The sequence below is a fragment of the Fomitopsis serialis genome (assembly GCF_022376445.1).
Source record: "Fomitopsis serialis strain Sig1Antser10 chromosome Unknown B0H18scaffold_128, whole genome shotgun sequence".
In the NCBI taxonomy this organism is placed as follows: domain Eukaryota; kingdom Fungi; phylum Basidiomycota; class Agaricomycetes; order Polyporales; family Fomitopsidaceae; genus Fomitopsis; species Fomitopsis serialis.
The window spans coordinates 5,029-71,996 of NW_025955088.1; the positions used below are offsets into that span (position 1 = coordinate 5,029).

Genomic DNA, 66,968 nt, shown 5'->3' on the forward strand with positions numbered 1-66,968 from the left:
GATAGAGGTTATGAGTCGTAGCGAGGCTGCCATGACATGCCCAGAAGTCTCCTGGTTCAACACAACTTGAATAGGGATAGCGGGGAAGTGTCGCCTGTTCGCTGGTCAGACTCGCAGCTCTTGCGACAGGGAAAGCGCCGTTTCAAAGGTTTGAAGACGACGACAGCACGGCTCAGACTTCTACGAATTGCGTGACAGATAAAGGATCCTGCCATTCGATGTCTCATTCACCGTCACGAGAGGACTTTTGCCAGTTAACAAAGGAAATCCTCCGCCGGCGTCAAAGTCGTCCGACCAACTTGCTAGTCAACGAGATGAGTCGTCTGGCCTAGACGCAATCTGCAGAGCATTGTCATGAAAAAGGGCGGGGAACAGCCTCAAGACCTGAGCATTCTGATCCTACACTGGCAGTTGTTCGCCCGCCGTCGAGACTCGCGAGGTGACTGTACGGGCCTAAGTATACGTCGGGTATCAAGTATTGGTGCCAGGGCTCAGGGATGAGCGTCCACGATGACTCCTTGTCGATGCTTTTCTATGACATAGTGATACTCATACTTGCCTTCGAGTCTGGAACCCAGCTTGCACACGCAGAATGTTGGTCCAGTGTACAACGCCGATGGCTTCTCCGGGGGTAGAGCGCCCAGCCACGCTGTCGCCTAAAAAGGCAATTCATCGTCGTTCGCCAACTTGAACGCCGCGCGCCACCACCACCTCCTCGTCCCTCGCAGTCGCCGCGGAGTCTACCCTTCGCAACACTTCTCATATTCACCCTGTCTCCCATACCCCTATCTACATTGAACTGGCGGTCCCGCAGGGTGTAATTCCAGGGAGATTGGCGTGGAAGGAATTCTTGAAGGCCCACCCGAACGTCAGGATTAAACATCTCCGCGACCTTGATGCAAGCCCTCCCTCAACGTCGACAACGTGAGCGCATCCTTCATTAAATACCGCATATTAGGACATCATCGTACACCACCGTGCTCTCTCGCTCGTTCTTTCTCTTGCCTTGCTGAGCTGTGATAGCATCAGTGACACGACCGACTCTGTCGCTCCCCCTATCAGACTGAAGCTACTGAAGACCCAACTCCACCCGCTGAGTTGTTCTATACTGGCAGGTATCAATCCCTTGCACCTGGAACGTCACGTTTATCCAATGGAAGACACTGCCGGCCGGATGGAAAGATTCGTACGCACATGCTTCCGGAGAGTCGCGGCTTCTTCGGTAACCTCCTCAAGTTTATGTCGGAGACACTCCGCGTTATCAGCACGTATGAAATGGCAATCGATGTGAGGCTGCCGGTCTGCGAATTTCCTGAACGCGTTGAGCAGCACCTTGCTACAATCTATCTCTCGCTTTTTCGTCGTCATTACAACGTCAACGATGCGGACGTTGGCGCCCAATGAGTTTTACGGTCTGCTGGAGGAGACATGCAAACAGGTCGTATCCCACTGGGACACCCAGAAGATGCTCTACCAGAAAGGCCCCACGCCGACACAGCTTCGTGAGCAATTCGCGGTCACACTAGTCCAGGTGGCTCTGTCGCGGCTAGGAATCGATTGGAGACACTTCATTCTGGTCCGTAACTCTGATAAAGCAACTGCTGGTTTACTGACGACAGTGCGTGTTTGTGGTAATATAGCCCTGGGTCGATCGCGACTCGGACAACGGAGACCGCTGGCATGATATCATTTTGAGATGGACGACTCCAGGATTGGTACATGTTGTATGCTTTCAAGCCTGAGGTGGGTTCCTCGACGTTATGCGGATATCTCGGCCTGACGTCTAGACGGGTACAGTCCAGACGATGCAACCGGTTTCGGGACAGTACTCGACGTCAGGATTTGTTGATTGCATATCGACGTAAGTCCTAACGGAATTACCACTTGACGACCCTGAACAGTTGACATTCCTAGCCGTAAGTATCTTCCCTGCTCGTTCGAATCCGCAGTGAGCGATTTGTGAACGTTCTGTACAGTTCCGGAAGCCGTAGCGGACGGGAAGATGATGCACGTACCATATACACCTCCCGTGATGTACGGCTTATGCAACCTCGTATCCTTGCAGCTATCTCGTGTACGCCCACGATGCCATCTACTTCCTCGACGCCATCGACACCATTCAGGCCGAGATAAACGAGCAGAGCAAACGAGATAAGCAGGGCTGGGAGGCTTTGACACACCGCGACAAGTGCATGCACATGTTCACCAAGCATGCACGACCCTGGGCGAAGGGTTTGCATCAGATCCTCAACCCACACCAGTACCAGTGGACGTGACGGTATCGCGTTTGTCGAAGATGGATCGTGTGATTATGTACGATACTACGGAGTGCAATGTTTCAGGATTTGTTGCAGATCACAGCGAGAGCGGTCCCACTACACATAACTTCGCTCTAGCAAGTTCGATTGCAGCGACGTTGCTCACAACGACGAAGACGATCAGACTCGCTCTAGAGTGTGCTTGAGCGTACGATCTCCCTATCTGCATTGATCTCCACGGCGAGCCCACGCCCTAACCATGGCGGCCGTCTTTGCACTCCCAACGCGTCAACGCCTCCCTCCGTGATGCCGTCCCCGAAGAAGACGTAGCCAGGGATGTAGCGATCCACGAACCTAGCAATCGACTCGCACTGAGCATGCCCCCACATCCGAGAGAAGACCAACTCACGCTTCCACCTGCTCGTCCGCCATGCCCCGCCCGCCGTTGAGCTCCTTCATGTGATGCTCCTGCTGCAGGCGCCACTTGTATATGTGCGAGTACGGGTGCGCCGTCTCCGGCTTGATCTGGCGTGAGGGTCGGCGGCGGCACCCCACAGAGACGTGCGCGGACGTGACGTACCTGGATGAAGGCGTCGAAGTGATCCCACCACTCGATGTACGCCTGCAGGCGCTCATTCACGTCTGCGATGTCCTCCTTCCTGAAGCCCCGCCGCCGGAGGAAGTCCGCATCGAGGTCGGGCACGGGCCGCGTCCACCGCCGATCGATTTCGTCTGCGCTTACCGGGTAGAACCCAGTACACCAACCCTCGAAGATGACGATGTCGAGCGGGGCGCGGACGGTGGTCCCCTCTGGCTCGCGATCGCCCTCTCCGCCGTGGAGGCTCTTGTCGAATCGCGGGAGCACCACTTCATCTCCGTATGCGCCGCCGTTGATTCGCTTCAGCTTGTGGAGGATGTCGCTGCCCAGCGGGACGTCATGCGTGCCGGGCTGGCCGCGCCCGCGGAGGAGGCCGTTACCCGGATTCGCAGCGGCAAGGGCTGTGAGGCCGGCGTGCGGGAGATAGAGGTCATCGATCGAGAGCACCGAGACAGAGAGGGAGTGAGGTGAGGCGGCGAGCGCATCACGCAGGCGCATGGTAAGGAACGTCTTTCCGCTCCCCTGAGGACCTTGCACCCCGACCATCAATGGTGGGACCCTCTGTCCGTCGGCGAAGCGTGCTCGGAAGTGGGTGAGCTGCGAGAGGACATGCTGTCGCATGAGCTCGACCGCTGGCGGCTCCGAATCGTTGCTTGGCTGTTGTCCGTCAGTGCTACAAGCTCTCTGCGGTGATTGTACGCACATTTGACATCCTTAGCACGGCGCGTGTGGGTGTGAGAGATCAACGTTGTCGACTCCGGATGCCTACGACGATTGACGCGGGTAGCATATATAGACTGGCCGTCCAGGTGAGAGGGCTGCAGAGAACCGGGTCGTCGATTCCGTCGTTCCGCCCCCGTGCCGAGGCCTGCTCAGATGACTGTCAGTGCCACCGTCCGTCGCCCAGGAGAGACGTGCGATGTATGCTGTTTTTGGTGCGAGCTAGCTTTGCTCACCGAACATTATCGAGCGGGTCGGATGAGTCACGATGTTGCACGTTGCTGGGCGAGCCTGGCAGTGTATGGTATATGCGCACCGAATGTGTACACCGACAACACAGGGAGCCCGCTCGGGAAATGAAGGATACAGTAGATGTTAGACTCATCCTGAAGAATCTTAGAGCCCGAGAAGCGATATACATTGCCAGTCGTCGCGATACATAGTGCCCAAGACTTCGACGTCGAGGTCGAAGAAGGGGAAGAAAGGTGTTCAGTAGTAAGTTGGCTGTACGGTCAATGAAAGTAAGTAAGTGAGCATACACAATTAGTGATAGTAGCTTGTTTGGACTACATCGGAGCTCGAAGATAATGAACAAATCAAACAGCGGTATTCGAATCCCGCAAGCAAGAGGTCGTACCCTACATACTCCGCCCCCGCGGCAGCGCAGTGCCACGAATCCTGCAGTGCTTCACTTTGGCAGACCGCGTACAACTCTCTTCCCCTGCCAGCTCCTCCTCCTTCCCGCCCACCGTCTTCTGTGACAGGAAACACACGGCAGCGCAATGATGAACTCTAACGAACCAAGCACCCCCGGTGTCGCGAACGTCTCGATGAAGCTCAACGACGCGCAGCGGCAGTACCAGCAGCTCCTCGACCGCATCACGCCGTTCGTCCTCTACAGATGGCTCGGTTCTGCAGGACTTCTCTCGGTGTTTCTGCTGCGAATTGTGTTTTCTCAAGGGGTGAGTAGCCTGTTCGTGTTCAGCGAAGGGCGTCGCTGATATAGTGCGGGCGCTCGTGTCCAGTGGTATATTGGTGCGTTGTATTGAGATGGTAGAGCGACGTCCGGGCACTAACTATGGGCTTGCTTGTTCTGCAGTATGCTGTACGTCCATCTTATGAGATAGGCCCTCGCGCCCCCGCTCACTCCGCGAACAGACGCACACGCAATATACATCCTCAACCTCCTCCTCGCCTTCCTGCAGCCAAAATTCGACCCGTCTCTACAAGACGACCTGCTCGCGGACGAGATCGAGGGGGGTGGCGAGGACTCGGGCGAGTCGCTGCCCTCCCAGCGCGACGACGAGTTCCGGCCGTTCGTGCGGCGGCTGCCAGAGTGGCAGTTCTGGTGCGTGTTCCCGGGCCTGCTCCATGTCAGTGTGATAGAACGGAATTCCGGGCGACAGGCTGTCCTCGACGCGCGCGACGGTGATCGCGCTGTTCTGCACGTTCTCGGAGGCGTTCGACGTGCCGGTCTACTGGCCGATCCTCGTCATATACTTCTTCGTCCTCTTCGCGCTCACCATGCGCAGGCAAATACAGTGAGTCGCCCCGCGTCCGCCCGATTTATCCTCGTGGCTCAGCTGGCATTTTCGCAGACATATGATCAAGTACAAGTACATCCCCTTCGACATCGGTCGGAAAGTACGCTATGGCAGCCACTAGTATATGGGCTTAATGGATGGCGAGCGATGGATGGGGCCGAGGCGGCGGGCTGTGGGTCGGCTTTTTGCTTCCTGCGCACATGTCATTTCGAGAGATATGAACGCGGGAAGCTTGTATACCTCTGTGTGCTAAGTGAACAGCAAGTGGATGCAAGGCATCATACGAAGACGAGCAAGGGTAATAGTTTACATCCGTGAGCAACAGCCTCGATAGCAAAGACAGCAAAGTGATTTCAAAGATCCGAGTCCGTTCGCGTTCAACTCCAGAGCCCAAGACTCAGAACAAGAACGGAATGACCGCCTTGCGCTCCTTCGGATAGTCCGGGAAACGGGCGTGGTACCACTTATGGCCCTTCCACGCCCTCGGGAGCATCAAGCACACCTCGGCCATCAGGAATACCCACGGCGGGGCGACCGTCGCGAGGAAGTCCGCGCCCGACGCGAGCGACGGCGGTGGGGCCGCCGCAAGCGCGAACCCGAGCCACTCACACCACTCGCAGAAGTAGTTCGGGTACGAGAGGAGGCGGTAGAGGTAGCCGTGCGGGATGGCGTAGTGCTCCTGCTTCCGGCGCGCGTCGCGCGACCCGGGCGGGGGCGACGCGCGCGCCTTGCCCTTCGCCTTGGCGGTGCGCCGGATGTTGAGGAGGACCTCGTCGTGGAGGATGTTCCCCGCGAGGCCGGCAGCCCATAGGGCGACGCCCGCCCAGAACGCCGGGCGCGCGAAGGCGCCAGCGAGGTACGCTTGCGCGGCGGGCGAGGAGAGGTACGCGCCGAGGAGGCTGCCGTTCGTGAGGTTGAAGCAGAGCGCGAAGAGGGGCACGATGAAGTGCGACTTGGAGCGGGAGGGCGTGCGCAGCGGCGAGACGAGCGCGCGGTTGAGGTAGTGCAGCAGGAGGAGCGCGGCGAGGAACGCGGGCGGGTGCGAGAGCGCGAGGGGCGGGTGCGCGCCTGGCGAGAGCGGGCTTTTGAGGAAGATGTAGGAGAAGGTGAGCGGGAAGACGAGCTCCATCGCTATCCATGCCTTGATCCCTGGAGTGCTGGCTGAGCACGGACACAGACTCTCGGATTCACTGCTCACCGTCCACCAGGAATATGCTGTCCTTCTTGAGCGAAAATCTCCCGAACGGCGCGTTGATGACGAAGGTCACCGGAGCGATGAGGGGCGGAAGAATTGCAAACCCCTTTCGTGCGACTGCGCATTACATGGAAGTCAGTTTCGGTCGGAATGCATAAACCGTACAACTTACTGTCATACCATATCCTCGCTTCCTCAGTGTTTTCCATTTGCAGAGGTAGTAGAGTCTCTTGAAGGTTTCGTGATTGTCAGTGAGTTCGCTTGTTGTCACGAAGCGAAACAGCTATATAGTGTCGTAGCGATTTCGAGCGAGACTCAAGCGAGACTGTACAGGAACTGGACACCAGTTAGATGGTTGGTACGCAACTAGTCAATCCCATATCGACTCACCTGTTATGCCAGCTATTCACACAGTCAGCTTTTACACTCTGACCCTTCAGCGACCCAAACACTATAGTCCTGATTCCGAGCTGGGCCCTGGCGGTGAGTGTCTGTGAGAAGCTGGAGAGGCGCTTGCTGTAACAGGCCCTACTGGGATTGCACGGGCGCTCCGTAAGGTTCGGACTCGACCTGTTGACTGCCGCGCACGCTTGGACTGTACCATCCTCCAAGTCGACTTCGAATCTTCGCCGTCGATTTGCAGAATGGGCGGAGCCTCGTCAAAGCCCGTTCGTCAGTTCCCAAAGACACTCAAGCCACCGCCGACATGGGCTGGCGCAAGGACACCGCGTCCGGACGACCCGGGCGCATCGGCGGGTCCCAGCAGATCTGCACCACCGCGCGCGAGCGAGACGAAGGATGAAGGTAGCTCAGACATTTATAACTGTTCTCTATGTGACTAACTCGGTTGCGCAAGCCATTGACCGGGACGCGAGAGACCCTCAGTTCGCGGCGATGTTGAGCAAGCTGGGGCCGGTCAAGGTCGACCACCACATGCAGACGGTCAGGCCGGTGCGTATCCGCGTATATAGCCTACCGCCAACTACTGACTAGTAGTGCAGGCAGCAGATCAGGTGCAACGCGTCTTCCAAGCCCGGCAGCGGTCTGAAGAGGACGCGCGCTCGCTGACGCCTACGCGGAACCGGATGCTCGCGGGCACGCTCTACGAGCTCCTCGAGGAGCGCAAGTCTGTCACGACGCGGGAGGAACTCGAGAAGCTCGCCGTTCGCTATGAGATTGATGTGGACAGGCTGGAGAACGTTGCGCGGTTTGTAAACAGCCCGAGCGTGGATGAGGGTTCGGTGAGGAGAGAGGTAGATAAAGATGGTGTTGAGCAGACAAAGATGAAGGTGAGTCGTGCTTGGCCTTAGGCCTTTGCCTAGAGGGTTGCTGACTCGCCGTCGTACTCTCCAGGCGTCGTGGGTAGAGCCCCAGTTACGACCATCTCGGCCTCAAGTGCCAACCGGATAGTGAACACCTCATGCTTCTAGGTAACGGAGAGACCTCTCAGGCTCATGAGAAAACCCGTCACACTCAATGAAGGGTTCTATTTGGGGTGATCAGAGTGCTGCTGCAGTGCATGTATGCTGCACCGAGCACCTTGGTAGCAGAGGCACGGCCTAGTACGTGTATGGTGCGCTGAACGACGTGATACAGTTGTACTTATCGGATCGCTCCCCCGGTCCAAGCAGACTCAAATCACATAAGAGTAGATATCTGTGATAGTGCTAGACGTGACAGTATCGTACGGAACGACCCCCTTCCTCGCCAGCAGACACGGAAGGCCATGTCTCAGTACATGAGCGGTTCGACGATCTGGCGTAGACCCTTTCCTCCAGGTCTCGCGAACTTGTTGAACAGATACATGCACTTGTCGCGATGTGTCGTGGACTCCCAACCCCGCAGATTGTCCTTGGTCTGTCTATCAACCTCGGACTGGATGCTTGAGGTGTCGAGGCAGTAGACGGCATCGTAGGCGTACACAAGGTAGCTAAACGCGAACATAAATGTATATGTTAGCTGTGTTCAGAGGAGGAGGTCGTGGCCCTTACATTGTTGTGCACTTCCAACCAGAATTACCAATAAAGTGACTCTTCTCTCTTACTATCTCACATTGAGAAGCGTGTTCATTACCCCTCGCAACTAGTCAAGTATTGTGGATTAGATGATGCGAATCACTCGAACACTGGAAGCACTCACGACTAGATAGTCAGTTCAACGCCTCTTCCAGTCAAGTAATCCAGCGCGGCACGGAGAGAGATTATTATGGTGCTTACGTCGTTAAGCAATCCACATAACCGAGTGCTACAGATTCGCCCGCTGACTCGGACACTTGTTCCACTACTTGAACTGTCTCCTGCCTGTCAGACATCACACCAACGATATAACGGGCAGTGACTAGTGAACCCACCGCGGAAGCAGAAGTGCGCAGGCCAACGTAGAAGCCAAAAGTGATACCATTGATCAGGGGTCAATCGCTGCAATGTGGCACAGAATACATAGAATACATTGACATCAACATCAGCATGTAAGGAGGAGCGAGAAAGACCTGGACCAAAGGATACTAACGAAGCCGAGATTGCCTGAGCCAGTTCCCCATGCGAATTCCGAACACGATGACGCCGTCTCGGCAAGGGTGACCACGAAATGTTCACAGAACTGGGCCTGAGTGGGGCCCCTCTTGTAGAGTAAACGGTATCTGTCCCAGTATGATACAACTTGTTTGCAGGTGTCGTCGAAGAGACTGTAGATGGCATCGCCGTTCTGCATCGCAAAATCGTCTGAGAACGGAACAGCGGGGAGTGAACGAGATCCTGGGATGGTTGTGGGACTGCACTAACCTCCCGCCTCACGTCGATTGCGGTTTTATACGTACCGATAACGAGGGGTCTCTCTGATGTAAGTTGCCGGAGAACTCGCGAAGGCCCATTCATTCGCCGGCGGTTTTCAGGAAGGAGAACACAGTAGACGTAAAGTTTGCACATCGAATGGTGATCATCCCATGACGAACTCGGACGAGTAGGTGAAAACGTGGGTCGCCTTATCGCTCACGTTGTGCGAGCATTTGCATCAAGGTCGCGAAGACGTTTGATCGGGCTCATCCTGACGTCCGGGTTGGCCTTCAAAAAATCCTTCCACGATCCCTCGCGAGCCTGCGTGAGGTTTCCACCACCGGTTGGACCTCCCTGAGGAGCCGAACGCCGAGACTAGCCCTGAAAGCACGGAACCGGCCGTGCAAGTTTGATCGCCCCGCGTCGCACCAGCTTGACAAGATACGTAGGTCCAGATCATGCCCTGACAAGTCTGTCACACTGTGGAAGTCGGTGTAGGCGTCGACGACCGCCTGAGACTTGTAGACATCGTTCAACGATGTGTACGTATCTCAGGCGGTCCGTTGTCGTCCTGCTCCTCGGTTTCCACGTACTGCTTCCAGGCTGCATTCGACCTCGTCCAGACACTGAACTGGAACCGCCCGATGATGGAGTCCCATCGTTCCACGAATGAATTTCGCTTCCGGGTGTCGTCGCCTTCGTACTTGTCCAGTAAGGGCTGTCAAGTCACATTGAAATGTCAGCAGGAAGCACAGTCATGTATCACCAATTGAGCCTATCAAAGCCAAGCCGGCATCCACACATTCCTCAATCGACGACGGTTGTGCCCCCGGATCCGAGTCGTCAGCGGTGAGACCCAGAATAGTGATCCAGGCTTTGATTGCGCCGCGGAACGTGTGATCGTCGATGGTCATGGGACCCGTTACTTGAAGGAGACCTCGCCTTTGTCCGTGACGCGTGCACCCTTGAGCAATGACCCTCGTCCGTCTCCCTCCAGTGTTCCACTCCGGTTTGTCAGAGTACAGAGGTGGCGTCCTGCGTCTCCCTGTACTCTGTGTGTCTAGGAGAGGCATACTTTGGGGATTACTGAATCTTCACGGAGGTCTGGAAAACCGGCTCGATCGCCTGCTCGTACAGTTCCACAGCACTGTGTTACTGATCGAAGTCGGATGTCTGGCAGTCTGTGCAAGAGACCGACGTACTGAATACATACGCCAATGGAACCATTTTTCTGCCATTAGCCTGGTATGAGTCTTCTGTACACATACCTCAGCGCAACTATTGATGAGACAAATGACTTCTTGAGGCTCACTATTCGTTTGGAACACGTCTGCTGCAGCACATCGCATGTCCGAAGGCGCCTCCGAGCTCGAGAGGGCCCGAAGTTAGTATCTATTAGCTGGTATGTGGATAGGGAGTGCGAGACACAGGGGGGAGGGGGGCCATGTGCTAAGAGATGCACAATCCACGGTTCGGAGGGACAAGGTCATGGTGCGTGGCGACGAAGAATTCCCTTTTTAGGGGACAATGTGGCGTGGGCGCTCTACTCTGTGACCCGGGCAGCCATCCTGTTGCTGTTATTGATCAAGCAATCAAGGTCGTACATTCTGCGTGTGGAAGCCTTTGGAAGCTGTCTTTGGCCGCGTACAGGCTTCGCCTTCGGGGTAGACTACACGATTGTGAACGATCTGCATACATGATGTGATTAGAAGGAGATTTCACCAATTCACTGTCTTTGTATGCGGCGTCACCTTGTGTGGGTCGGCCACGTTCCAATTGAGTTCATATACTTGACTGTGATTGCAACAGAAGCGCAGAATGGCGAGATGCGCAGAGTCACCAGCCTGGAGTGAATGCATTGAGATGGCGATAACTTACCTAGCGCGTATCTTGCGAAGTAGCGTACTCACTGCATTTCATCTTCAATGCAGGCCTTCTTGCGCCTCAATGCGCCAGCTGACCAGAGGTTTGAGTTCGCCGTCTCTACGAGTTTCGCTCAACGAGTGCGCTGATTACAATCACAGAGGACAAATTGGCTGAATAAGATTCCCCACTGGCGTCAGACGGCGAAATCCTTAAATCCGCACTACGTACTCACATTCAGGCTAGACCAAAATGTAGCGGGCATGTGGCGACGCAAAAGGCAGTATATAGAAATACTAGCGTTGGCCGCACTTAGTCAGGTAACCCGGATCTAGACGTAGCAGCCTCAAGGGCTGTTATGAGCAACCTTGAGACTAGAGCACTCAAGTAGTCTGTGGGAAGAGGCACTGAACCGTGCTTTGCCATCGAACACTATTCTCCGGAGCTGGGAGGGAGGATGCCACGAAATACCAATGCCACGGCACCTGGTATGCATACGCCATCGGTGCTGCCAGTGCTTGGTCACCCCAGACATCGAGCGGCTGTTGTCGAGTTTTCGTCGACACAACGCTAACCTAGAGCTGAGATGAGATGGCGTCAGCATGAGACAGCTTTCGCCGGGCTGGTGAAAGTATTACTGTGTAGTGTTCTCCCACCCTCTCGCTATATATATGACCTAGCGTGGACTCCGTTTCCTCAGCAGATCCTACTATCACTTTACCACCAACCCTTACACATAAGACCCACCAACAATGTCGCAGCAGAAAGTGCTCTACCTGCAGTCCAAGAACGGGTCCTTCGCAGTCGCGTCAGCCCCGGTGCCCAAACCTGGCCCAGGAGAGGTTCTCATCAAGGTCCAGTCGACGGCACTCAACCCCGTAGACTGGAAGATCCAAGCATTTGGCATCTTCGTCGAGAAGTTCCCCTCGGTCATCGGCGGTGATGCTGCAGGCGTTGTCGAGGAGGTCGGCGAAGGCGTCACAAACCTCAAGAAGGGAGACAGAGTGTGCGTAGTTCTCCTTGGTGTCACTTCTATGGTGACTCGCGCTGAGCGCGCGTCTGTAGATTTACGAATGGCGTGTACGGTGTCAATGAACACGCAACCTTCCAGCAATACGCGCTCGGTTACGCCGATGTGACTGGAAAGGTGCGGAGCTTCACGCAGCATAGTAGATTACGCTCACCAGCTGGCTTGCAGATCCCAGACGATCTCTCTTTCGACCAAGCTTCAACGATCCCGCTCGGCTTGGCGACCGCAGCCACGGGACTGTTTAACGAGGGAGCGGAGACCGGCAGTGTAGGCCTCTTCCCGCCTTGGGAAGACGGCGGACGCGCGAAGTACGCTGGAGAGCCCATCCTCGTCATCGGCGGTGCTAGTTCCGTTGGTCAATACGGTACGCAATTGAAGGTGCTAGCACTCGCTTCATTTTGATACCCTTCTAGTCATCCAGCTCACGAAACTCGCTGGCTTCGGCCCCATCATCACGACGGCCTCCCTCCGCAACGCTGAGTATCTGAAGGGCCTGGGCGCGACGCACATCCTCGATCGCAACCTCCCGGACGCTGGCCTTATCGCGGAGGTCAAGAAGATCACTTCCGCACCTATCAAGGTTGTGTTCGACGCCGTTTCCGAAGCCCAGACGCAAAATGTCGCCTACACAATCCTTGCTTCCGGCGGGACGCTCGCCATCGTCTTGATCAGCGCTGTGGAGAACAAGACGGACGATAAGCGAATTATCCAGACATACGGGAACACGAACGCCCCGAACAACCGCAAGGTGGGGGCGAGTCTGTATTCGAAAGTGACCGTTCTGCTGGAAGAGGGTGTGATCAAGGTGGGTGTTGCCAAGCGATTGCGACGTGCTGTATTCAGTGCTGACGCGGACGACTTACTACCCGCAGCCGAACCCCGTGGAGGTGCTGCCAAACGGTTTAGAGGGCATTATTGCTGGACTTGAGAAGCTCAAGCAGGGCGTCAGCAACGTGAAGCTCGTTGGGCATCCGCAGGAGACGGTGTGATTCCAAGTCGTTAGTTACATAGCGAGTACGATCGAAATCAATTCTGGGTTGTAGCAGGTTTACGTACTGAGCATGGTATAAGGTGCAAGCTTGAGCTTGATGCGGGTGTGTATTTTCTGAGTAAGGATGCATTTGGGTATATCATGAGAATCGAGAACGCTCACCAGTGATTCCCGAGCCCTCAGGCTGCAGATCCTTTCACCTTCTCTGCTCCTGCTAGCTCGTAGTCACGGAGCTCCTGTGGTTTCAGGAGGTTTTCACTGCAGAGGCCCGGGGTCGACGAGTTAGAGCGGGTCCGAGTTGAAAGTTGTAGGATAATTTGTAGACTAGGAGCACGCGTGACAGGGGAATTTGAGGAAAGTTGGGTAACCATGTGCTGCGAGGGGTGAAGTCCGCGGCGACGGTCGAGGGACGAGGAGGTGGTGGTGGTGGACGACAGCAAATTCCTTTTTAGGCGAAATCGTGGCGTGGGCGCTCTACTAGTACTAAGTAAGTAACTTACCTCGGCGAGTCTGAGGCGATGTGTAATCACTTCAACGCTATCTGAGCTATCTGAGCTACAAGACTTCTAAGCATGCCATGAAAATTTCTACAATTCATAACCTCTGTTGACCGGTGTATGTGTTGATAATGAACAAACGCACTGAACAGGGACAACCCAGCGTGAATGCGCTATCAATGGACTTGAGTACGCAGGTGTCTTCAAGTTTGGCCGACGGTACTACACCGGGTTTACATCCTGAGATTGTGAACGACCTGCGTACATGATGTGATTATCGGGAAGATCGACCAATTCACTACCTTTGTATGCGGCGTGTGGTTCAGCGATGTTCCAATTGAGTTCACACTGCGATTGCAACAGAAGCGCAGGATGGCGAGATGTGCAGAGTCGCCAGCCTGGAGTGAATGCATTGAAATGACGATACCTAGCGCATATCTTGCGTAGTATCGAGTGTACTCACCCATTTCAACTTCAACGCCGGACTCCATGAGCTTCGCTGCGCCAGCTGACGAGAGGCCCGATTGGGGTTCGCAGCCTCTGAATATCGCTCAACGAGTGCGTTGGTTTGAAGATTACGGTACTTGACAGAGAACAAGTTGGCTAAATAAGATTCTCCCATCAGATGGCGCATGCCACAAATCCGCACTAATATGCACTCACACTCAGGCTAGGCCAAACTGGAGCGGGCATGTGGCTACGAGAGAAGCCGTGATTTGTAGGAATACTAGCGTCAGTCAAATAACTTGGTTCTAGACGTAGCAACCTCAAGGGACCTTATGAGTAGCCTTGAGACTGGAGCACACTCCTGCGTCGAGCTAGGTAGTCTGTAGAAAGGGGCGCGGAACAATGCTTTGTCATCGATACCATTCTCCGGAGCGGGGATGAAGGGGTCACAAAGTCCCATGGTATCACTGCTTGGTCAGCCCAGAGTTCGAGCGGCTGTTGTCGAGTCTTCGTCGACCTAATATGTCGACAACCTAAAGCTGATATGAGATGGCGTCAGCATGAGAATCGCTTTCATCGGGCTGTAGATCTGTTTCCCCTCTCGCTATATATACGACCCAGCATGGACTACGTTTCCTCAGCAGACCCCACTATCACTTTACCACAGATCCCTTATAAGACTCACCAGTGATGTCGCAGCAGGAAGCGCTCTACCTGCAGTCCAAAAACGGGCCCTTCGCAGTCGCGTCAGCCCCGGTGCCCAAGCCTGGCCCGGGAGAGGTCCTCATCAAGGTCCAGTCGACGGCACTCAACCCCGTAGACTGGAAGATCCAAGCATTTGGCCTCTTCCTCGAGAAGTTCCCTGCGATCCTCGGCGGTGACGCAGCAGGCGTCGTCGAGGAGGTCGGCGAAGGCGTCACAAACCTTAAGAAAGGAGACAGAGTGTGCGCAGTTCTCCTTGGCGTCACTTCTATGGTGACTCGCGCTGAGCGCTCGTCTGTAGATTTACGAATGGCCTGTACGGGGTCTATGAACATGCAACCTTCCAGCAATACACGCTCGGATACGCCGATGTGACTGGAAAGGTGCGGAGCCTCACGCAGCACAGTAAATCACGCTCACCAGCTGGCTTGCAGATCCCAGACAATCTCTCTTTCGACCAAGCTTCAACGATCCCGCTCGGCTTGGCGACCGCAGCTACGGGACTCTTCCACGAGGGAGCACCGACCAGTAGCGCAGGGCTCTTCCCGCCTTGGGAAGACGGCGGACGCGCGAAGTACGCTGGAGAGCCCATCCTCGTCATCGGCGGTGCCAGCTCCGTCGGTCAATACGGTACGCAGATTGAAAGTACTAGCACTCGCTCCATTTTGATACCCTTCCAGTCATCCAGCTCACGAAACTCGCTGGCTTCGGCCCCATCATCACTACGGCCTCCCACCGCAACGCTGAGCATCTGAAGAGCCTGGGCGCGACGCACGTCCTCGATCGCAACCTCCCCGACGCCGCCCTCATCGCGGAGGTCAGGAAAATCACTTTCGCACCTATCAAGGTTGTGTTCGACGCCGTCGCCGAGTCCCAGACGCAGAATGTCGGCTATGCAATCCTCGCTTCCGGCGGGACGCTCGTCATCGTCTTGCCCAGCGCTGTGGAGAACAAGACGGACGATAAGCGGATTGCCCAGACACACGGAAACACGAACGTCCCGAAGAACCGCGAGCTGGGAGCGAGTCTGTATTCGAAGATAACCGCTCTGCTGGAAGAAGGTGCGGTCAAGGTGGGTGTTGCCAAGCGATTGCAATGTGCTGTATTCACCGCTGACGACTTGCCCACCCGCAGCCGAACCCCGTGGAGGTGCTACCCAACGGGCTGCATGGCATTATTGCTGGACTAGAGAAGCTCAAACAGGGGGTCAGCAACGTGAAGCTCGTCGGGCGTCCACAGGAGACGGTGTGATTCGAAGTCGTCAATGTGCTGTACTAGTAGTTACATAACCGTTACATAGCGAATTTGTAGCGAGTACGATCGAGATCAATTCCCGGTACCTTGTAACAGGCTTACGTAAGCATAGTGGCTCAGCCACTTGGAAACCGTGGCTTGAACGTTGAACATCGCCTCGATCCTCACCTTTATTCCCGGATATACTCTAGATAAGTCACAGCTGTTGCTCGAACCAAGTCGTCTGTGGCGCTTTTGAACGCCCACCTACAAAGAGTTCGGCCGCGTCCGAGTCTTGCTACAATCTATCCTGCCACATCACTCACGTTGCGTCTGATGATCTTCAAGCTGTTCGTTGACAATCTGTGGACTTCACTTTTTGTGGTTGATCAATATTGAGTTCATCATCGTCGCCAGTGACAGTCGTGTCGTCCCATTTTTCGTCCTATCGTATCGTCTGGAAGAAGAGTTAGCTGCATCTTTACACGATTGTGGAGGCCAGTTCCCGCCGTAGCCAAGGACAGTGATACGTCGGCGCGAGTGACCACACAGTGAGTAGGATAAGGTACATTCGTATTCTTGTATACAACATAGCGAAGTGGTACAAAACAGTGAGGAACACCGATAGAGTAGTCGCCATACCAGCTGGTCGGACTCAAAAAAATGTATAGTAAGTATCACCCATGCCAAACACAGCTAGCTTTGCACATGCACAGAGTCGTCACCAATCGCGACAGAGCAGTGCGTAGCGGAGCTAGCGTCACTTCGCTACGCTTCCATACCGCACTCGCGGACTCCAATCCTCACCCAGAACGGGTCCTTCATGTTCATTGTCAGCGCATCGGAAGGAAGACGCTCTTCTATCTTTTCTGGGATGATGTCATAGAAGCGTAGAATGCCCGTCCAGACGCAGACGAACTCGTAGGCGGCAAGCTGTCCCCCAGGACTAAGAATCCTCACGTCAAATATGTGACATAAAATCGAGAAGACGTGGCTGACCAGACGCGCGACCCGTATCCAAAGGCGTGAAATTTGGGCGCGGGCGGCTTCGTAAACCGACCTTCGGCATCCAGGTGGCGACCCGGATTGAAGCTGTTCGCATCGATCCCCCATACCTAGAATAACAGCCATGAGTGCAACCAAGGTATAACGTGGTTTATTCAGACGCACCTTCTCGTTGCGCATCATGGCATAGTCAGACCATAGGATATAGTCACCCTTGTCGACAACAATCGGACCATGCCCACCGTCCGGGAGAGCGGGGATGACGTCGTCCTTGAGAGCTATGCGTGCATTCTTGGGTACTCCCGGCCACAAACGCAGCGTCTCGTAGAAGACCGCAAGGTGCACAGGATAATTCTACGGTACGTGAGCTTCTGGCCGATGTGTGAAAGGATCGAGCTCACCTGCAGCTCCTCATAGCGGACAGGGCTCGTGTCCCGCTGCACACTATGAGACTCATTTCGCATTTGATCCAGCCAGCCAGGGAAACACGACAGTTCGTGAAGAGACCATGCTAGGACATTCTGAACATTGTCTCTCCCCGCAAACAGAAGAGTGACCAGAGTGTCGCGTAATGTGATGGGATCCTGTGCGGTTTTCTCGCGCAGTAATGCACCCAGAAAATCTTGATGCTTGTCCGCTCCGTCCCTCGCGAACTCTTCTTGGCGCTGTTTCACGATACGATCGATGACACCGTAACACTCCTGTCGAGACGCACGGAAGTGCTCCCCGAGTCCGTCGAACTGGAAGAGTTGGCGGAAGAGTCGTCAATACACGAATCACTCATCGGGAGAGAAAGGATCGTAGACCTTTTCAGTGAATCTCCAAAACGGATTATACAGGCGTCTGCAGCACTGTTGAATCACGGAGGCAGAGAAGGAGATCTCGTGACCCACCCAGAGGAGATACTGCTGAGTGCAGTTACGGCCCCAACCATCGAGTGTGGCTTCGCCAGACATTCAGGGTCGGCCGTTAGCAGATCAGTGTCGTAGTCTAGCGACATTTTGCAGAACATGACCAAAGCGAGTCGGCCGCAAAAGTCTATGTCCATGGTTCAAGACATGATCAGCTACACTCGAGAACGGTACGAGATGACCCGCCATTGAAGTCGATGAGCCTGTTCTGCTTGGATGCATGAGATAAAAGTTCTCTGGCAAGAGGGACGATCTGCAATGGGTGCGGATTAGTACGTGGAACTTCAGGTATTCCGGAGGCGTACCTCATGCATAGCATGCGAGACGTCCGAACTGAATGTCCTCGTAGCAAATATAGGCCTATCAAAGGTCAAGCTCGTGCAACATGGGAGACACGGATCTCACTTCATCAACTTGCGGCTCAATCGCCACTCTTGACCTTCGGAACCAAATGCACTAGAGCTGCCCGGAAACTCCGCAAAAATAGACAATACTAAGTCGCCCTTGCCGTAGATCGAGCCATCGTCTAGGTACGTAGTGAGTGGCACTGCCGAGGCTGGCATGTGAGGAGATACCGACGCTTGCGAATATGCTCGAGCCACTCAGGTCTGTTGACAACAATGTTGCGACCCCATCCGGGCATAGTGAATGAGTACAGTTCGCCATAGTGCTTCTGAAGGGAGGACAAGTACAGAAGAACAGCTGTGCGAACAGAGAAAAACTGGATCAAGTTGCCTATGAGAGGGAGACCAGTGGGCCCAGGGAGGTCCTTTCGTCGTCGAGTGCCTACAGAGTATGTCGGATAGAGGAGGCAACCGACGAAGAGGGCCAAAGCCAAACCCGCTGAGAGGTGGGTAGACAGGGACGTCATGTCGCGTGCCTTCATGTTTCCGCGAACTCTGGGTCTTTAAATATATATATATCTCGCTGCAAAAATCTTCGTCAGCGTCAACACATCCATTCAAAGGATAAACTTGACTGATTAGGTTTTGAACATGATATCGCACGTTTGCGTTCGGGGCCTAAATCACCTTCTCAATTCCGTGCGCAATGCGCATGCGCCGTTGAAGCCCAATGAAGTTGATGCTGTGAATGGCCTTTCAGACGGAAGATGGACCAGAAGCTGAGGCGAGAACAAAATCAACAAACCGAGGTTTCCACTGACGATATGTCGAGTCCCTTGTAGCGCGGGTCCGTGCTCCATGCGTCTAAGTATGAGTACTATGTAGTATCGCAGGACGTGCGTCCGGGTTGGCAGCGACCGTGCATGGCAACTTGAGGAGGAGGGTCCATTCAGCCATCGGCCGAATGACTGACTCGGACGCGCGTGCCAGCGTGTCTTGACGGCAATAATGCTCGAGATTGCTCGAAAATCACAACCCATAGGACTACCCAGTTAGGACGAGAGTCCCGAGCTTCCGGACTACTCCGAGCGTAGTATGGGCGCTTAGCGCTGATGCAGCAGGTCCGCTGGCCATGGCGGTTCAGCAGGGTTCAGCATGAGCGCGGTTCCTCTGATCACGCATAGTACCTAGCGGGGTACGAGTGGTCCTCCTCGCGGTGGTGAGCTCGGAAATTGAACCAACATTCCTCGCCACTTACCGACTTGGTAGACGAGATCTCGGCCCGATACAATGCCCGTTTCATGGGCTGTGTCGGCCACCCTAACAAGTATAAACATAGCATCCTTCAGCTCCAACATCAGAGGGAGTAACTTAAGTTACTTGTGTCAATTGACCGCAATGGGCGGCGTGTGATAGACCGTAGGCAAGGACGTCCAGAACGGCGTGTGAAGCAGGTGAGCTCAGGAGATGCGACTGTTGTCACAACACCCTCCACCAGGCAGACCGAGTCGTCCGAGCATCGCTAGAAGGCGACAACGTCTTCACCTGAATATGGAGCCAAATTGGCAGTGCGAGAATGCGTCCGCATCCTTAGCGTCGAGAAGCCGTGGACAGCGAAGGTACGTCCTCAAAATCAGAGTTTCGGGGCTCAGCGCTTGATCAGTCTGGGATGGTGATCGCAGAACGTAGGTGCCCTCTTCTTGGAAGGCGCGGGCGGTGATTTCTGCCAGTGCGTTGCCATACGTTCAAGTCTTGACGAAGAAACCGTCCACAAGAATGGTTTGGGGGAATGATACCGCGCGCTGATATGTCGTAACTCGTTAGCTGGGCGGCCGATGGTGTGAACAGTGCGGCTCATGGTCAACATCCCAACCATATGCATGCCCCCGCGTCGTCTGCATGCCACCCAGAGATTGGACCCTGGAACGGTAGTAGCTATTGTTCGGCGGGGTCGCAGGCGCCCCTTTGTGGCGTTCTACTGGCACGCTGGCGACTTCTCGCGCGAGGCTTGTGCTTGAGCGGGCCATCGAGCTTCGTCGAAGGTGCACTCACATCGCCGGCGCTCGACTACGCTTCGTGCAGCAAGGTTTGTTGGCGGCTTCTGCTCGTCACTTCACTTGGCAGCCCATGTCTCCGAGTTCTGTTCATACGTTCGCATTCCGGTGACACCTCCCCCGACTCGGAGTCCTACCTTCATGTCTCTCCTTCCTCAACAACGCGCGCAGGCTCCGGACGGTTCCTCCAAAGAGGAGCTAGCTGAGCAGAAGAATGCTGCTCAGGTTCAGCTTGCCGCCCAGGTCCGCATCGAGTCGTCACGAGGATGTCCCGTCACCTCATCATGCACCTTGTAGCCACCACCAGCCATCACGTTCCCCGACGGCGGGCTCCGTGCATGGGGCAATGTCACCGGCTGCTTCCTGCTCGCTTTTACTTCCTTCGGTCAGCCACACCACTCAGTCACCGCGGCGTCCTCTGACGTACCGTTCGCAGGTCAACTCAATGCGTTCGGCGTCTTCCAGACGTACTACGCCGAGGAGCTCCTTCGGGACTACACGCTCTCTACGATCAGCTGGATCGGGAGTGTCCAGCTCGTCATCACCTACATGAGTGGCATCGTCCTCGGTCGCGTCTTCGACATCTACGGCGCAAGGGTGCAGTTGCCGAGTTTCGTTCAGCCGCGTCCTAACCCGCTCACGACATGCATTCTCCTATGTAGTCTTCCCTCGTCATTGGCTGGATACTGTCCACATTCTCCCTGATGATGACGTCTCTGTCCCGCAAATACTACCAAGTCATGCTCGCGCAGGGCATCGGGCTGGGAATCGGAATCGCGCTGCAGTGCGTCCCTCATCTGCACGCACGCCTGGCTGAGCGAGACCAGCGACTCACATGTCTGACAGGTTTTACCCCATCGTATGCGCCCTGCTTCGCGTTGGATGCATGCGGCTGAGGAATATCCACAGATGACCGTACCGACTCACTGGTTCCGCGCCAAACGGTCCGCGGCAATGGGCATAGTGAGTGTTCTGCCCGCTTGCCCGTCCGGCGCTCCATCACGATGTTCTTGTGTAGGTGGTGTCTGGTGCTAGCTTGAGCGGCATCATTTATCCCATCATGCTCTCTCGACTGTTCGACTCTGTCGGCTTTCCTTGGGCTGTCCGCATCACGGCTTTCATGAACTTTGGCATCCAAGCTGTGGCCATCCCTCTCGTCAAAGAGCGTCTTCCGCACCGCCTCGATCTTCCGCTCGTTGACTACAGAGCTTTCCGGGAAGGGACGTTTCTTCTGCACATCATCGGTGGCTTCTTGGTGCCCTTTGGTAAACCTTCTCCACATCCTCTGCCTCAGTCTGTCGCCTGATCGGTGTCCATCCATCCAGGTCTGTACACGCCGTACTGGTATATCGAGCTGTTCGGCTTGTCGATCGGACTGAGCGCCAACCTGTCCTTCTACATGATCGCCATCATGAATGCTGCCGGTTTGATTGGGCGAGTCGTGACCGGCTACCTGAGCGACATGGTGCGCTGTTTACTGCACCATGCTCGCCGAGACAATGACTGACGCGCTTGCACAGTACGGACGATTCAACGTGACCGTCCCCATACTGGTCTTGGGCGCTATCTCGTCTATGGCGATTTGGACGACGTCCAGAGGTGCTGCTGAGACCGTCATATTCTCGGTGATGTAATTCTGCTCCAAATGTGTTTTATATCGGCCGAGGTGCTCACTTCATCATCAGATTCGGGTTCACGTCCGGTACGTTCACCAGCCCTCTGGGCGTATTCATCTGACACTGGGTGCGGCAGCTGCGTACTCTTCGATCTCTGCGTCCGCCACTGCTCAAATCACGCCTGACCCGACTCAGATCGGTGCACGCATCGGGATGTTCATGTGTGTTTTCCACTTGAAAGCGAGGCAAGACGTGCATCTCATGTCTGATGTGACCAGGACTGCCATGGCCCCGGGCATCCTGACCGGTCCGTCTATCGCAGGCGGTGGGTGCATCGCTCCGTGTTGTGGCATGCGACTGAAACCATCATCTCCAGCTATCCTACAACGTGACGGCGGAAACTATCTTGGCCTTGAAATCTTCGTGGGCGTGATGTTGCTGGCGGCGGCGGCGGCGGAGCTCGCCGCCCGCTTGTATGGTGCACCGCAGCTGCTCTGCAAGTTTTGAGACGATCACAATTGGCTGCGTAGTAGTGTCGTCTTCTCCCCTCCACTCGACGCGGATTTGTCCAAGTGTACACTGGTACTTATCATGAGACTGTATTATGATGTTTAGCACCGGGAGTAGTACTTCGGAGCCTTTGCCCCGGGTATAGCCTCTGGCGTTTTGGACGTTCACTGGTGCGCGACACAGTGCAAGAATATAAGGCGGAGGTATCAGTAGGCTAAAGGCCAGCCAGAGATGATGTCGTTACGCGAGCCTGAGGGAAACGCGGAGCAAGTGTGGCGCACTGTCTGTCTGTGTCCACGACGCGGAGTCTCAGCTGCGGTTCATATCGCTGAGTTTATTTGTTACTTCTTGATGTACGATGTTCTGGCTAGGCCAGTGGTTATCTGAATAACGAACCAGGGTGCTCTTCCTGATTCACCTAGCCTGCTTGAGGTCGGGTATATGTTCTAGAACTGCTAGTACCTCCCGAAGCTCACTCGCTGATTTGTGTTAGACAAAAGGTCGCAATACAGTTACAGTAACAAGACTATTCCATCAAGTTGCCACAACCTGCCGCCTCCGGACTAATACATTCTTGTGCGCAGGCAGGACGTTATGCCAGCGCGACCAGTTCTCCGGCCTCCGCTGCTCACCCTCGAATTTCAAATCGTAGTGGAGCAAGATGTACGCCATCATGAGCTTCAGTTCGTTCACGGCGAAGAAACGACCGGGGCTAGCACGGCGCAGAACCTGCGGTCAGCAACTACACCAGTTATGAGCGGGGAACCACTACATACCACGCATGTTTCCCATGCCCGAACGGCACGTACTCGGGCGAGGTGCTGACGAACTGGTGCTTGATGCTGGCGCCGTCTTCCTCGCGCAGGTCTGCGAAACGAAATGGATCGAAAACTTCAGGATTTTCGTAGTTGCGCGGATCACGGTGTGTCGCGTTTGACGCGCCGGCGACGAGCGTATCGGCCGGGATAAACGTCCCGTCGGAGAGCGTCGTGTCTTGCAGCGTCTTCCGCATAATGGAGACTGCGGTAGAGCGCGAGTTAGTATGCAGGGTACAGAGATGTTGACATGGATACTCACTATACGTGATACCGTTGATCCGCTGCGACTCGCGCATGAAGCTGTCGAGCTTCCACATCTTGCCCGTCGCGACCTTAGTCCAGCCATGCTCCTTGACCACGCTGTCGACCTCCTCGCGCAATACCTTAACGTACTCGGCAGATTCCGCGAGGTGATAGAGTGCCTGTGTCATACTCTGTGAGACGTAGTCAGCTCAATTGCTTCGCCTGAGCAAGGTGTGCTAGGCAGAACGAGACGCACATTGCTGGATGTGTGGATGGCAGCAAAGTTGGAGACCATGAGACCTTCAATTATCGCCTGTACAGACCCGCCTTCTCGCCTGGCTTCGTTAATAATCCACATCATGTAGTCGTTCTTGCATTCGGAGGGTCAATGTTAGCGGAGACCAATGTCTGCATGGTGGACGACTGACAGGTTTGTCTGCCCAATCCTCGCCCATTTCCTTCAGCTTCTTGAAGCGATCCTCAATTATGGGCCTGAGGTGCACCGATGCCTTTTGAGTGGCTCTGCGTGCCCAGGGGATGAATGGGCCGACGATCTTCTTCAATGACTTCGGAAACCAGGAAAGTATGAAGCGTGCCCTCGATACGTCGAAAGTGAATTGGCGGACAATCTGCAGGTAATCTTCATTCCGGCCTAGTGGCATGGCAGCATCAGCTCGCAAGCCATTTTACTGCGCTTTCAGACGTATACGTACACAGGGGAAGGCCAACAAAGACGCGGTTGCTTACACGTGAGATGATCACTGCCATAGTCATCAGCGCATTGACACTGATCCACTCTGTGGGGTAGGACCGATGGATCATAAGTTTCGGCCTCGACACGGCACGGGAAACTTTGACTGACCGTCACCCTGCAACTTGCTCCCGATGGTGTCAGTAAATGCTGCGTTGATCTCGTCCACGACGTCGCCGAACACGACGCCCAAGTTTTTTGTTAAGGGACCGCGGATGGTGGGGATGTGAATTGGGTGGTCAACGACACTGTTTGACACGGTGTATCGCAACTGGATGAACTGTCGGATTAATAGAGTAAGTACATGTTCAAAGCGATGGAATTCGGAGACAAGGGCAAGCGTACGTCTTCAGCAGCCTTGTGGAAAGTCGCATGCGAGTCCGGGACCTTTCGCAGCTCCTCGTTCATGTCGGCGCCACTGACGATCACAACCCATTGGTCGAGCATGGCGACCTTGAAGATCTTGTACTATGACCATGGAAAGAAGTTAGGTAAATGAGAGAAAGCATTACGATTCGCTCAGCACTGACCTTGGCATAACCTTCCTGAAGAACTTCGCGGGCATTCTTGCTATATCGGTAGGCACCGATGTAAGAGAGAAGAGGAAGAGATGGCCCAATCGTCGGGATGGAATAAAGCTGCGAGTAGCTTGAAGGTTAGCATTGCTGTCTGAGGCATGCACCGATACTACTATGCTTACTGGATCAAACCTCCACGTAAGGAGGATCGTCACCGCGAAGATACCAATGAGGGCACCCGCGACCTGAATCGCGTCTGCCATGATAGGTTCACTGGGAGGTCACCACAGCCTTGGGGAGTGTTCGTACGGGGTACTGAGCGGGTGTAGGCCCGTGGGAGGAAGTATAAGTAATACCCGACTGCCTAGTCGAGTGTGATGAATATGAAGGGCTCCTTGCAAGCCGCATCTTCGAGTGTCGTGTCAGCGATTGATATTTGTTGAGCGGCCAGTGGCATTACGTGCGATAGAACGCCCCGAGATCCAACAGTTGGCATTGGGCAACGGTTCTAACATACAGTGACGCGTCACGTGGATCGAGTAGTAGTCCCGGCTGGGATCAACCTTCTAGTGGATCGAGCCGTAACGGAGACTCATGAGGAGGAGGGCATGAGAACGCTCGGCGGCGCTGTAGTCTCCGTCGCAGACCACCGGCGCTGTTACCACACTGGCAGAAGCAGGGAAGTCGTCCTCATTAATTCGCCGGCTGAACGCTGAACGTGAACCCCGGACAGGTCTCGACGGAGCGGCGACGCTGGCAGTACAGTACCTAAGTATGTGCCGCACGCTAACTCTATCACGGCGTCTGCCATCTGCCGGTGGTATCATCGAGTCGCCGCCGCGACCTGAAACTCGGAGGCTGAGGTAATGTAAGTACCCTCTTGTTCGGCGAATGCAAGTGTGGTGGGATCTGCCCATTTGTTTTGTTGTTCGCTGAAAGGAAGGATGCCGCCGATCGGCGACGCTGCTTTTCCACGACACACATCGAAACACACATCGGACAGCGTTGCAGGTCTTCCACGCAGATATGCTCAGAATGAGGCTCTGATCCCGGTGTGTTGAGACCATCTGGTTATCTTCCTATCCTCCCCAAACCTTCTTTCGGTGCCTCTGGGTTCCTACTATAAGAGCATACCGCTGTGAGAATCGTCCAAAACCGACGAAGCCTTTCGCCGTACAATTGTTGCACCGTAGCTCGTTCAAAGTTGTGTCTACTGACATGCTTGCTCAAATCACCGACGTTTCCGGCAAGGAGTTTGACTACATCATCGTCGGTCAGTGCGAGATTTTCTGTCCGCATGAATAAATAATAACCGAGTCCGTCGCAGGTGGAGGGGTGAGTGCGACCTGCCACCATCTACGTTGGCAAGGGCGTCAAGATCGTGACTTGACAGACCGCCGGGCTCGTCGTCGCTGCACGCCTTACCGAGGATCCGTCAGTCCGTGTGCTGGTACTGGAGGCCGGGGAAGCGAACCTCGATGACCCGATGACATGTGAGCTCATCTCGCTGTTGCCGACACTGCGATAACCTGCCAGGCTGGTGCAGTGATCCCAATGCAGGCCGTGAGGCTGTTCAGCAATTTGAAGTACGATTGGGCATACAAGACAGTAAGGCTGAGGACAAGCGGACCTTGTTCGCGCACGGAAACTGAGGATTGGACAGGTCAAGCAGCCCCACTCGAACAACCGCGAATATGTGTGGTCCCGGTTGGTGATCACCCAGTCTGTATGTCTCGCGGCTGAGTAGACGATTCTTGCTAGAGGAAAGGGGCTCGGCGGGAGCTCAGCGATCAACTTCATGTTTTGGAACAAGCCCGCGCGTCAATACCTGGATAGTTCGTATCGATCTTCTCTCGTGATTCACGAGGGCATGCTGACAGTGAATGAAGTGTTTGAGGAGCTCGGGGTCGAGGGATGGGATTGGGACACATTCCATCGATATGTGAAGAAGACTGAAAAGTGCGTCCCCCACAGATTCAGCTGCTCTCTCACAACCTCATCCGACTATCTTGAGGTTCACGCCGCCGAGCTATGACATGGAATTTCTGACATACGACGCAGCGCACATGGGCTCGTCGGGTATGCGCTGCTCCCTCAGTTGCATGGCTCTTCTGACCTATCGCTGAACAGGCCCCATTGACGTCTCGTTTTCTCCAGCCCGGACTCACCTGGAGGAGCTGCTTATGGACGTGCGTCCTAAACACGCGCTGATGTTCGCTTCATGACTGTCTTGTCCCAGGCATTCGCGCAGCACGGGATTCCTCGTGTCACCGACACCGTAAGTCGGCTGGTGGCATCGTTCTGGCTGAGCGCTTATGCTTCACTGTTAGGCGGCAGGGATTGTATGTTGTTCAAATTTTCTGCCCAGAACGCGGCACTAAGCTACATCAAGACCACCGGCACTTCTGTGAGCCCCGCAATCCTCAATCCTCAGACCTTCCACCGGTCCTACTCGGCGAATGTTCGTGTATATTCCTCGTTCCTATGTGAGATCGCAGGTCATGATTGGGCAACCCTCAACAGGCTTACTATCAACCCAACGCTCATCGCCAAAATCTGACCGTGCTCGTAACTGCTCATGTGACTGGCATCGCGAGCCGTCGCAATGACGATGGCACCGTCACGGCTACCGGTGTCGCCTTCGTGTACGGAGACAGTGTGCACGAGGCGAAGGCCTCAAACGAGGTTCTCCTCGCGGCCGGGTGCGTCCGTTTGCAAATCATATTTCCTTCCAGTAACATTCCTCCATTCCTTCAGGGCTGTGATTTCTCCTCAGGTAAGTTCCGAGTCACTATGAGTCGGTGGTGCAATGGATGGGTCGTCTTGCAGATCCTTGAGTTGTCTGGAATCGGTAGACGGGACGTGCTCGAAGAAGCAGGTGTCGAAGTCAAGGTCGACTTGCCTGGTGTGGGGGAGAACATCCAAGAGCACCTATGGTTTGGCCTCGTTTGTCGTACGTTCGGTCTTGCGTGTTCGCCTGTATAGGAAATGACACTCGAAAATTCTCTAGAGGTGAAGGAGCAAGAAGTCAACGGCCACGAGATCGAAACATGCGACCCACTCTTCTTCCCCGAGCTCGCTGCTGAACATCACAGACTCCGGTGGGTGCACGTCTCATTAGATTCGCGTAGGATCTTATACTCGCCGTAGCCCGGAAGGCAAGGGTGCACTGAATCTGCGCACAGTCAACCTCACGTTCGTCCCGTTGCAGTCCATATGTCCGGACGCGGATGAGATGCAGAGCACCCTCTCGAGCACGATCCTGGCTGGGGTGACAGAGAATAAGTATCCTCCAGGTCTCCGCAAGCAGTACGAGTTGCAGCTCAAGCATCTCAAGAATCAACTTCCGAGCATGGAGATCATGCTCTTACCAACACCTATTGTTCCAGTTCGTGCGTGCATATGGGCCGGCCAGGATAGAAGATTTACTGACCGCGGATGCGTGGCAGCTACCATACATCCCGAGAGGAAGCATATCTCACTCTGCTTTGGAATGAACAGCCCTTTCTCGCGCGGCACAATTGTGAGTGCATCTGGTCTTCCAGGGAATACTGGGCTTATTGTTCTGCAGCATATCGCGTCCAAGGACCCCATGGAGCACCCGACGATCGACCCCCACATCTTTGAGGAGCCCTACGGTAGCAGACTCTAGCAATGCTTACTACCCGTCGGTTCTGATAGTATGTAACAGATCTGCAGACTATGGTCGAGTCCGTCAAGTTCAATAGGAAGCTGATACAGACCGAGCCATTCAAGAGTGTCATACGTGGTGAGTCACGTCATCTGCATCGACAGGATTGAATACTTAATGGTCCCTGATCAGAGGAGGTGTATCCGGGAAAGGACGTCCAAACCGATGAGCAGATTTCTGGTGAGTCAAGTCCTCTGCGCTGAAGCAGCGGCTGACCCCAAGATCAGAGTGGCTCCGCGACAATGTCAGAACTACCTACCGTATGTCTTTCACAGAGGTATATGGGTTCTGAATTTACCGTTGACACCCTAGATACGACGAGTTCGTGCTCGATGCTTCCCAAGGAAGACGGCGGAGTAGTGGACTCACGTTTGAAGGTGAAATCGGCCCATACTTTGATCATTATCATGTGGACTAACCGAAGGCCCTTTGCCGTAGGTCTATGGAACAACGAACATACGTGTCGTTGATTTGTCCGTGGTGCCTGTGCAGATTGGCAGTCACACTCAAGGTTCGACCTCGAATTTGTGTAGGCCCAATTGTGTACTGACATTCCTCAACGCATAGCCATGGTATATGCCATTGCGGAGCAAGGTGAGAATGCCCGCCGCTTCGATTAAATCGTGCTCAGCGAGTCTTCGTAGCGGCCGACATTATTAAGGGTGCAATATAGGCGGGAGGCCATACTGTGGCAGTGGAGGCAGAGCATACTCGTGTTTTGCCTTGCTCAGATTGCCGTGTTGCTCGTCCTAAATCACAGTGTACGTACAGAAATGACATGCAGAACGAAATGTGCTGGTACAGAGAATCCATAATATTATTGAGCCGTGTCGTTTCATTCCAAACGACAAGCGGTGTTCGCGCGGTGTACACAACCTATTCGCAGGCAGAATGATGACAGTGCAACTTTGTGGGTCGTTCGAATGCGCCGACAATGCGATGTCCGAACAGTGAGTAGAACAATGCGTGAAGGTGTATTGCCAGGACACCTGGCACTTGTTGGGGGCTGGGTCGTTCATTCTTGAAGTTCATTTCCGCGTGACCCGCCGGGATTAGGACACGGCTGGATGAAGGTAGGACTCCGAGTCGGGGGAGGTGCTACCGGAATGCGAACGTATGGACAGAACTCGGAGACATGGGCTGCCAAGTGAAGTGACGAGAAGAGGCCGCCAACAAACCTTGCTGCACGAAGCGTAGTCGAGCCGCGCTGGAGGAGTGAGTGCGCCTTCGACGAAGCTCGACGGCCCGTTCAAGCACAGGCCTCGCGCGAGAAGTCGCCAGCGTGCCAGTAGAACGCCTCAAAGGGGCGCCTGCGACCCGCAGAACAATAGCTACTACCGTGCCAAGGCCCAATCTCTGGGTGGCATGCAGACGCGGGGGCATGATTGGGATGTTGACCATGTGAGCCTGAGCCGCACTGTTCACACCATTGGCCGCCCAGCGAACGACTTACGACATATCACCGCGCAGTATCATTCCCCCAAACCATGCTTGTGGACGGGTTCTTCGTCAAGGCTAGCTTGAACGTACGGCAACGCACTGGCAGGAAGCACCGCCCACGCCTTCCAAGAAGACAGCACCTGCGTTCTGTGATCACCATCCCAGACTGAGCGCTTGAGCGCTGAGTCCCGAAACTCTGATTTTGAGGGCGTACCTTCGCTGTCGACGGCTTCTCGATCTCAACGCTAAACTTGAATATGTGCACACATTCCCGCACCGCCAGATTGGCTCCATATCCAGGTGAAGACAGACATGGTCGCCTCTGGTCGCCTTCCGAGCGGATGCCCGGACGACTCGGTCTGCCTGGTGGATGGTGTTGTGATTGGCGAAGACAACAGTCGCAGCTCCTGCTAGCTCCTGCCAGGGCCATTCACCATCGGAAGGAGAAGGGGCGGCTCCAGCCGTGTTATTGGGCGACGATGTCGTGCGGCTTGTAGTGAGTCCTGAGACAGCCTGCAACATAGACTCACTGGGGGGCCGCGGCGGCTCTCAAGTCTCCCTCCAATCCCGGAAATTAGCCCCCAGACATGTCGTGTCATCCAAAAGCTTTTTGGTAAACACATCATTACAACGATGAAGTACTCTCGCGCAAAACTCAAGACGGTCTGTCTGCTATGTTATCTGTCGTTTTGGACGAAGCACACTGACAGACTCGGACTGGATCTCAGAGTACGGCATGGTGTTTATCTTCCACGAGTTCATGATGTTTCTTCTTCACCACAGACAAGGATACCCTGAGGCACGGAGGTTGAAGGAATTGTCTACGTCTGCTGGGGGAGACTACTCATTTGGGCTTCTTTTCAAACATCTCATCACGGGCATCTGACGTTGTCCAGTAGTCTCACGCACCTACGACCCGAGGTGTCCTGTATCCACCTCATGATCGTCTATCTTTGTGGCGAAGCTAAGGACAACGATCTCTAGAGTGTACTGCCGTCTGGATGTCTGCTGACACGTTGACCTTACCCCGAGACATTCCTCTGGCGCTACTGTTGTTGGCCCGTGTAGTCAGTCCGACTCGGACTCAGGCTTATATACACGGAGTCTTTCGTGGCCCACACGATGCACTTTGCTTCGAGTTCTAGCGAGAGTCCGGAATCGACGTCTCGCCACCATGTCTACTATTGCGCCGATCATTGAAACAACCTTGGGCTACCAGTACATTGGCTTCACTTTGTCGATCGCGTGAGTGCCCCGCTCTTCATATTGTTCAGTCAATCTGAAGGCTCGGAGGTGCATGCAGCTGCTATGGCATCACGACCGTTCAGACGTATCTATACTATCGTACCTACCAAGACGATAGTCGTCCTCTCAAAGCATTCGTGAGTTCCCGCTCATCTCTTTTCTTGCTACTCCTCGTCACATACCCGTTCAGGTCTTCGTACTGTTGTAGGAGTGTTCACGCGGTCTCAGTGGCAGTAAGAGATCTGAGCTTTGTTCGACAGCTTGCTCGATACACTCTGCTCGGCTTTTGTTACTCACGCCCTCTATGTAATGCTTGTCGCGAACTGGGGTAATGTTCCCGCATTGCACTTTTTTCCTTGGTACGGGCTTCCTTTTCGGATTCTGTGCTCCGCTTCGGCTAATGGTAATATACAGGACATTCGCAGTAAGTCTTCCTTCTAACTAACGCTGTCACTCAGCTGCCTATACCGAGACCCTAGGCCGAGAACGGCCTGACCGTGAGTCTGGCCCACAATGCTTCTGGTACAGAAAGATTAATTACTGTTACTTTCAACTACACAGGTCTTGATCACACTTCTAGTTCAGTGGTCAGTTGTACTCGCGGGGTCGCCTTTCGTTTATATCTCACTCCGATGAAGCTTCTTTGCTACACGGGTCTGGGACGGTAAGTAACGCCGTCTTCGGATTGTGTTCTTCGCCTGAAAACATCCCGCTCCAGTATCAGGAAGGAAATGGATCCCGACTGCTATCATCGTACGTAAAGCCCTCTGGTCCTCGAGTCCAAGTCTCAGCGCTTTGTAGATAATCACGGCTTTGGTAGCGTTCGGTGAGGTAAATCGGAAAATCCTAGAAGTCACACTAACATGCCTCAATCACGATGCCAGGATCGGGGCTTTGTGAGGCTTCTTCTATCTTTCTTCTTGAACTTCGCAGACTGAGCATCTCTACACAGGTTTGACATCGAAACTCTTCATGACGAACTACTCGACCGCAATACAAAGCTCTTTTTTCATGGTAGGTCATTGTCTCACGCATCACGGTCTAGTTGGTCATGGTCAACCTGCAGATCACGGCCTCCCTGGACCAAGGGTTTGCATCGCTATGCGATGTCATCATCACAGGGTCGCTATGCTACTACTTGAAGTCTTGGCGCAGTAGCGGGACGAAGAGGTGCGCCTGACAGGAATGTATCCGCCCAACCTCCCAACCTTTTTCCAGCACTGTGGCAGTTATCGATCGCCTGTTCTCTTACATTGTCGCTCGTGGCATATTGACAGCGTGAGAGTGCTTCACCTTCTGTATGGTGTCGCGGCTATCTTAACAGACGTGTTAGAGTCATCCAGTTCCTCCTCCTGATCACGGTGCTTAAGGCCACACGCTTTTCGATGCACTAACTGATGTACAGTCATGGAACCAGTTCGTTACTGTCAAAAGAAACGAAGCTTGGATGCTTGCCCATCTTGTCCTCAGCAAAGGTAGCATGTACAATCTTTTGGAGAGCGTCGGTCTGACATACTATACTCCGCAGTATACATCAATACTATGCTCGCTACGTATGCATACGTTTCTGAGACAGACACTCGTGCTCACAGAGCTTATAAACTTCAGTCTAAACGGAAGACAAGCTCTTCGCGGCAAGCTTGACAACATCGTCCTGGTTACGACGCACAATCGTGCGCACACGCCTGGGCCCCGTCTTTCTGAGGGCCACCTAGGGAACATGGAGTTCAGCTCGAACGACGAGATTTCAATCAGCACAGGCCTGCAAGGTTTTGCGAGCACTGGCAAGGTCCGTACTGTTCGCCGATAACCATCTATGCCGAAGACACTGATGCCGCACTTGCAGGAGCCGCAGGAATCCCTGTGATACCCACTGACTGTATTATTATAGCACTGAATGTTGAACGTTGAACACTGGCGCGAAACTAGATAGGTTACGCTGGACTCGGAGACGTACACAGGACCGTGCATATACCCGAACGCGGCCTGTCACGGCCTGCATGGCTTTCAGAGGCTCGATGCAGACCAGCCCTCCTGGATTAGACTTTATTCGGCCGAGACATATCTGTAGGCCACGACGGTGGCCAGTTGGCGATGGCGACCAGGATTGAATATTGAATATTGGGCAGTGGCCACGCGTGCCTCTCGATCGCCGGACTCGGCTTGAGTGTGAGTGTCGTCAACAACGCAGGATCATGCTGTAGTATGTATACCAGAACAACATACGTTCAGCGAAAGCCTATCTTCTGTGGCAGAGGCCTTACGGTGCAGCCTAAGCACGGAGTCGTTAGGTCCGAGTACTCGACAAGTTGGAGTGTCGCGTGTTTCAGTGTAGAGGAGGGTGGAGGAAGTGGACACAAGCGGCGTCGAGCAAACTAGATGAGACTTGAAGTGGGTTGTACTTCCCGCGTGAATATTGTTTGCAGTTATGTTGGTTTGTCGCACTCTTCTCGTACACTACATACGGTTGTACCCATCATGGCAGCACGCAATAGACAAACATCATGGTAGGACGAGGACCACGGGCTCTGTCGGCAGTGGAACTTCCTCCACCCCGCCATCCTCCTGCACCTCCCTTCTCTCGTCCGCACGCACGTCCACGATCCGTATGATCCGCTCCTGTAGCTCGCCCTCTGTGCCCGGGTCCGTCCTCCGATCCGATACCTTCATTCGCGGGATCCGCACGAACCCACACTCGACCGGCACGAGCTTCCATAACACCGTCTCTTCAGCACCAGGCAGCAGGATCGGCAGCCTGCCGTTGCGTAGGCCCGCGAGGACGAACGCGTCACTGTTGTCCGTCTCGAGGTGCACCACAACGTTCGCGGAGCGCGTCGGCTGCCGGTTGCGGATGACGAGGCGGAGATTGAAGGGCTTGTGCAGCTTCGCGATGGGCGGCACGTCGAGCAGCGCGACAAGACCGTCTCGCGGCGGGCGCAATGGGGGCAGCGAGAGTTGGGTGGTTGCAGGCATGCTGTAGCCGCCGTCTGGGAGAACTCTGCAAATCGCGGATGTTCAGCCGTCACCAACGTAAGGATGTGCGTAGGATGTACCTTCTCCATGTGAGTTCGTACGAACCGGGCGCAGGGATGTCTTGCCCCTCTGAGAGGTCGTCTCTCGTAGCCAAGGTTATCCTGCACCGATCGCAGAACTCATCTCCCGCTAGCCATTCTGGTTGGCGATATGGATATGTCAGTATAACCACAGCATCGGAATGAACCAGTACCTGTCAGGAAGTCGTCCATGACCTGATCAAGCGAGCTATCCACAATTTTGGCGTGCCGGCCATCCTAGCAGAAAATCGTCAGACCCACGATACGCACATGCACGGGACAAGACACACCTGTCTCACGAGCTTAATGGAGTCGACCACGATCCCTGATGGCGCGGCGCAGGCCATGACAGTGGTGATGATCGCCTCACCCATGTCCCCGTCGTCCCAATACCCATCCTCATACGTCATAAGGTCTGCAAGGCCGGGCTGTGCTTTCAGCGATCTTCTGTACACCGCATGCTGCTCGACGCTAATCGGCTGGACCGCAGGCACGGCCAGCGTCCGGATTGTCTCGTCCCGGTCTATTCTCGACAGGGTGGGGCTCTTGGGCGACTGAGGGCTTTCCGGTTCGTGGCCGGTAGGTGGTACCTCTCGGTGTGACTGAACGGAGATGTCAATGACCCTGTCATAAACGGCGCCTGCACTGGAGAGGTAAAGCGTGACGGATGTGCTGACGCCAGGGGCGATAGTGCCCAGCGGAACGCCCTTGATGAGACTCGTTGATTTCTCGTCGCCTATGCGAATGTAGTTCTCCCCTGCAGCACGGATCAGTCTATGTTCTACGTTCGAACGCAACCGTCATACCGAGCTCATCGAATTCGGTGGGCTGCAACAGAGCATCCACGACCATCTCCATCTCCTTGTCATCCTGGTTGCTCACGTCAATGGTGATAGGGAACTCTTCACCAATGTACGCGGGTGCATTGTACGTTACAGACACCTGCACCTTATGCGGACGATGACGCACACTGGCGGCCAGCAGTCAGCGCTGCAAACAGGACGGAGAATGTCAGGAGTGCTTACACGACAGACGAGTATTGATCTCTCCGCACTGGGATGTATGTGGGCGGGTCGAAACTGCTGAGCCATTGTGGGTAAGGCGCCCCACCGTGTTTGGTGTTCGCAGGATACAGGGGAATCTGTATGTTCCATTTACCTTCCTTGAGTGTCAACACGAGTCTCTCGATCTGTTCTCTTGCGTAAGCGGGTATCAAAACAGTTCATACGTGTATATCCTCCACCTTGACGGTCGCCGGCACCTCGCATGACACAGTGCCACAGAAGACGATTGTGCCTCCGACGCCGAACCTGAGCGGTCCTTCGACATCCCTGTCGTCTCCATCCTGGGGGGTGATGTGTCCCAAGTCCACGCGCTGGACAGGCAGCAGCTCTGCAGAGGGATCCACAGCCGAGTTGCGCACAAAGAGAGTCGGCATCTCTCCCGACATGTGTATGACGAGCGACGTGAACGTCAAAGAACGCAGTGATAACGCCGTTCTCGACGTTACTGAGAGCTGGAATGCAACGGGCTCGCCAACGAGAACGTCAGACCGCCAGAAGACCGCGCACGAATCCACTAGCAGGAGCCATTAGCAAAAAGACACTTCTTATCGAAAAGAAAACATACATATAGGTTCAGACTCTGAATGATCTATAACCAATGGTTCTTCTGTTGATGACGGAACAGAGCTCTACGATGTCATTTGTCAACGCAGCGATGGACATAGATCACGATGGCAAACACCTTCAAGACCGCCAATAGGTCCTCCTGCGTGGAGTCTTCGTCGTCGTCCTGCGTCTTCAGACCTACCCAGATGGCAGCAAAATAGTTAGCCAGACGCACAGAAGACGCCTCATAGTCATACCATGCCCGAGCATCTCAAACAACAACCGCACACTCAGCTCCATATCACCCATTTGCTGCGTACATGAATACCACGTCGTGAGCAGGGGGCGCAACAGTGAGTCCCACTGCTCGCGCCGGTACGTCTTCGCAATCCGTTCGAAGAACCTGCGTGGACCTTGTGTGTCAGCTGCCGTGGGCGGAAGCGAGTAAGGAGGCAACGGGAGGAGTGCGTACCGCACGGCGAGATCGAACTTGCCAGACTCGTAGTACGTCTGCGCGATCCGGTATGCGATCCAAAGTGTCAGTCGGCCATGACCATGCGCGTCTTTTGGTGTGTACGCCTTGAATAGGTCGTATGCCCGGGTGTAGAGCTATTGTAACCCACTAAGTCGATGCTCCCGTGAAGCCCGCGATCTGTCTCACCTCGAGTATGAGCGCGAGATGATCAACCTTCTGTTCGTTGTTGAACCCAGGAGGGGGCGCCGTCGTTGCCTCTCCCTCCGCCTGCGATCAAAATCTATGACCCAATGCCACACCTTCGCGTCGCCTAGACGCACCTCAGATCGGGCGACACCCAAGAAACGCTCTCTCCTCCTCTCAGTACACCCTGCCGACATATAGTAGTAGAAGCCCGGATGCTGCAAAGCCTGACTGGGATTCAGGCCGAGCGCACGCATGGCCTCCACCTCGAGGACCCCACGCTGCCCGCTCTCGAGTGCTTGTACCGCTGCCACTGCTGCCGCATGCGAGGACGGGGTGGTCGAGAAATGCGTCGGAATCTTGAGTGTGGAGCGCGTTCCATGCTCCAGGAGCTCGGCGAAGGCACGATGTCTGTGGACAGATTCAGTCAGTGGGCCTGGGCGGAAGACAGGGCGGCCAGCCGTACTGTCGCGCGAGCCAGCTCCAGAACTCGAACGTTTCCTCGCCGATGCCCCACCCGCGAGAGAAGTCAGAGAACTTGCGCATGTGGCTGTTGTGATGCGCTAACGCGAGCGAGTGCTCGTTATTGTAGAGGTAAAGTTTGCATATCTGCGCGGAGCCATGAACTCTGGTGGACACGAGAGTACTCGAATTCCGCGTACCTTGAGGTTGATACAGTCCGCGAGCACCTTCGCCTCTGCCCACCGCTTCGTCCTCGGGGTAGGATAGCTGTCGACCCGAACATGATCGCTAAGCTAGCATAGGCATCCTGGTAGTGTCTTTCGTCGCAATCAGACTCTATAGCATGCAAATTGAAGAAGTATATGTACTTAAGCGCAACCTCGTCCTCGCCTCGGAACTCCGCAAAGCACGCCATCTTGTACTCGTACCGCACCGTCCACCCCTCCGGTCTGAGTGGTCTGCTTGGCACGCTCCCGATAGGCTGTGTGACGGGGTAGGAAGAAGCAGCCTGTGAGTGTCGATTGCGTTTCCGCCGTACGCGCTTTGAGTGGTTGGTGTAGTACTCGATCGCGGGTTCATAGAGGGCTTCTTGCAGACTATTGTGCACCCGATGAAGCAGCCCATCGGGGTAGAAATGGAAAGGCAAGCGCACCTGTGCACGAAGTCGCCGATCTCGGAGTGTGAGACGGGGGAGAGGACAAACAGGGCGGCACGCGGGTCAAGCCCACTTTGTCGGCGGATATAGGTGAGGCGACCGTCCAGGGAAGGGTCATCTATGGTGTGAAATGTAAGGTCAACAGAGAACCCGAGTGCTCGCTCACGCACCTAGCAGTCGCCTGCTGGCCAGTAGCACCACCGTCAACTTTACGCCACGTTCACTCACAACCTTCTTCCGCCCAGCGATCTCTGCACATAGCTCCGTATCCCGCCGTCGCTCCTCCGCGTCGCGCTCGCGATCTTCCTCAGCGGTCTCCAGGGGCGCGCGGGACGTCGGTGCATGCTCAAAGAGGCGCATGAACACCACGAACACGGACGGAACGAGTCGCGTATGTTTGCGGATCCATATGGGCGCGATGAGGCCGTCAGGGTAGAGCGGTGAAGACGGGGTAAGGGGAGATAGAGGCGAGTGCGCGTTTGGATAATCTGGGTGTTCTGGAGGAATAAGTCTGCGAGGAGGAAATCGAACGTCCTGTGCGCAAAACATTGTAAATCGTCGGTACTTCCACCCGTCTAACCAAAATGATGACACGGAACGACACACGGTCACAGACTGCACAACTGGCTATGTACGACGCATCTGGCCTTCGCTAACCACACCGTCACGAATATAAGGACAGTGTAGGACGAGCTCACAGCACACTGAATTGAGTGTCGCGTGGAATCCGGCAGAGTCTCACAAACCAATCACGACACTATAGTGCCCCAGTCGATCGTCGGGTAATAGTGCAGACGCCTAGTTTCAAGCAAGCCGAAGTAACGCGAGTAAGAGACCTCCTAGCGATGCGCAAGACCAGCCGTGAGAGCAACAGGGCTCAAGCCCTTCCCCGTTGATCACTTCGTCCCAGCGAAGCGGGAGCAAGGCCACCGGATTGACGATGCACTGCCCAGGTACGTCCGGGGCTTCGCCCGGTAGACGGATATGGCCCAGCGACCCTCATCGACGGTCTCCTTCAACTCTATACTCATTCAATAGAGCAAGCGTACCTTGTCGACCAGAACGACCTGGAACGTCTTCTTCTTCTCTGGCTGCCAAACTGCCACCTTTCGCTGGTTTGCCAAAGCCTCTCGTAGGCGATGTGAGAGCACCAAGAAGGGATCCGTCGTCTTGCCCGATGTAGGAGGAGGGTCAAGACCGCCGACGAACATGACGGGCGCAAGCTGCGTGAGGAGTTCCGGAGGATAAGAATTCATTGTGGTAGCATATGGAGTCGTGCCCTTAAGGCCGTTCCTATCAGTGTAGTGCCTTCGGAGAACTCAAGAAATTGTAAGTTAGAGATCGGAGCAACAGCGTGTAGTTACCTTGCGACTGCAAGGTTTCTGCCAGGTCGGAATGTACTGAGCGTCGGGAAGATGGCGGCTGCATAGTATGCAGGTATTACCAGTACCATCGCGTAAAGATCACGTGACCACGTATGTACACACTGGCAACTTAACTTTTTGAGATCGTCGCGGTTGTCGCCGACATTGATGTTGTCCAGAACGTCCGTCGGCTGCTCCCCGGTCAAAATGTTCAAGTTGTCCTGTCTTCCTCGCTCGCATGTCGCACATGGCGTCTGTGCTCGTGTCGTTGCTCACCCGACGTGCTTTCGTGAACCTTAGGCAAGGTTCGTACTGAATTAATGACGCAATCAACGACGATTACTGAACTGGCTCAGTCAGCTGCCGGGACTCCAATCATTCAAGGCGTTCCTCCACCGTCGATTTTACAGCTAGACTTCACCCCAACAACCACCTCAAGCACCAGAAAAGCTATTCAGCGACAATGGGCCACCCCGACGAGAATGTCCACCCGACGGCGACGGGTCATGCGCTCGAGACGGTCAAGCAGCACGAGGCTCCGCAGGATCTCGTCTTTTGGGCTGGTTGGGTGCGTCCGAGCGACTAAGTTATGACAACCGCTGCCCCATCTGACCCGAGCACAGTTCTGTCCGTTCGTCCAGCGCGCGTGGATCGTGCTGGAGGAGCGCGGCATACCGTACCAGTACAAGGAGGTCAACCCGTACAAGAAGGAGAAGCACTTCCTCGGTACGTGCGGCTCGTCATGGTGACAGCGAGCACCCTGCTCACTCACTGCAGACATAAACCCAAAGGGCCTCGTCCCCGCCGTCGAATACAAGGGCCGCGCGCTCTACGAGTCGCTCATCATCTGCGAGTTCCTCGAGGACGCCTACCCCTCGCACACGCCGCACCTCTTCCCGACGGACCCGTTCGAGCGCGCGTACGTTCGCCTCTGGGTCGACCACGTCGCGAAGAACGTCGTGCCCGCGTTCCACCGGCTCCTCCAGGGGCAGACGCCCGAGGCGCAGGCGGCCGCGCGCGAGGAGTACTACGAGAGCCTGCGGAAGGTGAGCGAGAAGGCGAAGGGCCCGTACTTCCTCGGCGCCGAGTTCAGCATGGTCGACGTCGTGCTCGCACCGTGGGTCATCCGCGACTACATCCTACAGGACCACCGAGGCTATTCTCGCGATGCGGTTGGCAGCGGCTGGAAGGAGTATGCGGAGAAACTCTCGACGAGGCAAAGCGTACTGAAGACGCAGAGTGTGAGTGCTTGTCAGTCATGAAACTCAGGCAGAGATTTTCATGATGCGTGTACAGGACCTTGAGCACTATGAGCCGATCTACGGGCGCTACCTGCGCGATGAGGCTCAGAGCGAGGTCGCGAAAGCGACGAGGGCAGGAAAGGGCCTTCCGTGATACATGCACCAGGGGTTCAACCATTACTGCAGGTTTGTATAGTAGCAATTGTCAATGCGCCTGTTGTGTTGTGAACAAAATCGATATCTCGGGAGTGTCATCCATGCTCAGCAGGTACGTCGGTATGATGTTTGATCAAACAGCTAACCACTGTAGTTAAGGGAACAGACGATGTAATATTGAAGGATGAGTAGGCAGACTGACGGAGAGTGACTTTGCAGGACTCTTTGGACAGATCCGACCGCAGAGAAAGGTCTGTGCGCATACTTACTTAGAGTGAAGTCATATGACGACTCCTCGGAAGACTTTGCAGTGAGTCTCCTGTCACTGAGAACATATGTAAGTACCCACATCATGATCGAAGCACGAACGACGGCTAATGAGAGGAGCGCTGGTCTGAAAACGTAACAGTCGTAACGCCCCGTCCCGGACCTCCTACAGATATCATTATTAAGACGAGGAGTGGGAGACAAATCCCTCAACAAATATCCGCCTATGTCACCAACGAGCAACCGGCCTCGCCGAGCTACACAAAACCCTACTCGTCAGCTACGTCGCATCCTCCCGAATGGCACCCCTTCCGTTCCATTTGCTGCACCTGGTGTTCCCCTACCTCAGCTCTCACTCGAAGCGAAGGGCGAGGAGGTCATAGAGGTTGAGGTACTGGACTGCCCATCTCAAGACGGTGGACGAGGGATCGTGTGGGTCACGGCGACCCGTCCAACACGGCAACTGTCCAAAAACCTCAGAATATCCCTGAAAACCTCGCAGCAGGTGAGCGGAATAGGGCGCCTGTCTGCGCTTACCGCACTGTGCCGCCACTGGGCGTCATTCTCCATCGTGGGCAGCCTGAGTCCGTACAGTCTGAGAGTGCCGATCCCGTGGGCGAGCCTCGAGCCGCTGGAATGCCACATACACGCCACGCGATACCTCTCACTCCCGAAGGAACCTGCGCCCCATCCCGCTTTTACCGGCAACCCCTTCATCTCTAACGACACGGAGTCCCCATACGAATTCGACGTGCGGGAAGATCCCTCCGGTCTCGACGTACGCCTCGCGCGAATCCGCGCGTTATGATGGTGATGTCGAGGGGATCAACTTATTTAGCGGGAGGCTCTTCAAAGTCGAGGTGGATAGGAATTGGTGCATGACAGTAATGGACAGAGATCTACAGTGTTCACATATACAGTTGGCGAGTTGGACAGAACAGATAACGATATACAGCGAGTGTGGGTTAATTGTCAGTAGACATCGTAGCATATTATATTTTGCAGGTTTTGACTAGACAGTGCTAGTGAACGTTTGAACCCAGGTCTTTTGATGTTTGTACTTTCCTTTCTCGGAAAGATATGCAAGATAGACACAAGCGCCCGCCCATCCGCTCCTTGCTCTCTGCGTACTCGCTGCCCGTGCTGTCGTCTTCGCTTTCATCAAGTGCTTTTGAACCATGGCTTTGATTGAAGTATGTGATTTGCTCTCTGTGCTTGTTAAGTCCTGGTGCTGATGGCTGGATCGCTCTTTGCTTCTGCATCCCTCTTCTTCGACTCGTCTGTGGCGTACATCGAATCTTGCATCTGGATCGCTAGGTTATTGCTAATGACCGTCTCGGCCGCAAAGGTGTGTTCGTCGATATCGTGCTCTTCCTCGCAGCTTGCTAACAATTGTCCCTCAGTCCGTGTGAAGTGCAGTCCAGACGATACCGTCGGCGACCTGAAGAAGCTCATCGGTGCTCAGACTGGCACGGATCACACGAAGATCCAGCTCAAGAAATGGTGCGCCCATCGTGCTACTTATGCCCTGCATTGACTTCCGGTTGATGGTCAATGCCCTCCGATTGCAGGTACACGATCTACAAGGACCACATCACGCTCGCGGACTACGAGATCCACGACGGCATGAGTCTGGAGATGTACTAGCATCGTCCCGTTCCGTCGTCCCCTGGATTCGCATCCCGCTTCGATCCGTCCCCTTATGTCGCAAACTCGAAGCTGTCTGCAGTCATAAAGATGTGGCGCGGTGCCCCGCCGCGCATGTATGTACGAGTAGGAGGAATGTGATATTCTGTTCTCCATGGACTCTGGTGAGCTCGCTCCGTATTAATGGCAAGAAAGATCGCGTCGTCATTCTGTTGTACAATCTTCGCCATCCCCATCCGTGCATTCTTTGGACCCTACCCTTTCCACAATCTACATCCGCTCTTGTCCAACGCCTTCTTGACCCTGCTCTCGCGCCGATTTGGGGCCAATGCAAGGCACGATGGTTCGTTCTCAGGCTGCTCGATCCACAAGTGATGTGGAATAGGGGGGTCCGCCGAGGAAAGCAGAGTGGCGAGCTTTTCGATGCCTTTGCGGTCCGCTACCTACCACCGAGTGTCAGAGAATGTAAAGTGTGCGAGTCACGACTAAATCACCTGAAGGACAGCCTGTAAGATGATGCAGATGATAAGTCGGCGTGACTTCAGTATGCACGGAGACGACGGCACGGGGCTGCCTCGATCCACTGGCTCGATGAATGGCTCGCTTACCTTTCGCATGTTCTTCAGATCGTCAAGGTATGCTCTGGTCTCAGGGAGATCGCGCGTCTCGTGTAACACCTGTTGTACAAATGTCCATCCATGTCGGTAGAGATAGGGTAGAACAGTCGCGAACTCACGGCAGCCGTAGCATGGGCTGTCTGGGCCATCAGTGGACCAACGCCCCATCCTGGAGTCTAGTGGACGCCATTGCCATCAGGATGTACGTGTCGATGTGACGTTCAAGTGGGACGGGATGGTTCGAGCGCATCCAAGATGAATGCAGAATGTCAGTAGTGTCGACGCATGGGAAGAAAAAACACACAGCACCGACATCAAGCAAGTCCCGTCTCACGACGATCTGCATGACTAACGACTGAGACTGTGGTGCGGCCTTTTCTGCCGTAGTTGGTCCGTGGTCAGCGCTGTTATCTGGGAGCCTCGAACAAACCACGTCAGGCTGGATGTTGATGATTGGTACCACCGTGAAGACCTCACCTCCGTTCGCTACTTGCGAGGAGTCTTCTGACGGCATGAGCCGCGACCTTCGGAAATGTATATGGGTTGGAGATTCGCGTCGGACAGACTTTGACAGCGTCTGGCAGAAGCCTCGACTCAGAAGTGACCCAGTTGGAGGTGCCAGACCCGATTTCCTGTTTGTTCTTTTGTGTTGAGTTTCAAGCGATTCCAACGATGATACTCGTTCCGTCAGTAGAGCTGCGAACAGAACGATCGACTCGGAACGATCATCGTGATGCGCGAGGAGGAGGACCGGTTGAGCGTCTGGTAAGATTCCGATCTCACCGACGCCACCATTTGATGTACGGGATGAGCAAGGCCTGGGTATTCATTACAAGACAAAAAACAATTGGTCTACAGCGGTCCTTCGTAGTCGTATCATCAGTACAATCAATCAACCATCTTGCCTCGTCGTCACTCCTAGACGAATGTGGTGTAGTACTGGGGCCGTCAGCGTTGAAATTTCCATGGTGATCGTTCAGGATATTTCGAAGACTCGCTCAAAACAAACACAGGAATTGTTGTTCCGTCCCTGCCTTTATCAATCACGACAATTCCGTTCTCCCCGTGCAACTCCTGGCCCTGGAATTCTGTCGTTGCCGTATTTCGGTTAACGCCACGCCCGACATCGACGTCACCCAAAGGAACTGCAGGCCCATCAATTCTGGTATCCGAAGAAATCATCAGCTCCTCAATACTGCATGGAGTGTGATCTGGATCGACGTACATAGGGATGGAACGCAGTACTTGCAGTTCATCCAGCATGGAGTCCAGTTCCGCAGCACACTTGTCCCACCAATGTTTTCTTCTCCAAGTAGCCGTGTTCGTCGTGACGTATTTGTCAAGCTTCATGTACTCGCTGTTATTTACCACCAAGGAAATCTCCTTTCCGATCGTCAGGTAGGCCTTGAGGATGCTGCGGAGGTACGCCCTGGTCACATAGAAGTCCCGACTCGGCAGCTGCAGGCCGATAGTGCCTCGGAGGACGGGGAGCATGTCGCGACCGATGTCCGCGATCTTGTGTGGATCCAATTGAGACAGATATGTGCCGGTGACTTCGAGGAGGCACATCTTGTACTGGTTGCCTACGTGGTGATCTGGAACAAACGCGAAAGGCTTGCGCAGGCTGAGGCTGTGCATGCACCCCCAGCGTCCCACCCAGTTGTTGTACTTATGGCCTCAAGCCTTCTATACTTACATGAGCGTCAGCGACTCCGTCAACGATGCACCACAGACATCACACTCCACGCGCAAAGGCCTCAGAAGCGTCGCTGAAATGCCTCGCACGTGTCGGCGCAATTGCCGCATGTCGGTCCGCACAAGTGCCTCAGTGGCAATACAAGGTTAATTGCATGGCACAGCGTTACATTGGCAAGCCCTCATACATCGTACACGTTTCCGACCATTGCAAAACTTGAAGAACACAGTACGACCTGGAATAGATGGCTCAGTGTGTTGGTCGAGGGATTGAGGAGTAGATGCACTGTACTTCGTTTATTTCGCAGCGTTCGGGCAGCTCGCGCACTTGCAGGTGCCCTGGGCGCAGGCGCAGCTCGCAGCGGAGGAGCAAGAGCTACATGATAACGTAGCAGTCGTCAGCCATAGTCCCAACTATGCTCGACAAAGAACAAGTTGACTCACTCGCAGGTGCTCTGGCAGTTGCAGGCCATGTCGTTCTCAGTGGCTGTGTTGGTGGTAGAGGGATGACAGTTGCGAGTGGGATGGAGAACGAAGGGAGAGTGAGAGCGGGCTTATAAGTGAAGTCTGCGTACTGCCTAGGCTAGTCCAAGTCACGGCCTTGTCACTCCGTCGGAGACATGATGTCAAGCTGGCGTCGATAAGCCATGCGCATAAGGGTGCTCCTGCGTCTCTCCACGTTTGCAGAAACATCTTCGGTTCGTCGGGCGGATTGCTGCGACGCCCCTCAAGGCCTCATGTGCCGCTCATCTTGATCATGAGACGTATCAGCCTCCACAAGACAGGTTCGTTGCCTTATGTGCCCTCGTGCTTCCCGATGATCCTCACAGGTGTCTCAGTAAAGTTGTCACTGGGCGAATACGACACAAGGAAAATTCAATACATATGGCATCCATCCTACTAGAGTTGTGTCCACACCTTATTTGATATCCGTTCGGCGACCATTGACATGTTTCGCTGTACACATGTCAGCTGTATTCGCCCAGACATCCATGATTCCGCGTGTCTGTGCAAAAATGCCTCACACGAGGAACCATGCATTAGTCTTCTTGATCCTTCCATAGCGGTGTCGTACTGACCTTCTCACGACTTGAGTTTCGGGGCCCGGGCACAAGAGCCGTTCTGTACAGCGAACGCGGCATAGATTGCTATACAAGTCTCACCGTATGCTCGAACAGAAATTCCCTTCCTACAAGAAGTGATCTTCGTTCAGCTTCACCTGTCTAAGCACCAGCTAGTCGTGACCGCTGTTTACGTGGACCGAGGAACCTCACCAGAACAGTCTCCGGCCTGCTGATTGAATTCGTATGCAGTCCACGAACCTTCCTTGGTCCTTTTCATGCTTATGAGCTATTCGAGGATGTCGATAGAGTTCCACGGGATGCGCCATGTAGTAATTGTTCGTCGTCTCTAGGTCTGGCCCTGGCTAGAATACAGAGCACCCTGAGACTACCATGCGTGATCTTCGCCTGAACAAGCAGCATCTCCTGCCGTTCGGAACAGGCCGTGTCATGTGTGCCTCGCAGCCTGAGACGCGTATAACGCGCAGATATCCGCACAGGCATCCGCACAGGCATCCTGCACTATAGAGGTTAGTCTCGCTACCCTGAGAACGATATCCCAGTTCCTGCATTACAGGTCCAGTCGCTCCAGAAGGGGAACGTGTGCACACGTTCGCCATGACACAATGGCGCCTTTACGCATCGTTCGTTCGATTGGAGCAATCCGAACGCATGGTCGACTTATGCTAGCTTCGATCGCAACCATTTGGGAGAGCGCCGCGTCGAATCACAAGACACTTGCCGTCTTGTATGGTCTGCAACGGAGACTAGCGTCGAATATCCGCCACAGATACGAGTTGTCTTGCACACCTTGAGACCTGACGGCCTGAATAGTTGGGTGCGACGAGGCAACAACGATAACGGAGAGGTTCTGAAGTGGGTCCGACACCATCAAGCTTTGCAAGAGTGCGGTAGCAATCCCACGTCTGTGATATGACTTGTCGACAACAAGTTATGTGATCCAGCCTGCCTTCGCCGTTCCCAGCAAACCATCATGGCCGAGCTTGTGTGCCGGACAGCGCGAGCGATTTTATCACGGCGAGTAGTTCTTGATTCACTCACAGGATTTGTAGATGCTTGTTGTCGCAAATGCATGTCCGACCAATTTGTCGCCAGCACGGCACATCGCGAGAACCGTATTAGCTGGATCGTCTGGTATCAACTGGTTCTTGAATTTTGCCACGTTCGATTTTACACGGTTCCCTGTTACACTCCTGTCAGCACTGTTCTGAGATACCGCTGAACACTCGCCAGGCTTCGAAAAAGGATGAACACTCATGGCACCCGGCGTCGTGACGACGAAGCCGAGTGTCTCCTCGCACGCTGAGACATGAGACGTCTCGGAAGCAGCAGGCATGGCCGTTCGAGCCACGCAGAGCGATGGTGAGCTTGAATGGACTGTTAACGACAGGAAGTTGTGAGTTGTTACTGAGTAACAACCACGGTCCTTGCCGCAATACTTGATTGAATTCGTTAAAACATTACCGGGATTGCCGACAGCATTAAATCCTCTCTGTCCTGGTTGAATGCTTATAGAACACTGGATGTAGCGAGAGTAGTGCGTGGACTCGGCGACACAGCCAGTGTTCGGTCCTCCTGCATGATTGAGCGACTCAAAAAGAACGAGAACGCGATTTGGACAATGATCACGTGGTTCCGTTTAAGAGCCGCATCACTGTCAGTGTCCCGGAGTCTGTCCCTCCTCCTGCGTAGAGTCGACACCCGATGTGAAGGCTTGCGAAGAAAATCTCGAAGTATACATCATACTATGCAATGGAGTAAAACACTGACGATTTACTTTAAACAGGCGCGAGTCGCTGTATGGATTAACTGCGACTGGCACCGAACTGCGACTCGGAGGCAACACGGGCCTGGACAAGTTCTGCGGTCAGCGTAACGACTGGACACCGCCGCGGAATCCTCGAAATGTCCCATCCATGTGGATATGCACCGCAGGACGGACCACTATCAGCCACACTCGTAACTCCTGCATTCCCACCCTTCGACAGAGCAGACGCCGATCTCATTCTACGCACCGCCGACAATGTCGAGTTCCGCGTGCACAAGCTCACCATGCGCATGGCGTCCGAGATATTCGAAGAGATGTTCAGACTCGGATACGCCGCCGCACCGTCCGAAGACGATGCGTACGGGATACCTGTCGTGCGAGTCACCGAACACTCTTCGATCATTGACCCACTACTCCGGATTATATACCCAATACAAGACCCCGTGCTAGATGTCCCCACGACCGCCTGCGAAGTAATGCGCGCATCGCTCAAGTACGAGATGGAAGTAGCCATGACCTTTGCGCAGCGGGTGCTCATGGACCCCAAGGTTGCAGCCAAAGACCCACTGGCGGTCTACGCCGCTGCGTGCCAGATGCGGATGCCCAGCCTCGCTCTCGAGGCAGCCAAGCTCAGCCTACGCCACGACCGGATATTCCTGGCAGCCGCTGCGCCAATAGGACTGGACAGTCTCCCTGCCACCATCCTCTTTGCGCTCATGCAGTATCGCGAGAAGTGCAAGGCCGTCGTGCAACGCTTCGTACAGGATGACCGGGTGTGGAAGAGCTGGAGCGGATTCCGGCACTTTCTCTGTGGGATCTGCGATCCTCGTCCGATCAACGACGACAGGCCGCCGCGTGAAGGCGCCGTCATACTGGATGTCGAGCACCTTCGCGTCGTGCTGCGCGACCTGCTGTGCAGTATGCCTGGGCCCGTGCCCGACATAGGCGAGGTCTTGCTCTCGTCGATGTTGTTGATGGCCGGCTCGCGGGAGATAACCAAGTGTGTGTCGTGCCGCATGTCTATCGTCAGAGACGTGCGGGAACTTCACGCGGAGATCTTGGCAGAGATCCAGCGTTCTGTGGCGATGGTCAGTAGGCTCGGCTCTTTCTAGGAGAAACGCTCACGGAGTGCTGTGCACAGATCAAACTCGACCTTGTCCTATAGAATCACTGCCACACATTCGCTTTATTTACAGCTGCGCCGCACCTGGACGGCGACTACGTACCACTCTCGTTTTCATGCTGTCCCATCACGATACCCGCTATGTGCGGTCAACGCTGCCGTTTTGTAGCATATTCACTTCATTTGTTTCGGTACATTCTCCCCAAGTTGCCTCTCGTGCACAGCGGCACATACTGTATAGAGTACCACAGATTCCCCTCAATAGTGCCTCTTCCATAGAGGACAGCCTTCGATGTTCGTCGGATATATACAATCGGCGGGCCCTTTCGCCGCCCCACTCCGAACGAACCAGGTATATAATATGCATTGCAGGACTAGCTAAGTACGTCCACCAGCTCACTCGACGATCTGCGACAGTCCAGGGGGCTTGAAAGATTCCGCAATCCAACATTGGTAGACTGTCAAGCAGCCACAACCTGTCGCTTACGGAACAGTACATCTTTGCGCGGGGGCACTACACTATGCCAGCGCGACGAGTTATCCGGTCTTGGCTGCCCACTCTCAAATTTGAGATCGTAGTGGAGCAAGGTGTACGCCATCATGACCTTCAGCTCGTTCACAGCGAAAAAGCGGCCGGGGCTAGTACGGCAGAGAAAAATCAATCAGCGAATACGCCAGTTGCCAACGGACAGGCCGAAAACCCGCTACGTACCAAGCATGTTTTCCGTGCCCAAATGGCACGTACTCCGGCGAGGTGCTGACGAACTGGTGCTTGATACTAGCGCCGTCTTCTGTACGCATGTCGGCGAAGCGGAATGGATTGAAGATGTCTGGATTGTGGTAGCTGCGCGCATCCCGGTGCGTCGCGCTCGATGCACCCGCGACGATGGTACCCGCCGGAAGGAACGTCCCGTCGGAGAGCGTTGTGTCTTGCAGCGTCTTCCGCATGACGGATACTACACAGACGGGCAACTATTCAATAAGAGAAACAGGAGGGTGTATGTGGCCACGCACTGTGCGTGATGCCGTTCATCCGCTGCGACTCGCGCATAAAGCTGTCCAACTTCCACATCTTACCAAATGCGACTTTAGTCCACCCGTGCTCCTTAACAACGCTCTCTACCTCCTCGCGTAATATCGCCGCATATTCAGGGGAGTCTGCAATGTGGTAGACTGCTTGTGTCATACTCTGGTGCGTGTATCGTCAGCGAAACACATCCATCATAGGCATGTACATAGTACTATAAATAAATGTACGCACATTGCTGGATGTGTGGATGGCAGTGAAGTTGGAGACCATGAGACCCTCAAGTATCACCTGGGTAGGCTGGCCTTCCCGGTTGGCTTCGTCAATCATCCACGTCATGTAGTCATTCTTGCATCCGAAGGGTCTCAATGAGTGATAATCAGTCTGTGTCACTAGCGGCTTACAGGTTTGTCCGTCCAGTCATCACCCATAGCCTTTAGCTTTTTCTGACGTTCCTCGACAATGGGTGTGAGGTACACCGATGCGTCCCGCGTGGCCCTGCGTGCCCATGGGATGAGCGGACCAACCACTGCCTTCAGAAACTTCGGAAACAAGCTGAGGAGGAATCTCCCCTTCGCGACGTCGAATGTGAATTGGCGGACGATTTGAAGATAAACCTCGTTCCGGCCTGTTGATAATGCGGATCAGCTCTACAAGCCATTGCTTTGTATTCAAAAATGGACTTCACACAAAGGAAGGCCGACAAAGACACGGTTGCTCGCCCGCGAGATAACCACTGCCATGGTCATCAGCACGTCTACGCTGATCCATTCTGCAAAGGACGACCCATGTAAATGGTAAGTTCGACACCGCATGGGAATGTTCAACTCGCCGTCACTCTGTAGCTTGTTTCCGATGGTGTCCGCGAACGCTGCATTGACCTCATCGACGACGTCGCCGAACAGGATTCCCAGATTCTTTGTCAAGGGGCCGCGGATGGTGGGGATGTGAATCGGGTGAGTAACAACACTCTCTGACAGAGTGTATCGTATCTGAATCAGCTGTCAAAATATTAGAGTAGGTACACCGTTGATCTAGATGGAGAGAGGTTTGGGTCGACATACATCTTCAGCTGCCTTCTCGAAAGTCGCATGCGAGTCCGGGATCTTGCGCAGTTCCTCGTTCATGTCCGCGCCACTGACGATCACAATCCACTGGTCGAGCATAGCGACCTTGAAGACTTTGTACTGAGGAGGGATATGGACAGGTCAGTTACGGTAGTATCTGCATACTTGTACGACATCTGACCTTCGCGTAACCTTCTTGGAGGACCTCCCGGGCATTAGTACAGTACCTGTAGGCACCTATGAATGAGAGGAGGGGAAGCGACGGCCCAACCGTCGGGATAGTGTATAACTGTGAACGACACCCATGCCAGCATTAGTATCGTTGTACTCATGTAAACACGCGCCGATAAAGCTTACCGGATGAAACCTCCAATGGATGAGGATGGTCAACACGAAAACAGCGAAGACGGCACTCGCGACCTCAAGTGCATCTGTCATGATGCGGCTGCGTGATCGGGCGTCGAAGACAACAGTCTTGAAAGACACCTGGACGTGATATCAAGTGGGTGTAGATGCGGGGAATCGCTAGTACTCACTGCACTAAGTACAATGTGGTGGGAGTATAAGTAGCATTCGGCTATTTGCTGATGCTGACGCACGATACCCGCAGGGAGCCGCAGGAATATCATCGAGTGATATGAACGGCAGTTCGCGAGCCATTCTCAGACCCGTCCGTGATATCGTCTTGTACCCACCGGAAACGCTGCACCTGTAGTGAATCGCCCTATCGCCTGAGCGTCGTAAAATTAGCTCGGAATTGACATACAAACCTATCACAGAGGTCGATCTCGTAGTTCTGCAATTTCGATGGCGTCGCTCACTGGCAATTGTAGACTACATGATTTGTGCCAGGTCAATGCCAGGTGACATGTTTCGAAATTCGAACCGTTCCCGCTGGAGAAGCTTAACTTTAGAGTGACGCCGGGCCGGACCAGTCATATTTGCTTAGAGTTTACTGGATCCGATCAGTGAGTATTCTCAGACCGATTGGACGAAGTATAAGTATGAGATGCTATGAGATGCTCTTACCTTTCAACTGGATGTCTTTGCGACCGCAGGGTTTCCGGGCGCCGATCAAGCCAGAGCGGACGTCGAATGTCACCGGTTCACCTGTGGCGCGAGAATAGCGAGCGTCGCTAAACCACAGCGAGAACTTGCACATTATCTGTGACGTAAATGCATAACACGGTGTCCCACTAACAGAATGACCTACGAAGATGCGTAGTACAAGTCTATGTGGATCGGTCATGTCAAAGCCTCGGACTGTCAAGCCACTGCACGCGCAGTGGCGACTGGATGTGGTTCTATTACTCCGGTCCTTGAGCACCATGTATTTGTAGTGGCAATCCGCTTCGAAGTTCACAAGCTACTGCCAGTGCCGAGCCACCGCATCGCTACTGCACTGGGACGTGTTCGGCGTTTCAGGAGCATCCGGCTGACCGCTGGCGACAGAGAGCTGATGGACAAGGTCATGTCTCATCGAGGGAAGGGCAGTCCACGAGCGATTCCTGCGTGTCAGTGACGTGATCGTCGAGACCCAGTCCACTGACCAACCGCTGTCTGGCGTCACTCAGAAGACGATGTTGCGCACATGTAGAGCAGATAGTCAGTCGATCGTGTACTACATCAACTCGAGGACGCACCTACAATAGGCTCGGTCACATGGATGGATGTTGCAAGCTGCCGGAGTTCAGTACAGACACATCGCTAGCCGATATCATCCCACTCAGATCAGTCTGAGAGCACGACCGAAACGGTGAGCTTCGTTGGATGAACAGCGCACACGTAGACGGACAGCCAAACCAACAGTGCATTGCAAACGTTAGCCCGACCACTGAGCACGTGTCCTCCGCGAGGTCAGAACAACACCGCTTCAGCGGTCCGAGCACTCGGAACGTACGTCCGCACCTACACCGACCTACACTACCAAAAAAAGCGACAGAAAGCCAGAGCATAGAGCATGGTATCGAGCTAAGGAATCATCGGGACCGCCGCATCAGCGACAGCACAGCGGGCGTGCAGCCGCGGGCCCGACAACAGTCGTGACAGGTCGTGACCGGGTCGTGAGGAATCGTCGCGGGTCGTGATTCGGTCATGATGGTCGTGAACACCGGACTCGCGAGGCGAGCCCTGATTGAGTCTGGGGAGTTTCGCAGACGGGCGAGTACACAGAGATGTCGCTCAAGGGCGCAGCGGGGCTGCGTGGCAGATATGAGACACATACAGCCAGACGCGCAACGAGCACGTACCTCCGCGCTACGCCTCGTTCAGGGTCTCCGCCTCCTTATCCTCGTCGCCAAACTCGCGCACCCCACAGCACTCGCACACCGTCACGCTGAGCAGGATCATGCCCGCGAACAGACATATCACCGCCGCGAGGATCATCCACACGCCCGGGCCCCAGCTGACGGCGTACACGTAGTTCGAGAGCGCGGCGATCTTGATGCGTCCGATGATACCGAGTGCGAGGTCGATCGCGAAGACGAGGGCGCCGACGAGGAGGGTGATGATGGACAGCACGAGCGAGATGATGCACATCGCGTGGGATTCGAGGAAGAGCGAGGTGAACACGCTCGCGAACGCGAGTCCCGCAGTGATCGGGTGGAGGACGAGGATGCCGGTAAGCACCTCGTCGACGTCCTCAACGAGAGTGGGGTAGCCGGTTATGTTGAGGATACTCTCGGGGATGGTGTAGCCCAGCGTCGGGCCGTAGCACTCGACGAAGCCAGGGAGCTCGCTGTAGGCGCAGACGCCCCAGACGCCGAAGCGGAGGTCCGTTGCGGTCGTAGAGGGGACGGTTCCATCTTCCTGGGTGAACTGGATGCGGAAGATGAAGATGTCCTTGATGATGGGCGTGGAGAGCGCGACGAGGAGATAGAGCAGGAATGCGGAGAAGAAGAGGAAGCAGGTGGTGAGCGAGATCCAGATGTACTTCTTGAGCGGACGCGGAGGGCGCGAACGCAGCTCCTTGAAGCTCTGGACGCTGCGGGAGTTCTTGAGCCGCTCGAAGCCTTTCTCGATGGCGACCATAGTTGAGAGAGTAGTGGTACGGGGGGTTGAGGGAGTCGAGGACTGGGTGCAACGCAGAGGGTATATGAGAAGAGAAGGAGGGTGCGTGGAGGTCTCCTGGGAACTGCGAGGAGAGGCTCTTGAGGTTGTGGGCAGACAGTGGCCTCAGTCGCACGGCGAAGAGGAAGCCAGAGAAGCCAGCTGAGCAAAGGTCGCCATGACCAAGGACGTCGACCGATATGGCTGGGCTGATCAGAACGTGCGCCGGTCACCGACACATGATCCCTCCTTCCGGTCCCTGCAGGGACGCCCAGTTGTATTCACCATTTTCCGCCTCGAGCGACAAGGGTGTTGTTGGACGAGACACATATCCAACATACCGTTCAATAGTGCAAGCCTCGCCCCAATGTCGCCTTGCGTTGTGTCGACCGCTCTTCCGTGCTGTCCACACGAGGTCAGTTCCCAGTTTAACTGACAGTTTCGGAAACGCACGACTTCATTGACTGAGAATAACTCGGCAACGATGCAAATACATAGTAGTGTGTTGAATGTACCGAACGCGAAAGCCGGTCACGTAGTCGTTCGCGCTCGTGCGGGAGAAGGAAGATGGTGGTGGCTCGAGGTCAAGGTAGGTGCTGTGTTCATTGGTACGATGTGTTCTTTGAGTATGCACAGCTCGGCATGTCAGGGAGTACACTACGGTCAGAGACGGGAGCGGGCGCCTGAGGCGATCGGCGGGCTGTGATTGGCTGGCGGGTGAAAAAAGTTGCCTTCTTTCGATCGTCCGTCTCTCTTTCTTTTCGTACGACCATACGTCCGCCTCCCCGCGGGGACACTCACATCGCAAACCGGGGCCTGCTCTCAGCGTGCGTGGCGGCGGAACAGCGCACTCACCACGGTCCGTGGCACAGCGCGCGCAGTGAGTGTCAGTCGCCTCCCGTTGGAGCCGTTACCCGTGTTCCCCTGTCGAAACGGCCCGCTCGCAGTGGACGCCTTCCTGTGCTGCAACTAGCGCCGGATCGAACAAGGCACGGTGAGTGTCGCTCGCTTTCCAGTGCAGTTACAGCTCACCTCACTCCCTTCTCCACGTCCCCGCATGACCGTTCCGCGCGTTCTCGAAGGCCCAAAAGTGCGTCCACACCCCGTACCGCGCACGACCACCTTCGACCGGCGGACACTTTTGAACAGGCGCAGTCCAGTCGTCGTGCCAGCGGCGAGTACGCGGACAGCGGACATGGTGCGCGTCGCAACACTCGTACTCCACGTCGCCTCCCAACCTCGCTCGCCGGACGTCGATGTATGGTCACATCGCCGTTTGCCGCGACCACGACGACTTGTCGGACAGGTACACCGTCCTCGCGGCTTGCCCGGCCTTGTGGATGTCCGCTGGCACGCCGTTCTCGCCCACAACACGACCTGCAGCCTCCTAGTCGACAAAGAACAGTGGCACGAGCGTGTAGAACGCGGCGACAGCTGGCCCTGTGATCGCGTGAAGCCTTGACTGCATCCAATACAGCGGGACGTGGCGGCCTCGTCTCCCGGCTTGGCCGTCTCGCTGGACGCGAATACATGGCGATATTGGCCAAGTGCAGACCGCCGACGACGGGTGATCTCGCGGAATGCCGCAGACACGACACGTCCGTCCTCCCCATCATCGTGCGACCCCTCTTCGAGCTTCCTTGGACCCTGCTCGCCGGACGCCGATACGTGGTGACATTATCGTTCGCGCTGATTGCAGCCTGGACGACCCCATGCCATTGCTCTGCAACCCCGTTGGCCGGATGCAGACACCGTCGTTCACCGCGGCAGTGAAGACCCACGTACAGACAGACTGCGACTGCGGACAACGACGAATGGCGCAGGGCAGGGACCTGCAATGCGTCCGTCCGACGGGCTCCGCTCGCCGGACGCCGATACATCGTTACATTGTCGGTCGCAGGCTCCAGGCAGTCCAGTGACGAACCGGAGCGGAGGATGACGACATCAAGCTTGCTGCATATCGGGGCAACGAGCGACTCGGGAGCATCGACGAACATACACAGAGCAGGACGGATGATGCCCCTGGGGACCCTGCTCGCCGGACGGCGATACGTCGTGACATCGTCGTTCGCAGCGACTGCAACTTGACGCGCAGGGCGTGGAGACGCAACGCAGGCCTCGACTGCAGCCGGACCGCCACACCTTGCTCATAACCCGGCTGGCCCAGTACAGGCTGTAGACGAGGGGGGAGATGCCAAGGAGGACTTGCGCAGTGTAACCACACGCAACGCGTCCGTTGTCCCGATCTCCGTACCGTCTTCTCTGCACCTCGTCCAGCGCCCTCTCATCCCGCTCGCCTCGAGGTCGCCGCGTGCGAGGGTGACGGGCTATTGACAACTACCGCAGGCCGGATGACACCCCTGGGGACCCTGCTCGTGGGACAGCGATACATCGTTACATCGTCAATCGCGCGCCGAGCAGGCAGCGCAGGCTACTGCCCACACCCCGGCGACGAGCCTCAGTGTGGGGCTCGGGTGGGTAACACCGACGAGAGTGGTGCGCAGCGGGGGTGGGTTCCTAGTGGCCCTGCTCGCCGGACGGCGATACGTCGTTACATTGCCGATCGCGTGCCGTGTCGGAGGCAACTGGGCAGCGCAGGCAACTGCCTACGCCCCGGCAACGAGGGTCGCGGGAGGGTAACGCCGGCGAGAGTGACGCGCGGCGGACGAAGAAGACGTGCGGCGGGGATGAGTTCCCAATGGTCCCGCTCGCCGGACGCCGATACGTCGTGACATTGCTGGTCATGAACAGCGGGGTGCTCGGACGTCGACTGCTAACGGTGCAGTGCTGGTGTATGAAAGCCCAGGTCAGTGGTGGCCACTCTAGAACCAGCAAGCAGAGTTGACTGACCAGGCGAGCTGCGCGACGCGACGCGTCTAAGGGCTTCGTGACATGGTCAAGCACATGCAAGTCGTCCGGAGTCACTACGGATGGTCGTCGGCTCCCACAAACGAACGTCAACGTCACATCAGATCGGCGGTGGGACATTCGCGCGATGTTAGCCTGTGATAGGCTAGGTCAGTGGTGAACGCTGACAGAGGTGTGGACTAACCAGGATGTGTGCGAACGGGCTGCCGTTTCGGCCGCCTGGGACACGTCGGGCGCGGGCGGTGAGAGGCGGGCGACCCGGATGTCTGACCGTTGCGCATCGTCCGAGCATGTCGGTTTGACCTGCGGGAAACGAGGTAAGCTATGGCTAACAGCGTGCACCTAGGAACGCAGGCTCACCGGGCGGGTTCACGCTGGGCATGGATGTTGCTCTCTGCCGCCCGCAACACTCCAAGGATCGGGCGTGCATTCCGGGCAGCGCTGGGCATCCACGGGGACCGGGCGACTCTCGTATGAAGAACGTTGATGTATAGATCACGGGATACTGGTCCTGCGTCGACCGGTGCAAGGCGAGGTAAGCTACGGCTCCTCACAAGCACGCAGTAGGGATGAACTCACCAAGCGGGACGTGATCGGCAGACATAGACGTGCAGCAATACGTCGTCGGCACATGGGTCTAGCAACCGAATGAGGCCCGTACAATCCCGCCAAAGTGAGAATGGGGCGTCGCCGGTCTTCCGGGATGCCCACCACGGTATTGCAGGGCTGCAATGGCCTTGTCGGCTGTCGGACGGCGGGTGTTCGTGCGATTCTCCGCACGGACGCCTGGCGAGCGTTGGCCGGCAATCTCGCTCGCTCAGCCAGAGGATGCGCAAGCTGTCGGAAATGCGTCAGTCACTAGTGAGACGAGCGGGTCGACGACGAACCTCTGCGCAGACTACGTGCCCTCGGGGACTCGCCGGCGATGCTCTTCCACGTCGTCTGGCCAGCCGAGCGGGGCATAGAGCCAGGCGTTCGACACCGAGTTTGTGCGTGACCGGGAAGGCTGCTGTCGGGGAAGCGAGTGAGTGAGTGAGTGAGACATGACGTCGAGAACAGAGCATACCTGCTGCGACACATGCATTTCATGCTCCGTTGGGCATGCGGGAGAGGATCTGTCATAGACAAATGTCAGTAGTTGCGAGCTGAGATAATTAAGTTCACTAAGTACCTGTGCGACAACGAAGTCAAGCATGACATAGTGAATGGGATGGAATGTAGCATAGTAGGGCATAGTGACATAAGGATGGACAAGGCTGCGAGCACGAAGGGCCAGGATACTTATAGTGTATTTTTATTTTCTATCGTCAGACCACTGGCCGCTCAATTTCTGCTGCCGGTTTCAGTGTCTCAGCCACAGCTATTGTCCTTAAGCGCTCTCCGCTGTTCCGAGGATTGGTGACTGATGGCGGCTAAGGCCCCTGTTTTGGAAGTGTTCCTTGGCACATATTCAGCTCATGCCTCTTTTCTTTCCATTGCCTCTTTTTATCTTATAGCCTCACATGTACATAGAACTCACAATGAATCCATTTTGAAGGCTGACAGACTTGCAGTCTCGGAGACGAGAGTCTGACCTCACAGATCTCAGATCAGGCAATTAGGCCTGAAACACTTCTACGCGAGCCGGGGGTTCCGAGGCGGATGAGTCTCGTTCCGTAATTCCGCGGTGGGAAGGGCATCACTACCCGAGGATACCAGCCGGCCTTGGAATAGCCCAATTCCGGAAGATATCCTCGGAGAACAGTGTCCTCCCCGAGGATGACAAACATGTATTCCGGCTTTCTATGCAATGTCACTTGTATGACACAGAGAAAATACCATAGATGAGTATACTGACAGTGTCCCATTGTCGTAACAATCACGGCCGGCGGGACTCGACTCGGACTCAGACTCGCAGATACTTACTATTGAAGAGTACTAGCTATTGTTGGCCTACACGGCCATATTCACATACCAATCCAGCATATGCACAGTCTGCATATCTTAAGCACTTCACGGCGGACATGGAGGATTGCCGCTGCAGTGACGGATGAGGTGCGAGTCAAACGAAGGCGGGTGGATGAGACCGAGATTGCAGCCCGATGGCCAAACACGAGGCTCTTGACCGCTGTGGCGGCGGGCGCCTATTTCGCCGTCCTCCTTCGTCCTCTTTCCTGTCCTCCTCTGCTGCGAACAGTCATGTCTCTGCACTCGGAGCTTTTCGCCCAGACGTTCCATGATCTTGGTAGCGTTCCCCAGCATCTGGTTGTCAGCTCCTATGTAACATCCTCGCTGTTGTCCATTGTTCTTGCATTGCCCCGAAAGAACTGCCTGCTATGGATTCCCGACCTGATTGTGAGCTTTACGTGCGCATACCCGAAGAACATATGTCTAGGTAGGCGCCCACATGCCATCCATCAAACACTAAGGAACAGTGCTGTCCGGCGATGGCCAACTCGCCGTCGGAGTGTTCTTTACAGATGGGTCACACAGGCGAGGCAAGACGCGAGCGAGGCGAGGGAAATTCGGCGCATCAACACCCGGCGCGGCACGGAGTTTATTCTGAAACATGGTACGATGTATCCTGGGAATTCTCCGAGTGCGCACGGACCACCGCGGGCACGGCTTCCCCTGACCAGTGGCCTATAAAGCCGACTCGAATTCACCCACAGTCATCATCCTGCCCGTCTCTGCTTTGCACTCTCCCCTTCTACCATCCACTCTTCCGTCTAATGATCTTTCGATCAAGCACGCTGTGACGATTGTGCGGTATATGTCCAAGCGCGGCATTCAACGGTGAGACAAGTTCTGCGTGTATTCTTTTCGAGACTAGTGAACTCACAGTCACAATAGCATTCAACACCGGTGGTACGGCGACAATTGCTCACTTTCAAACCCAGTGCTTTGGATCAAAGTGACGTGCATCCGGAAGAGATCGTCTTCTTTCTGCTGACCTGGTGGCTTGATGTTTCATCAAGCATAATACACTCACTCCTGATGTTTGGTTTGCCAGTCGCACATAGCAGCAGTCAGCTATCGTCTATGACAAATCATCATGTACGTTGTTGATGTCTCCTTCATTTCGGATTTGTCAAGGACTGACATTTGGGCCGTGCAGTATGCTGTACATCGATCGAAGTGTTATCAACATAATACACGCCTCCGTAGTCCGTTCAGCAGAGGATACGTCGTTCCGAAGGGACACATGATACGCGATTATTGGTGTGTCATCTCTGAGCAGGGTATGCACGATCCCGGCTGACATTACAGACAAAGCACGTGGCATATGCGCTGACGTCTGGTTCTGTCCGCAGATGTAAGCCCACTCTTTCGTATTCTCGGAATGTGACACTGACCGTTTTATCCGGCATCCGTCTGGTAGGCTCATATGAAGTTGCCCGCTATCACCGACCAGACAGGGAGACCACCGCCAGTGCCAGCCGATCCTAGGCAGACGGTTCGTCCTGGGTCAGTATGCTTGACCCATGACCTCTCGCCGACGCGCCTTGCTTCGATATGAACATGTGGTTCCAAGTTGATAACTGCGCCCCGTACTCAAGCCAGGAACCGCGACGTACGAACCACACGGCGGGACACGTCAATGGGAGTGAGTCGACTGGTGCTGTCCTGGGGCACGAGTATTGATATCTTTGTACCAACAGTGATCCCAGACGGCACCGGGATGCCGAGGAATGTTGCAGTCGAGTGAGTACACTGTACCTGGTTAGGAGAATGTCTGCTCATAATCAAACCCTACTCATCTGCCGCGTTCCTAGCCGGTTCCGTAACGTACCCTGACTTGGGACCATGCCGCCACTTTCGTCTGCAGTGGATACTGTTTTCTCAAAGCAAGTGGTTCGCGTGAGTCGGAGTAGAGTATGTTCACCATTCCACTCACTGGTCTTCGTCAAGCAGGACCACGTCCGGTCTACCATTGTCGCATGCCGGAAGAAGGCTGGACGACGGAAAGCCACCGGATCAGCCTGTCCTCGAGCTGCATCTCCAGCCGTCCTCCGTGGGTGAGATGATCCCCCGTCTGCGTGTTGTGGAATTTGGCGGTCCGCATCATGGAGACGCCGGGACGTGAGACTCGCCCCGACGTTGTTTGCCCTCCGCGTTACCCATCCCCCTTCACCGCTCTCATGCGGCACCACGCATTGTGGTTCGACCAGGCTTGACACGGTACGTCACTTGATCTCCTCGCTTCGGTGGGACCTACCAGTCTTGCTGACCTAGCTCGGTGTTCGTATCGAGCAGCCCGAGTCCAACTGCACCCGCCAGGCACCGTAAAACACGATGTTAGTGGCCGACGAGTGAGGTGAGTGTTTGTTTCGGCCATCGATTTTGGGTATCGAAGGGCGTCGGAGACGTTCTATAGCCACGACAAGTACGCACATACCGTGGGTGCGCACACGCGGTCGGTCCGAGGCAGAGACATCATGATGGGCTGGATCGCTTCGTGACGTGTCAACATCGGAGCCGCGTCCAGGGCCGTGTGCATTTGGAACATAGATTTTCAGGCACGGCGGGTGGTGAGAGACGCAGCGAGGAGGGGCCATGGATTCACTGCCAGAGTGCCGCATCACGACGGAGACACTGACGTGGCGTGTCGTGGTCCATGCGATTTGGTCAATGTGCATTGGGAAGGCGGGTGCGTCGACGCGGTCGTAGATGCACTACTACTGGACCCGTCGCGCGCGATGATGGTGCCAGGCAGCATATGGGCAGCCCGGAGTTGACCAAACATGAGACGCGACCGAACGTGAAGTCAGTGAGAGTACAATGAATGACAGCACCCTGCGAAACGTGTTCAGTCACCTCGACACATTCGCCGTCGCCGTCGGACACTTGCCAGACGCGGCCCTGGCAAACGTCCAGGTGGCGGTATGTCCCGACGATCGACGCGTCAGTCCGTGGCGGAACTCGCGGGATATTGCTGAAACGTGCTGCGGCGATCGAGAACCGTAGCGTCGAGCGACTCAGGTGCTAGACGACGTACTGTATTGCATCACCGTGCTGTCCGCCGACGACGCTAATGTGCCGTGAGCAGTGTATGCGTTGACCCGTACGTACTACTACAGACACGTCGCCGGCCTGCTTCGCTGTCCAGGACATTGTCCATCGGTTCCTTGCTTCGCTCTCGAGTCACTGCCCCAGCCCGAGCTCCGAGGCCCGTCTCAGCTTGATGGATTACCGCAACGTTCCTGCACCCATATCTCGACGTGTCATCCAGTTCATTCCATCCCGGCTACGTCACCTCTTCTATCAGGTCGGCCAGCTCATCGACAGACTCTCGCATCCGCCACGACCCGGTCCAAGTTCGACGTCGAGATGGCCATTAGGCGGCGCGCAAGCTCCCGTGGATCTGGCATATGTACTGTCTGAACGCCCCACGCTCCCCTCACGGTAGATGCAGTCGGTCACCGTAGACTGTCGTCAACGGGCTCGAGGCCTCCTGGCGAGTCTCTGCCGTCATTGGAACGTGTCTATGAGGTATGTCTTCCCTCGCAGACACGTGCATGCATCTGTAACAGCGACTGTTCTAGCATAATCAGAACGCACTGGCTCTGTGATCTCCGAGTCGGCGCACGACATCTCGGCGCGTCTCGATGTCTCAGCCAGCGACCATCAGCACCACTCACCTCCGTCCCAAACGACTTTGACACAACCTTCCACGTCTGCCACGACCCAGCCAATGCTCAAAGCCAAACAGCCCGTTCGAAAGGCAAGTGGTGCCCTGCTCACGCGGCATTCACCGCGTAAAAGCTCAACAACGAGCACTGACGCGTACCAGGGAGGCTACCTCGGCGTCATCATTTCGACAGTACCAGAGCAGGTACGCATGCGTTACTCCTCGGTGTTTCACTTGTGTTAACGCGTCGCCAATGCATAGACCATCTCACCGCTGGAGACGACTTCTGCGGATGAGATTCAGGCGAGGCGGTCACACGCAGTCGCAGGTACGTGCGTACTATCTACAGTTCTCCTTGCCACGCTCGGCTCCTACTTCGTCGCCTGTACCAGCCACGCGGTTCGCTGTTGACCACGCGGCCACTTTGTACGTGGCAAACGACGTTGCTGTGTTCGTTGTCGCGGGCGTGTCGGCTGCGCGACGGCACGGTCGCCCAGCGCAGCGAGGGCGTGTGGGGGCTTCAATCAGGTTCGAGGCATTCAGAAAGCAAGGGGTACGCGGGAGCTAGCACACCAGACAAGTCGAGAGACTGCGTGAACGAGCGTCCGCGGCTGCTCATTGTCGATGTACTTCAATTATGTGTATTTTACTATCGAGCAATACATGGACTTCGCTTCGCCTCGGCCGTCACGGCGCGGCCAGCGACACGCGCGTAATGTAACAGGCAGAGTAGCGACGGCTCTACCGTTTGCGCCTTCGAACAGAGTCCGGTACAGTATACGGCCCTCCTCGACACTGGTCGTCACTCGCCGACCGGTCTCTTGCGCTCGCTGGGCCCGAGACAACCATGCCCGCCGGGATGAACATCCCGTCGAAGAATGTTGTGTCTTGCAGCATCCTCCGCATGACGGAGATTACACAGATGGGCGGAATGTACGTCCGCACCTCCACTACCAGAAAAAAGCGTCCGAAAGCCAGAGCACAGAGCATGGTATCGAGCTAAGGAATCATCGGGACCGCCGCATCAGCGACAGCACAGCGGGCGTGCAGCCGCGGGCCCGACAACAGTCGTGACAGGTCGTGACCGGGTCGTGAGGAATCGTCGCGGGTCGTGATTCGGTCATGATGGTCGTGAACACCGGACTCGCGAGGCGAGCCCTGATTGAGTCTGGGGAGTTTCGCAGACGGGCGAGTACACAGAGATGTCGCTCAAGGGCGCAGCGGGGCTGCGTGGCAGATATGAGACACATACAGCCAGACGCGCAACGAGCACGTACCTCCGCGCTACGCCTCGTTCAGGGTCTCCGCCTCCTTATCCTCGTCGCCAAACTCGCGCACCCCACAGCACTCGCACACCGTCACGCTGAGCAGGATCATGCCCGCGAACAGACATATCACCGCCGCGAGGATCATCCACACGCCCGGGCCCCAGCTGACGGCGTACACGTAGTTCGAGAGCGCCGCGATCTTGATGCGTCCGATGATACCAAGGGCGAGGTCGATCGCGAAGACGAGGGCGCCGACAAGGAGGGTGATGATGGACAGCACGAGCGAGATGATGCACATCGCGTGGGACTCGAGGAAGAGCGAGGTGAACACGCTCGCGAACGCGAGTCCCGCAGTGATCGGGTGGAGGACGAGGATACCGGTAAGCACCTCGTCGACGTCCTCAACGAGAGTGGGGTAGCCGGTTATGTTGAGGATGCTCTCGGGGATGGTGTAGCCCAGCGTCGGGCCGTAGCACTCGACGAAGCCGGGGAGCTCGCTGTAGGCGCAGACGCCCCAGACGCCGAAGCGGAGGTCCGTTGCGGTCGTAGAGGGGACGGTTCCATCTTCCTGGGTGAACTGGATGCGGAAGATGAAGATGTCCTTGATGATGGGCGTGGAGAGCGCGACGAGGAGATAGAGCAGGAATGCGGAGAAGAAGAGGAAGCAGGTGGTAAGCGAGATCCAGATGTACTTCTTGAGCGGACGCGGAGGGCGCGAACGCAGCTCCTTGAAGCTCTGGACGCTGCGGGAGTTCTTGAGCCGCTCGAAGCCTTTCTCGATGGCGACCATAGTTGAGAGAGTAGTGGTACGGGGGGTTGAGGGAGTCGAGGACTGGGTGCAACGCAGAGGGTATATGAGAAGAGAAGGAGGGTGCGTGGAGGTCTCCTGGGAACTGCGAGGAGAGGCTCTTGAGGTTGTGGGCAGACAGTGGCCTCAGTCGCACGGCGAAGAGGAAGCCAGAGAAGCCAGCTGAGCAAAGGTCGCCATGACCAAGGACGTCGACCGATATGGCTGGGCTGATCAAAAGTCACCGACGCATGATCCCTCCTTCCGGTCCGTACAGGGGCGCCCAGTTGAATCGCCATTTTACGCCTCGAGCGAGGGGTGTTGTTGGACGAGACACATATCCAACATACCGTTCAATAGTGCAAGCCTCGCCCCAATGTCGCCTTGCGTTGTGTCGACCGCTCTTCCGTGCTGTCCACACGAGGTCAGTTCCCAGTTTAACTGACAGTTTCGGAAACGCACGACTTCATTGACTGAGAATAACTCGGCAACGATGCAAATACATAGTAGTGTGTTGAATGTACCGAACGCGAAAGCCGGTCACGTAGTCGTTCGCGCTCGTGCGGGAGAAGGAAGATGGTGGTGGCTCGAGTCAAGGTAGGTGCTGTGTTCATTGGTACGATGTGTTCTTTGAGTATGCACAGCTCGGCATGTCAGGGAGTACACTACGGTCAGAGACGGGAGCGGGCGCCTGAGGCGATCGGCGGGCTGTGATTGGCTGGCGGGTGAAAAAAGTTGCCTTCTTTCGATCGTCCGTCTCTCTTTCTTTTCGTACGACCATACGTCCGCCTCCCCGCGGGGACACTCACATCGCAAACCGGGGCCTGCTCTCAGCGTGCGTGGCGGCGGAACAGCGCACTCACCACGGTCCGTGGCACAGCGCGCGCAGTGAGTGTCAGTCGCCTCCCGTTGGAGCCGTTACCCGTGTTCCCCTGTCGAAACGGCCCGCTCGCAGTGGACGCCTTCCTGTGCTGCAACTAGCGCCGGATCGAACAAGGCACGGTGAGTGTCGCTCGCTTCCAGTGCAGTTACAGCTCACCTCACTCCCTTCTCCACGTCCCCGCATGACCGTTCCGCGCGTTCTCGAAGGCCCAAAGTGCGTCCACACCCCGTACCGCGCACGACCACCTTCGACCGGCGGACACTTTGAACAGGCGCAGTCCAGTCGTCGTGCCAGCGGCGAGTACGCGGACAGCGGACATGGTGCGCGTCGCAACACTCGTACTCCACGTCGCCTCCCAACCTCGCTCGCCGGACGTCGATGTATGGTCACATCGCCGTTTGCCGCGACCACGACGACTTGTCGGACAGGTACACCGTCCTCGCGGCTTGCCCGGCCTTGTGGATGTCCGCTGGCACGCCGTTCTCGCCCACAACACGACCTGCAGCCTCCTAGTCGACAAAGAACAGTGGCACGAGCGTGTAGAACGCGGCGACAGCTGGCCCTGTGATCGCGTGAAGCCTTGACTGCATCCAATACAGCGGGACGTGGCGGCCTCGTCTCCCGGCTTGGCCGTCTCGCTGGACGCGAATACATGGCGATATTGGCCAAGTGCAGACCGCCGACGACGGGTGATCTCGCGGAATGCCGCAGACACGACACGTCCGTCCTCCCCATCATCGTGCGACCCCTCTTCGAGCTTCCTTGGACCCTGCTCGCCGGACGCCGATACGTGGTGACATTATCGTTCGCGCTGATTGCAGCCTGGACGACCCATGCCATTGCTCTGCAACCCCGTTGGCCGGATGCAGACACCGTCGTTCACCGCGGCAGTGAAGACCCACGTACAGACAGACTGCGACTGCGGACAACGACGAATGGCGCAGGGCAGGGACCTGCAATGCGTCCGTCCGACGGGCTCCGCTCGCCGGACGCCGATACATCGTTACATTGTCGGTCGCAGGCTCCAGGCAGTCCAGTGACGAACCGGAGCGGAGGATGACGACATCAAGCTTGCTGCATATCGGGGCAACGAGCGACTCGGGAGCATCGACAAACATACACAGAGCAGGACGGATGATGCCCCTGGGGACCCTGCTCGCCGGACGGCGATACGTCGTTACATCGTCGTTCGCAGCGACTGCAACTTGACGCGCAGGGCGTGGAGACGCAACGCAGGCCTCGACTGCAGCCGGACCGCCACACCTTGCTCATAACCCGGCTGGCCCAGTACAGGCTGTAGACGAGGGGGAGATGCCAAGGAGGACTTGCGCAGTGTAACCACACGCAACGCGTCCGTTGTCCCGATCTCCGTACCGTCTTCTCTGCACCTCGTCCAGTGCCCTCTCATCCCGCTCGCCTCGAGGTCGCCGCGTGCGAGGGTGACGGGCTATTGACAACTACCGCAGGCCGGATGACACCCCTGGGGACCCTGCTCGTGGGACAGCGATACATCGTTACATCGTCGATCGCGCGCCGAGCAGGCAGCGCAGGCTACTGCCCACGCCCCGGCGACGAGCCTCAGTGTGGGGCTCGGGTGGGTAACACCGACGAGAGTGGTGCGCGGCGGGGGTGGGTTCCTAGTGGCCCTGCTCGCCGGACGGCGATACGTCGTTACATTGCCGATCGCGTGCCGTGTCGGAGGCAACTGGGCAGCGCAGGCAACTGCCTACGCCCCGGCAACGAGGGTCGCGGGAGGGTAACGCCGGCGAGAGTGACGCGCGGCGGACGAAGAAGACGTGCGGCGGGGATGAGTTCCCAATGGTCCCGCTCGCCGGACGCCGATACGTCGTGACATTGCTGGTCATGAACAGCGGGGTGCTCGGACGTCGACTGCTAACGGTGCAGTGCTGGTGTATGAAAGCCCAGGTCAGTGGTGGCCACTCGAGAACCAGCAAGCAGAGTCCACTGACCAGGCGAGCTGCGCGACGCGATACGTCCAAGGGTTTCGTGGCATGG

The 66,968-nt window shown here is 55.6% G+C and overlaps 11 protein-coding genes across 11 annotated transcripts; 5 read left to right on the forward strand and 6 right to left on the reverse strand.

Moving 5' to 3' along the window:
* Positions 1–16,617: 16,617 nt before the first annotated feature.
* On the reverse strand, positions 16,618–18,636 carry B0H18DRAFT_885449 (cytochrome P450; the record flags this gene model as incomplete). The annotated part of the gene is made up of 10 exons (XM_048041074.1): positions 16,618–16,795; positions 16,849–16,964; positions 17,020–17,208; positions 17,256–17,594; positions 17,661–17,697; positions 17,748–17,892; positions 17,940–18,018; positions 18,071–18,125; positions 18,171–18,291; positions 18,345–18,636. 10 exons carry the CDS (start codon positions 18,634–18,636, stop codon positions 16,618–16,620), a joined length of 1,551 nt encoding a protein of 516 aa, XP_047887378.1.
* A 1,668-nt stretch (positions 18,637–20,304) lies between these two features.
* On the forward strand, positions 20,305–22,286 carry B0H18DRAFT_1124606 (MFS monocarboxylate transporter; the record flags this gene model as incomplete). Its single annotated transcript, XM_048034893.1, has 12 exons — positions 20,305–20,406; positions 20,461–20,548; positions 20,600–20,760; positions 20,826–20,947; positions 21,010–21,022; positions 21,073–21,126; positions 21,182–21,428; positions 21,489–21,628; positions 21,684–21,793; positions 21,849–21,865; positions 21,916–22,104; positions 22,156–22,286. The coding sequence occupies 12 exons, from the start codon at positions 20,305–20,307 to the stop codon at positions 22,284–22,286; spliced, it is 1,374 nt and encodes a 457-aa protein (XP_047887379.1).
* Positions 22,287–22,823: 537 nt separating this feature from the next.
* B0H18DRAFT_939558 (cytochrome P450) lies at positions 22,824–25,095 on the reverse strand (the record flags this gene model as incomplete). Its single annotated transcript, XM_048041860.1, has 10 exons — positions 24,802–25,095; positions 24,632–24,739; positions 24,447–24,569; positions 24,213–24,381; positions 24,064–24,147; positions 23,779–24,002; positions 23,607–23,720; positions 23,367–23,541; positions 23,066–23,309; positions 22,824–23,001 (listed from the first exon to the last, which is right to left on the reverse strand). Exons 1-10 carry the CDS (start codon positions 24,880–24,882, stop codon positions 22,824–22,826), a joined length of 1,500 nt encoding a protein of 499 aa, XP_047887380.1. The 5' UTR covers positions 24,883–25,095.
* A 358-nt stretch (positions 25,096–25,453) lies between these two features.
* B0H18DRAFT_1039818 (alcohol oxidase) lies at positions 25,454–29,180 on the forward strand. Its single transcript, XM_048030518.1, has 26 exons — positions 25,454–25,892; positions 25,947–25,954; positions 26,013–26,112; positions 26,166–26,227; positions 26,283–26,326; positions 26,381–26,454; positions 26,509–26,578; positions 26,634–26,698; positions 26,750–26,808; positions 26,859–26,897; positions 26,950–26,961; positions 27,012–27,080; positions 27,143–27,321; positions 27,377–27,395; positions 27,449–27,572; positions 27,630–27,720; positions 27,770–28,011; positions 28,069–28,142; positions 28,191–28,257; positions 28,311–28,388; positions 28,443–28,490; positions 28,538–28,570; positions 28,623–28,687; positions 28,749–28,821; positions 28,878–28,904; positions 28,955–29,180. Exons 1-26 carry the CDS (start codon positions 25,838–25,840, stop codon positions 28,981–28,983), a joined length of 1,806 nt encoding a protein of 601 aa, XP_047887381.1. The 5' UTR covers positions 25,454–25,837; the 3' UTR covers positions 28,984–29,180.
* Positions 29,181–30,499: 1,319 nt separating this feature from the next.
* On the forward strand, positions 30,500–33,290 carry B0H18DRAFT_1039824 (uncharacterized protein). The gene is made up of 20 exons (XM_048030519.1): positions 30,500–30,995; positions 31,054–31,132; positions 31,186–31,199; positions 31,256–31,354; positions 31,410–31,419; positions 31,475–31,492; positions 31,557–31,582; positions 31,634–31,659; positions 31,714–31,748; positions 31,797–31,821; positions 31,880–31,891; positions 31,948–32,009; positions 32,062–32,165; positions 32,214–32,273; positions 32,329–32,356; positions 32,413–32,470; positions 32,524–32,548; positions 32,604–32,784; positions 32,842–33,157; positions 33,222–33,290. Exons 1-19 carry the CDS (start codon positions 30,925–30,927, stop codon positions 32,860–32,862), a joined length of 954 nt encoding a protein of 317 aa, XP_047887382.1. The 5' UTR covers positions 30,500–30,924; the 3' UTR covers positions 32,863–33,157; positions 33,222–33,290.
* Positions 33,291–33,376: 86 nt separating this feature from the next.
* Positions 33,377–38,834, reverse strand: B0H18DRAFT_1039837 (Gryzun, putative trafficking through golgi-domain-containing protein). Its single transcript, XM_048030520.1, has 19 exons — positions 38,483–38,834; positions 37,604–37,967; positions 37,431–37,551; positions 37,147–37,374; positions 36,979–37,045; positions 36,783–36,925; positions 36,454–36,727; positions 36,320–36,400; positions 36,131–36,267; positions 35,916–36,061; positions 35,795–35,856; positions 35,678–35,741; positions 35,292–35,626; positions 35,074–35,237; positions 34,855–35,018; positions 34,339–34,805; positions 34,222–34,285; positions 34,049–34,166; positions 33,377–33,993 (listed from the first exon to the last, which is right to left on the reverse strand). The coding sequence occupies exons 1-19, from the start codon at positions 38,687–38,689 to the stop codon at positions 33,498–33,500; spliced, it is 3,702 nt and encodes a 1,233-aa protein (XP_047887383.1). The 5' UTR covers positions 38,690–38,834; the 3' UTR covers positions 33,377–33,497.
* A 426-nt stretch (positions 38,835–39,260) lies between these two features.
* B0H18DRAFT_959109 (glutathione-S-transferase) lies at positions 39,261–40,192 on the forward strand (the record flags this gene model as incomplete). The annotated part of the gene is made up of 4 exons (XM_048042782.1): positions 39,261–39,365; positions 39,421–39,523; positions 39,575–40,038; positions 40,094–40,192. The coding sequence occupies 4 exons, from the start codon at positions 39,261–39,263 to the stop codon at positions 40,190–40,192; spliced, it is 771 nt and encodes a 256-aa protein (XP_047887384.1).
* Positions 40,193–53,927: 13,735 nt separating this feature from the next.
* Positions 53,928–54,347, forward strand: B0H18DRAFT_1039883 (uncharacterized protein). The gene has a single exon (XM_048030521.1). The coding sequence runs from the start codon at positions 54,020–54,022 to the stop codon at positions 54,239–54,241; it is 222 nt and encodes a 73-aa protein (XP_047887385.1). The 5' UTR covers positions 53,928–54,019; the 3' UTR covers positions 54,242–54,347.
* Positions 54,332–55,792, reverse strand: B0H18DRAFT_81191 (uncharacterized protein). Its single transcript, XM_048039259.1, has 2 exons — positions 54,568–55,792; positions 54,332–54,504 (listed from the first exon to the last, which is right to left on the reverse strand). The coding sequence occupies exons 1-2, from the start codon at positions 55,530–55,532 to the stop codon at positions 54,423–54,425; spliced, it is 1,047 nt and encodes a 348-aa protein (XP_047887386.1). The 5' UTR covers positions 55,533–55,792; the 3' UTR covers positions 54,332–54,422.
* A 647-nt stretch (positions 55,793–56,439) lies between these two features.
* Positions 56,440–57,637, reverse strand: B0H18DRAFT_81261 (uncharacterized protein). The gene is made up of 4 exons (XM_048039260.1): positions 57,291–57,637; positions 56,983–57,240; positions 56,764–56,914; positions 56,440–56,706 (listed from the first exon to the last, which is right to left on the reverse strand). The coding sequence occupies exons 1-4, from the start codon at positions 57,465–57,467 to the stop codon at positions 56,549–56,551; spliced, it is 744 nt and encodes a 247-aa protein (XP_047887387.1). The 5' UTR covers positions 57,468–57,637; the 3' UTR covers positions 56,440–56,548.
* A 7,116-nt stretch (positions 57,638–64,753) lies between these two features.
* On the reverse strand, positions 64,754–66,108 carry B0H18DRAFT_81324 (uncharacterized protein). The gene has a single exon (XM_048039261.1). The coding sequence runs from the start codon at positions 65,790–65,792 to the stop codon at positions 64,965–64,967; it is 828 nt and encodes a 275-aa protein (XP_047887388.1). The 5' UTR covers positions 65,793–66,108; the 3' UTR covers positions 64,754–64,964.
* Positions 66,109–66,968: the final 860 nt, after the last annotated feature.

Coding starts and splice junctions, on each gene's coding strand:
- B0H18DRAFT_1039818 (XM_048030518.1), top strand. CDS start 25,838: ATGCTTGCTCAAATCACCGACGTTTCCGGCAAGGAGTTTGACTACATC. Junction 26,699..26,749: donor AGCGCACATGGGCTCGTCGG/GTATGCGCTGCT, acceptor ATCGCTGAACAG/GCCCCATTGACGTCTCGTTT. Junction 28,822..28,877: donor GATTGGCAGTCACACTCAAG/GTTCGACCTCGA, acceptor CTCAACGCATAG/CCATGGTATATGCCATTGCG.
- B0H18DRAFT_1039824 (XM_048030519.1), top strand. CDS start 30,925: ATGTCTACTATTGCGCCGATCATTGAAACAACCTTGGGCTACCAGTAC. Junction 32,274..32,328: donor GCTCGTGGCATATTGACAGC/GTGAGAGTGCTT, acceptor CAGACGTGTTAG/AGTCATCCAGTTCCTCCTCC. Junction 32,785..32,841: donor GTTTTGCGAGCACTGGCAAG/GTCCGTACTGTT, acceptor CCGCACTTGCAG/GAGCCGCAGGAATCCCTGTG.
- B0H18DRAFT_1039837 (XM_048030520.1), bottom strand. CDS start 38,689: ATGAATTCTTATCCTCCGGAACTCCTCACGCAGCTTGCGCCCGTCATG. Junction 37,552..37,603: donor GGCCAGCAGGCGACTGCTAG/GTGCGTGAGCGA, acceptor TTCACACCATAG/ATGACCCTTCCCTGGACGGT. Junction 36,728..36,782: donor TGGAGCTGGCTCGCGCGACA/GTACGGCTGGCC, acceptor ATCTGTCCACAG/ACATCGTGCCTTCGCCGAGC.
- B0H18DRAFT_1039883 (XM_048030521.1), top strand. CDS start 54,020: ATGCAAATACATAGTAGTGTGTTGAATGTACCGAACGCGAAAGCCGGT.
- B0H18DRAFT_81191 (XM_048039259.1), bottom strand. CDS start 55,532: ATGTTCGTCGATGCTCCCGAGTCGCTCGTTGCCCCGATATGCAGCAAG. Junction 54,505..54,567: donor GACGTGGAGAAGGGAGTGAG/GTGAGCTGTAAC, acceptor ATCCGGCGCTAG/TTGCAGCACAGGAAGGCGTC.
- B0H18DRAFT_81261 (XM_048039260.1), bottom strand. CDS start 57,467: ATGCTCTGTTCTCGACGTCATGTCTCACTCACTCACTCACTCGCTTCC. Junction 57,241..57,290: donor GGCACGTAGTCTGCGCAGAG/GTTCGTCGTCGA, acceptor CATTTCCGACAG/CTTGCGCATCCTCTGGCTGA. Junction 56,915..56,982: donor TGCCGATCACGTCCCGCTTG/GTGAGTTCATCC, acceptor CGGTCGACGCAG/GACCAGTATCCCGTGATCTA.
- B0H18DRAFT_81324 (XM_048039261.1), bottom strand. CDS start 65,792: ATGGCATGGGTCGTCCAGGCTGCAATCAGCGCGAACGATAATGTCACC.